The sequence below is a fragment of the Tasmannia lanceolata genome, unplaced genomic scaffold (assembly GCF_043159265.1).
Source record: "Tasmannia lanceolata isolate RefF3 unplaced genomic scaffold, GAP_Taslan_0.1 ptg000008l, whole genome shotgun sequence".
Lineage (NCBI taxonomy): Eukaryota > Viridiplantae > Streptophyta > Magnoliopsida > Canellales > Winteraceae > Tasmannia > Tasmannia lanceolata.
The window spans coordinates 5035181-5097051 of NW_027518685.1; the positions used below are offsets into that span (position 1 = coordinate 5035181).

Below are 61871 nucleotides of genomic sequence, written 5' to 3' on the forward strand. Positions count from 1 at the left end.
AGATGGGCATTAAAAAAATCATTAAAATGGAAGGTCTGTCCCAAGAGGACTCCTTTACCCTGTTCAAAACTATCGTAGGTGATGTGGCTACTTTGCCTTCTTTGAGAGATTACGCAGAGGAGATTGCAGGAAAATGTGGCGGAATGCCGTTGGCACTTGTTACGGTAGGTTCTTCATTGAAGGCAATGGAAGATGGATTTATGTGGCGAGATGCATTGAGAGTACTGAGAAGTTATGAGCCAATTGAACTAGAAAATGTTATACCAGAAGTGATTTCTTCTTTGAGATTTAGTTATGACCATCTCAACAGTGCAAAAATGAAGCTGTGCCTTTTGTTCTGTTGCTTGTTCCCTGAAGATCACAACATTGAATTATCTCATTTGAGAATGTATGGAGTAGGGGAAGGTTTTCTAAAGGTGGATGGGAATTTACAGGACTCTTCTGACAAATTGCTTTCCTATATTAAAAGACTAAAGGCTTCTTGCCTGTTGTTAGATGGTGACAGAGTAGGGTGCGTAAAAATGCACGATGTAGTTCGGGGCGTGGCCATGTGGATCTCTTCGAAGCCTGAGCATGGATTTATGGTAAAATCTGGCCTAGAATTTAGGGAGTGGCCAACAAAGGACAAGCTAGCTGAATACAAGAGGATTTCATGGATTAAACACATTGGAAATAATACACTGCCTGATCGACAAGAATGCCCACAACTCCTGAGTTTATTATTGCAGAACAATGAGCATTTGAGAAGCATCCCAAATAGTTTCTTTCAAGGAATGAAAATGCTTGCAGTCCTAGATCTAAGTAAAACCCAAATTTCATCTCTGCCACAGTCATTCCAATGCCTAACAAACCTCAGGACACTATCTCTAGAGGGATGTCATAATTTAACCAGCTTATCTCAACTTGGAGGATTGGAGAGACTTGAAACACTTAGCCTAAGATACACATGCATCCAAGAATTGCCAATGGAAATAGGGGGCTTAACCAGTCTAAAGCTCTTGGACTTGACCCGGACTGCTCTTAGATTGTTAGCACCAAATATCATATCAAGGCTGAGTAACTTGGAAGAACTGTATATGGGTCATAGCTTTAGTGAATGGGAGGTAACAGACAATGGTGGAGATGGAAGTAAAGCTAGCTTTCATGAGGTTGCATCATTGCCTCGGTTGACACTTCTATACATGCATGTAAAAGATGTCAGATGTCTGTCTCTTAATGTGCCTAGTCCTTGGGAGAAACTAAAATTTTTTTGCATCAAAGTGAGTGACAAGTCTTACGAGGATAGTAAGAGGCACGGGAGTATGCAGCTAAGCAATATTACTTTAGATCATGTTTCTTGTGTTTCGAATTGGGTGAAGTCATTGTTGGAAAAGAGTGAGGAGCTGGAGTTGGTGCATTGCATGGTGTTCAAAGCTTAAGCAGTCTGTTGTCACTTGAAGCTCGCAACCGCCTAAAGGCGTTCAGGGTGTGGAACTGTGAGAGTTCGAGATGTCTCTTCTCCTCTGTTGTTGCAGAGAGCCTTCAACAGTTAGAGGAACTTTGCATCCGTGACTGCGGGAATATGGAGAAAATAATCTCTGATGAGGTGATGGTGCAAGAAGAGCGGAGGAATTACTCCAACTTGTTGCAACCTTCTACAATCTTCCAAAACTTACGGCAACTAAGAATCGATCACTGTGACAGCTTAAAGAATCTCCTTTCATGGAACTTAGCACAAGGCCTCCAACACCTGGAAGAATTTAACGTACACCACTGTGAAGGAATAGAGGATATAATGAATGCAAATGTGGAGGAATTGAGGGTGGAAAATAACAAGTGGTTGTTCCCTCGACTAAGGAGAATATATCTCAGCAGCCTTCCAAAGCTTACAGGTTTCTTCTACCTCTATAGTAGAGGACGAAGACACTCTCATGTGCTGCTCAATTTCCCTTCCTTGTTATATTTTGATGTGAATGATTGCCCAAATCTCAAGATGCTTCCGCTATGGTCCCAAAGCGCACCTAAACTTGAAAGGATATGTGGAGAAACAGAATGGTTTCAAGAGTTGGAGTGGGAGGAAGAAAACATCATGCGACCACGCTTCCAGCCTCTTTTCATCCCTTACCGTAATTTTCAGTAACGAGGTCAAATTTCTTTCCTTTCTGTCCATTACTTCTGAAAATTTGAGTTACATTACTTTTGCGTTTCCTTTTCTTTTGATACATCATGAATGCTTTTTCCAATTTGCTACAACTAGGATTCACTATTCAGCAAACCCTTATATGCTGCTTGAAGCAATAACTGTTGAAGTATAAATGATTAAATAACACTAACTCTAACGGCTTACGCTTTTGGAGTAATTGGTTGTTTCAAATGGTATCCGAGTTGTTGTTGGGTTCAAAACCCAATAACTCCTTGATATTCAAAATCCATGTGTACGGCCAACCCCACAAAAAAAGAGGCCACACGTGAGGGGGAGTGTTGAAGTAATAAATAATTAAATAACACCAACTCCAACGGCTTAAGCTTTTGGAGTAATTGGTTGTTTCACAATATATAACTTCATAATTATATTTATGTTCTTTGTTCTTATTGTTTACTTTCTTAGTTTTTTATGTTTTAAGCAGTGTGTAGTGTGTTAACACTAGAAATAAAGGATTGCACAATAAATTGTGTGGAAATCAGTCATGGCAATCTCCCTCAGCAACCTGTGACCAGCCAGCATTGAAGGTGTTTTCAGAGCTCACTTGGAGATATCATTCTTGCTTACTCTGGGCTAGTTGGTGGAAAATAATCAAATATTCAAACGAGGCAGAAGGTAGAGCTCTTCTCATCAGCATAATAAGTAGTATTTGTGAGCTCGAAGGAAATCATCTGGTGGAGGGGAACTCAGTCTCATGTTATTTCCTAGGTGCAAAAGTTATCAACTGGGCCATGGAGACTGGCTGGAATCATAAATAAAATTTCTGATTTCTGCATTTCTAATTCTTTGATCCTTTTACCACCACCTCCATAGCGTGTATGAGTTTGCAGATTTATTATAATGGTAGTGTGAGTAGGAATTCCTTGTATGTGTGGAAAGCTCTGCCCCCATTGTAACATGTTCTTGTAGTTTCTGCTGTTTGAATAAAGATCTGTTTAATGGAATTCCAACGTCTGTTACCATGGCAACTTTCAAGTAACCCCTAAGAGATTTTGTGTTCCTATGACGTAAATAAAGCGGTTTTAAAGCAAAATCTTACGGGCATGCTTGGATGTGCAAGGAGTTTTTTCCTGGAAAGTATTCGTTTCTTGGAAAATTCTTTCATTGGTTTTTTTCTAGGAAAGCTTTTTAGTGTTTGGTTCACATCCTTCAATTTTTTGGAGTTTTAAATATTATATTGATGATGGTTAATATGGATATGAGAAATGTGCCCCTTTTCGTTACTTGGGACACCGAGCTGCAGTGTATCTATGACTGCAAAGGGGTGTACTTCACATGTGAAGGATTCAATGTATTTGATTGCCCAGTACACTGCTACTGGGTGTCCCATGTAATGAGAAGGGGAATATAGGGAAATGATAAATGCGCCCATTTTCATCACTTGGGACACCCGGCTGCATTGTATGTGGCAATCAGGTCACTTCATTCCTTCAAATGTGAAGTACAACAGCACATTTTCAAGGGCGCATTTATCATTTCCCTTAATATTTTCTATGGAAAATTATTTAGAGGGATGATAAAGTGAAGGGTGCCCTTACAAGAGAGCCCAACGGCAAGGTTGGTGATTTGAAAACACTTTGAAAACGGGATTCCGTGTGGAAAATAAAAATGGGAGTGATTTGACCTTTTCAAGGTGTATTTATTGGTTTTACGGGGATTTGAGCTCCATTATTTTGTCTTTTAGTGGACTTGGCTCCAATGAATGGTGCCGGTTTTTTTTTCCCACAAAATGGATTCCCAATTTCCCGTTTTCCCAGCAGTGTTCGTGAACAAAAGACCCTTGTCTCACAGGAAATTGTCAAAAGGATCAATTACCAACGGGGGACAAAGTTTAGGTGGAATTATCAACAGGATCCATGCTTTTCAGAAATTATCAACGAGGGACAAAAGAGGTCTTGTCATTAAAAGCTGGACGAAAATGCCCTTTTCTTAAGCAACACGTTTTGCTTTTCCACTTTTCCCTCTTCTCTCTTCTTTCCCTCTTTTTTTTTTGACTTTTTCTTTTCAACTTTGTTTTTTTTACCTTACCAGTCATCTTCTTCATCATTTAGCCACCATTGGAGGCGGAAAACTCAAAAATTTGAAACGTGAGTTCATTCCCATCTATCTCTCAATATCTAGGTTTTTTTTTTCATTTGTTTTAGCGTTTTGCATTTCTCCTTCTCCCTTTCAATGGAGGATGAGGAAGATGAATCGTATGGTAGAAAGAAAAAAACGTGAAAAAGAACGAGTGAAAAAAAATAGGAAGTAAAAACGTGTTCATAAGAGACTTGATAAGCTCATTTGGAATTTGGTAACCCCATTTTGATACTGGATAACCCCAACCCCAGAGACTTGAAAACCCCCTTCCAAAACTCTAGTACCCTTGGGCAAATTTAAGGGACTTGATATGCCCATTCGTAAATTGGTAACCCCATTTTGATACTAGATAACCCCAATCCCAAATACTTGAAAACCCCCTTCCAAAACTTTAGTACCCTCCGCCAATTTTCAGGGACTTGATAAGCCCATTCGAAAATTGGTAACCCCATTTTGATACTTGATAACCCCAATCCCAGAGACTTGAAAACCCCCTTCCAAAAGTCTAGTACCCTCGGCCAATTTTCAAGGACTTGATAAGCCCATTCAGAAATTGGTAACCTCATTTTTGATACTAGATAACCCCAATCTCAGAGATTTGAAAACTCCCTTCCAAAACTCTAATACCCTTGGCCAATTTTCAGGGACTTGATCACCCCATTTGGAAATTGGTAACACCATTTTTTATACTAGATAACCCCAATCCTAGAGACTTGAAAACCCCTTCCAAAACTCCAGTACCCTCGGCCAATTTTCAAGCACTTGATAAGCCCAGTCGAAAATTGGTAACCCTACTTGTGAGAGTTACTAACCCCCTTCCAGAGAGTTGATAAACCCCTTCTGCTACAAAATCCCCTGCCTATAGCAACTCTTCTAATGGCATTACAATTCTGCTCATGATAGAAATAACAAAAGAAATGGATGTTGTTTTCATTAAATGTGCTTCATGTATTACATCCCAATTTGTGTATTACAAATAAAATAAAATTAAGTAAATAAAAAAATGTGTAGCCATCCATTCATGTATTACATCAATTTCTTCTTATACAACTACTTATCTTCCAAAAAAGCGAGTGAAGCCATCCATGCATTATCTCTAGAACTCACCCTAAAACACAGATCGCTTAAACCCTAAACAAGATAAATCAGAAATAGAGGAATGAAAAATAGGGCAAAACCCTAAAAAAAAGGAAAAACAAAATCTAAATACAAATAGATAGATTGTAAGAACTCAACATTCAAGTTTTCAAGATTTGCCAACAACAATGGTGGCTGAACAAGGAGGAAGATGACTAGTGGGGTAAAAAATAAAAAAGGTGATAATGGAAAAGTAAAAGAAGAGGGAAGAAGGAAAAAACAAGGTCAAAACGTGTTGTAAATGCCAAAGAGCATTTTTGTCCAGCTTTTACTGACAAGACCTCTTTTGTCCCTCGTTGATAATTTTTGAAAAGCATGGGCCCTGTTGATAATTCTGCCTAATGTTTGTCCCCCATTGGTAATTGTTCCTTGTCAAAATACCCTTATCTCATGAAAATTACTAAAATATCCTTTTTCACAAAAAATGATCAAAGGTGATGATATTTTCACCCCCTTAGGATAATGCGCCCCCGGTTGATGTGATTTGACGTCAAAAATCGCTAAAAGTTTGCCCACAGTTCACGTTACAAGGGGGCGCACCATCCTTTTTTCGTGTGTGTTGCCGGGGTGGGGGTTGAAAAGTACACCCATTTCATAGAAAATGACCACAGTACCTAAGCAGGGGTTTGCGGACCCCATTTCATAGAAAATGACAAAGTATGATCAAAATATCCCTAATTGCTATGACGTGGTGGTAAATAAAAGCTGAAGGCATTTGGTCAATTCATACTAGACAGGGGTGTTCTTGTCATTTTCTGATAGTCGATTTACATAATGTTGAGGCATAAGAAATTCCTATGAAATTACTAACTTACAATTTTACTAGACGTATCTATTTGCTCGCTCATGATATTATTTACTTAAGTTAGCAGTAGAAATCACATATCCTTATTGTTCATGGACAAATTTATTTTTTCGAAGGTGGGTATTCATCAACCCGGACCTAAACATAAATTAGATTCGACTTCGGATGGGCTTCAATTGTTTATGTTTTTTCTTTTGAAACGGGCATTGGGCTGGAATTCTCTCAACCAATTAAACATATTTTTTCAAGAAGAACCTTTTGGGAACACTTGAAAGAGAATGTTGTTTTCTTGTTAAAAATGGCGTCAAAGAAGGGTTAAAGCAGACCTGATAATAGGGATCCAAATGGGTCGGGTCATTATGACTGGCACTGTTCGGGTTGGATTGGGCCTAGTTTTGAGGCAGGCTTGAAAGTAACTAGGTCCCGGTTTAGGCCTGACCTAGTAAGCAAATGGGCTTGAAAAATTAGACTCGGCCCGTTCCAGAAGGACTAAAGTCTGTCTAACCATGATTTGAACAGGTTGGGCCCATGTGGACTACCTCAAATGGCCGGCCCAGCCAACTTGCACCCGACCCGAGTAATGAGTTTTTCAAGCTGAAGAGTGGGGACTTTTTTTTTCTATAGCATACTTGTTTCAATTCTGTAATAAAATCTGCCTTTTTACCATTCCCTCGCGGCATTACTTCGCCATTGTCACTATAGAGTATTTAGATTTTGACAACCGACTGTGAGTTCAAAGCTGATTATTGGAGTCAAAATCATGTTTGATCTTGAGTACAATAATCGATTTTGGTGTAAAATGGTGGGCCCCTTCTTATGCATGGAGTTAATTGGTGGGCTCACTCGCGGCATTACTTCACTCATGGTGGGCCCCTTCATGTATGAAATAAATTTCAAGACACTGGATAGTCCAACAGTGAAGTTTATATTTAAATCTCCCAATGAAGAAGTAAATGAGTAGCAAAGTTCAAGTTGTAAAGCTTAGAATCGTAACAAAGGAGGGTGGGATGGGGAGAGAATATAGAGGGAACCAGTGAGGAGATGATGCCAAAACACTGAAAAATTAGGAAAGAAAAAACTATATTCAGAATACAGTTTTTTCTTTCCTGATATTTCAGCAACTTGGTGCCATTTCCTCACCCATTCCCACTCAACTCTATCCCTTTATCATTCTTCCTACTCCTCTATCACCACTTGGTAATCTATTATTCCAAGGAAAAAAATTCAAGATTGCCAAACATGGTTTTACTGAAAAAGGCACAAATACTCTTATTTTACCAGTTAATTTTTAAGACAGTTAAAAAGTAATCTCTAAGTGCAGTTGGGAAACACAGACATCTATTAGAGTCTTTCCGCCCAACTTATAGAATTCTATAGGAAAATTCGACCACAAAAGGAAAACTCCCCGTCGTGGCGTCGTGAGATTAGAACATTTGGTTTTTCATCTTCTTAGTGGTATTTTGTCACTTTCATGCAATAATTGTACATTTGTCATTTTTTGAGAGATATTTTCATCATTCCCAAGATTTAGGGTATATTTAGAGCTATTTTTTCATGAGATGGTGGGATTATTTTTTTCATTTCCAATTATATATTTGATAGAGATATTTTTGTCGTTTTCATCATTTCCTCGTGACAGTGTAGTTTTGTTTTCAAAATATTATTGGATCGGCACTACTGTATTTTGATGAGAGCACTCGTCACTTTATTAAAAGTACGGTATGGCCCGCACCATAGGATGATCCAAACCGTCCATTAGATGGGCCATAGCCTTAATAGGTTGTTCCCCAAAAATTATTTCCATAGGTTGATCCTAACCCTCCGATCTATAGAGGGTTAGGATCATTCCTCTAACATTCAGATCGAAGGGTTAGGATTAACCTATGGAAATGATTTTTGGAGAAAAAACTATTTAGGCTGTAGTCCATCTAATGGACGGTTTGAATCATCCTATGGTGCGGTCCATACCGTACTTTTAATAAAGTGAGAGTGCCCTCGTAAAAAAACAGTAGTGCGGATAACATTTCCCGTATTATATTTTATAAAAGAATGGTATATTGTTTTACTGCTTGAACTAGATTTTAAAAAAAATTGGTCAATCCAAATGGTATAAAAGTGAGGTACTTTCAAACCATTTTTCCTTAGATTAGGGCCTGTTCTTCAACAAGGGGGGCGAAACAGGCAGAACAGAATTGCTTGGTTAGATTCTGCTCGACTACGAGAATTTGCCTGTTTTAGCTATTGAGAATTATTGATTTAGAGAAATGGGCATAACGGGCCAGTTTGGCAATTGCTATTCTTCATTCCCTGCAATGAAAAGAAGTGCAGGAAACCTGCTGAGAAGGATTAAAGAACACAACCATAGTTTCTAGGTTGGAAGGAAGCCTCCAAATCTCAAAGAATCTACTTTCCCATCCGAATACCATAACTTTCTTTCATTTTCACGTGTGTACTTACTAAGGGTCCCCTACTACAAAAGATTATTAACTCTGCAACCATACATACGCTCAGATATTTTGGTTTTGAGAAAATGATCCCTTTGGTTGCTTATTCACCCAACATTTGGTGTATTTCTCTTCCACAATGGGCGGGCCAAACAATCTTCGTAGTGTAAATTCCATTTAGTAAGAGTTCAACTTGGGCCGGATTGGGTCGCGTGGGGTTGAGGCCAACCCTGTCCTCAACGTAAGGACGCAAGACTCCCTACCTGAGCCCCGGGTCAAGCAGGGTCAACCCTAACTCAACCCGCCTTTAAATCTCTCAATCCTAACCTAATCTAATCTAATGTTCTAAATTGGGTTGTGTTGGAATATATTGAGTTTGGATTGACACAGGGCAAACAAAAAATGTGCGGAAAAATCCAGTCGAATAATAAATCTGATAAAATAACACAATCAAAGGCAAACTAAAAACAACTACGATAATCATAAGAGAGCAACACACATATTTAAGTGGTTCGGCATAATGACCCACATCCATGAGTCGGATCAATTCTTTCACTATTATTAGAAAAAAGATAACAAAATTACAAAAAGTGAGATTAACACAATCCCTTGAACTCATAGACAACCTTATCAAAATACCCCTTTCTCAATACAAGAAAGGAAACCCCTTTCATCTTTACAAAAGGAAACCACAAGAGAGGAAAACAATCTCACATTCTTGTCTTCCTACGCCCAGGAACAACACTTGTGTTCTTCTCCACCATCTGTGGTCTAAGATATTAGCCTTCACTCAAATCCCTTACCTCTCTTATCTCAAGAGAAAAATCCGGAAAAATCAGGGTGCTTCTTCTTCTCCTTTTTTCCCAAGAGATTGGAAATATCTCTTAATCTCTTTTCATCTATCATGTACCTCAAGAGAAATTCCGGAAAAACCATGGGCACTCCACCAAGAGATAAACCTCTCTTCATTTTCTCATACATTAAGAAACCCTTTTGAAATTCAAAACAAAACTCCATGTCTCATTTCCACTCACAAAACAGTTTGGTAAACATGACATAACACAACATAGAAAAACTACAAATATATATATATATATATATATGAGGAAAGTGAAGCTACACCGCCGGTGTAGTTAACTTAGCTACACCGCCGGCTTAAAATACAATGGGCCCACATTGTTTTGGTGATCCAAACCATTCATTTGATTGGCCCTCTCATAGATAGGGTGTCCACCAAAAATCACCTCCATAGGATCATCCCAACCCTTCAAACTGTGGAGGCAAAAATGGACAAATTTTTGAAGGTTTTTACACGTTCATTTTTGCCTCCACAAATCGTAGGGTTGGAATGATCCTATGGAGCTGATTTTTGGTGGACACCCTATCTATACGAGGGCCAATCAAATGAATTCTTTGGATCACCAAAACAATGTGGGCCCATTATATTTTAAGCCGGCGGTGTAGCTAAGTTAGCTACACCGGCGGTGTAGCTTCACTTTCCTCTCTCTCTCTCTCTCTCTCTCTCTCTATATATATATATATATATATATATATATATATATATATATATATATATATATATATATATATATATATATATGTATAGAGAGAGAGAGAGAGAGAGAGAGAGTTAAGTGAAGCTACACATACGTGTAGCTAACTTAGCTACACCAACGGCTTAAAATACAGTGGGCCCACATTATTTGGGTGATCCAAACCATTCATTTGATAGGACCTTACATTGATAGGGTGTGCCCAAAAAATCAACTCCATTGGATGATCTCAACCCATCAAACTGTAGAGGCAAAAATGGACATATTTGTGAAGGTTTTTACACGTCCATTTTTGCCTCCACAAATCGTAGGGTTGGGATGATCCTATGGAGCTGATTTTTTAGGCACACCCTATCTATGTGAGGGCTCATCAAATGAATGGTTTGCATCACCCAAACAATGTGGGGCCCACTGTATTTTAAGCCGTCGGTGTAGCTAAATTTGCTACACGTATGTGTAGCTACACTTTTCTCATATGTATATATATATATGAGGAAAGTGAAGCTACACCGCCGGTGTAGCTAACTTAGCTACACCGCCGGCTTAAAATACAATAGGCCCACATTGTTTTGGTGATCCAAAGAATTCATTTGATTGGCTCTCACATAGATAGGGTGTCCACCAAAAATCAGCTCCATAGGATCATCCCAACCCTTCAAACTGTGGAGGCAAAAATGGACAAATTTGTGAAGGTTTTTACACGTTCATTTTTGCCTCCACAAATCGTAGGATTGGGATGATCCTATGGAGCTGATTTTTGGTGGACACCCTATCTATGTGAGGGCCAATCAAATGAATTTTTTGGATCACCAAAACAATGTGGGCCCATTGTATTTTAAGCCGGCGGTGTAGCTAAGTTAGCTACACCGGCGGTATAGCTTTACACACACACACACACACACACACACATATATATATATATATATATATATATATATATAGCATTCATTTGAAAGGACTTTACATAGATAGGATGTGTACCAAAAATCAGGTCCATAGGATCATCCCTATCCCTCCAAAAGTGGAGGGAGAAATGGACAAGCACTATTTGTTGACAAATCTGTGCATTTTTGCTCTCCGCTTTTGGATGATCCAATGGACTTGATGTTTGGTACACACCTATCTATGATGGGGCCTTGCAAATTAATGGTTTGGATCACCACAAAAAATGTGGGACCCATGTGTTTGGGCACTCAAGCTCATATAGGCTTATATGAGCTCAAGCTCACAAATAGTTTTGGGTCGGTTTGGGTTTCCCAAGGCCTCGGTTTGGGTTTCCCAAGGCCTCAGTCCTAACCAAACCCAATTCCAGCTGAAATGGGATTGAATCTGTTGAGCTCGGGCCAATTAAGTTGCACCCCTAACATTTAAAAATTGATGTATATACACCGAGTCTTGGGAATATAAATGCTAAGCACCGGATCTCGGCCAATTAAGTTGCACCCCTACCGTCAAACCCCTAAACTTGAAGGCATAGTCACTGGCTTGTGGTGGCACCATGCACCCTTGCCAATAGCCAAGTGAGCTAGGGAGATAGGCCAACGAACAAACAAGGTGAGAGAAAGACCATGGCATGAACAAACAAGGTGAGAGAAAGACCATGGCATGAGGCCATTGGCACAGTAAAGACTGGGTATGGATGTGACGGCGTAGGATTTGGCCAAGATGGCGCTGGGCATACTAGGTAGAGACACATAGGTATATGCACAGTTGTAGTGGCCGAATAGGCCTATTTGCAGGCAGGCACCCATGTACCCGTATGCTCCGTTCTCTCGTCGGGAAAGGAAAGGAAAGGGAACTGAAGGAAAGTAAACTGATGAGGCAGAAAGGAAAGTGAAGGAAAAGAAACCTGACAGAAACCTGTTAGATGAGCGTTTTGTTGCATAGAAACCTCACAGAAACTACAGAAATATGCGTTTCGTTGCAAGAAAACTCAATAGAAACCTGTTAAATAGAAACTGTGACAAATTGATATGCAGAATGATGTCAACATAGAATCTAGTCTAAAATAAGTGGGTCCAACCCTCTGAAGTCAATCAAAATAAGAAAATCATGACAAACAAAAGTTGAACAATAACGATGCCAATCAAATTATCACAAATATAGAGTTGCCAAGATATAAATCAGGCAACCAACATAGACTTGACATAAAATTGTCACAAATATAGAGTTGCCAAGATAGAGTTGAACAATAACAATGCCAATCAAATTGTCACAAATATAGAGTTGCTAAGATAGAATTGCCAAGATATAAATCAGGCAACCAACATAGACTTGACATAAAAACTATATATGTAACAAGCGGATAGTGCTCAACAACAAGAGGAAGAAGCCCCAAAAAAAATGACTAAGAAAGATGATAAGGCAACAATAGAATGACAAATCCAAGTAAACAAAATAGTGTAAACAAAAAGAGCAAAATAAGGTCGAGCTTCCCAATAGACATTCAAATCCCAAATATAACAAAGATATCAAAGACGGGCAAGTAAATCAAGCTACCGCAAGGGGTGAAAGAAATTTGTTCACTTTTGTTGCATGTGAAGAAATTTATTTTGAATAACTAGGGAAAAAACAGAATAAAATAACAGAGAAAAACAGAGGTTTCAATCACAAAAATCTATATAATACAAAAACACCACCAAAATAAAGGAATCAAACATACCCACCACCAAGATCCAAAAAAAAATCTCAGTACCTTTCGATTCGAAGAACCCTATTTCAAGGATATGAAATAGGGTTAAACTCACAAAGCTCAGTACAACAAAATCACAAAAATAAACACCAGCAAAATGCATTGTACAGAAACCCCCAAGCAAAGACATACCAACAAACCCCTTTTAGGCCTATTTTTAGCATAAAAGGTAAAAAAAAGCAACAAAAAAAAAATCCCTAAATCTAAAAAAAACCCAACAAACCTAGAGCTTGGGTTATTGGTTCTTAGACTCGGAAAAGAGGGAGAATGAAACTTTATTTCAATTTTATGAAACCCGAAATAGGGTTTCTGTAAATATTCTCAAATAGGGTTTCTCAAAAACATGAAATAGGATCTCTCAAATCAATTTTACATAGCTATTTATAGAAACCCTATTTCAGATTTACTAAATCAGGTTTATAGAAACCCTATTTCAGATTGGAGAAGATGAGCACAAGGGTTTCAAAAAAAAATAAAAATGAAAGAATGGGGAAGAGAGACAAGAAACAGAGAAGAGAGAGTGAGAGGATGTACCGTGAGCGAGGTCGGAGATGAGGCTTTTTCGCCATAGTGGGAGGTTGGAGACGACAAAGTTATTTGTCTCTTTTTTTTCTCCACACAGTTACGATCGGGGAAACTTGAGAGAAAGTACGGTTTTCCGATAGTTTGTAACGGAAATGGGATGGGAGAAAAGTCGCGGAAAAGTCTTTTCCATGTAATTTATTTCATTTTCCACGTTTGATAAAATAGTTTCCGAGGAAACTAAAAGAACACCACAAATATCAGTTTCCGTAGAAAAATACAGGAGTTTCCCTGGAAACCCAACGGGAAAGGAAACAAGAGAACACAGCATTAGGGAATGGAAAAAGGTGTGTTTGGGAGAGAGAGCTTCCATGTAAAGGGCTTAGGCCTAGAGTGGGATTCTATGAGAGTGAAAACAGTAGAGATTGCTCGTGGAAGTAGGCATTGTTTGGACCAAACCATGTAAAAAATTCTGTCTCTTATATGCTTTGTGCTTGTCCCTTTCTTGATGGAGCCTCGAGGGTTGGGTTGGCTGCCTAAGTTGGGAGGACTTAGGCCATGACTACTTTCCATGCAGAAGTCGATGTATATACACCGATTCTTAGTGTATCAACTCTAACCACGAGATCTCAATTTTCTTTCTTTTGTTGCATGTGTCCCAGTCAGTAACGCTTCATGAGTGCCACTTGTAGTAAGTTATTGATGACCACCATGCATTTCCCTCCTACCCACATGGCGATAGAAACTCCATTCTCGACCGTTCAAATCCTATCCTCGTTCCACGTGTCCCCCAGTCACATCCAGATTTTTTCCACTCTCTCATCCCCTCCCCTACATAAATGCATCTCCCCATCTCCTCCTCTAACCCCAAAAAATCTCCTCTTCAAACCCTAGAAAAAAAAAAGAAAATCACCAAATCACCATGGCTACCATGACAAGCACTCTCTCAGCAAAACCCAAAACCCAATTCCTAGACCAATCCTCCTTCCATGGCTTCCAAATCCCATCTCGCACCCAACAACCCATTCGTTCCTCCAATTTTTCCATCTCCATGTCAACAAACTCCCTAAAATATGACCTCCAATCTTTCAAATTCGCCCCCATCAAAGAATCAATAGTCGCCCGCGAGATGACCCGTCGGTACATGACCGACATGATCACCTACGCCGAGACCGACGTCGTTGTCGTTGGTGCCGGGTCTGCCGGACTCTCCTGCGCCTACGAGCTCAGCAAAAACCCCAACATCCGGATCGCGATCATCGAACAATCGGTCAGCCCGGGCGGTGGGGCCTGGCTCGGTGGCCAACTATTCTCAGCCATGGTGGTCCGAAAACCAGCCCACCTCTTCCTAGACGAGATTGGTGTAGACTATGATGAACAAGATGACTATGTAGTCATCAAACACGCGGCTCTTTTTACGTCTACCATCATGAGTAAGCTTCTTGCTAGGCCAAATGTGAAGCTTTTTAATGCTGTTGCAGCTGAGGATTTGATTGTGAAAGGAGGGAGGGTTTCTGGGGTTGTGACGAATTGGGCTTTGGTTTCGATGAACCATAATACACAGTCTTGTATGGATCCTAATGTGATGGAGGCTAAGGTTGTGGTGAGTTCTTGTGGGCATGATGGGCCTTTTGGGGCGACTGGGGTTAAGAGGTTGAAGAGTATTGGGATGATTGATAGTGTGCCTGGGATGAAGGCTCTTGATATGAATACGGCTGAGGATGCGATTGTAAGGCTTACTAGAGAGATTGTTCCTGGTATGATTGTTACTGGGATGGAAGTTGCAGAGATCGACGGAGCTCCGAGAATGGTAATTTTGGTCTTTTGTTTTTAGTCTATTGGGAAATGATATGTCCACCCCTTTTTATTCGTCTTCATCTGAACCCGGTTTTGTGTTCAATTAAAGACGAACAAAAAGGAACCACCTAGTGTGGTTTAAGGAAAGGACAAACAAAATGAGGTGGAAAATCATACCCCTAATATTTTAGGGAAATGTTTTATTGGCCCCCTTTATTTACTTGGGACAGCCCCTCTAGTGTAAGAGAGCCCTCATAAATACTCTAGAGGGGGCTGACCCAAGTAAATAGGGGAAGGGGGGATGTCACTTCTCTTATTTTGCTTAATCTGGTTGTTGGTAACAGAATGAAAACCGGCCGGTTCATCATAAACCGAACCGGCACTTGGCCAGAAAATTGATATTTACGATCATTAGCGTAAAAATTTGTTTTTTTTTTTTCCACTGGTGGCAGCGGGTTAAACCGGTTTAGTAATTTTAATTCATATTTTGTGTAATGAAATTTGTGGGTTTTATCATATGTTGATCAAACAGGGGCCTACTTTTGGTGCTATGATGATATCTGGGCAGAAAGCGGCTCATGTAGCGTTGAAGGTTTTAGGTTTGCCAAATGCTTTGGACGGAACTTACAGCCTTGGAAACATTCACCCGGAGCTTGTCCTTGCAGCTGCTGAGGGTGGTGAGATTGCTGAGGCTTAGAGAGATTTAGAAAAGTGGAGGAAGTACAAAAAAAAAAAAAAATGCTTCTTCAGTTCATGAATGTGTGATGGATCCATGCATGTAATTGGGCTGTTCTTAGCTGGTTTTCGTTTTATTGGGTCCTCTGTAGAGGAACAGTTGGTATCTTTTATTTGCTTCTCTTGCTTGCTTTGCCTATCCCTATCTTTCAGGACTTCACTATAAATATGTTTTCTTTTTTAAAATAAAAATGTAGTGAGGTTGCATTGAAAGGTACTTTTTTGGAAGATTCCTGAAGATTTTTTTTTTTGATTTTGGAAGCATTAAACGGTAATTGTTGTGGTATGCCATTGATTTGGTGGAAACCCTTGGAATATCATAAAGATATTTGAGGCTGAAATTGCCAATGGGACCCCAAAAAACGTTAGTAAAGAAGCTTGGTAAAAGAGATGCGTTGATTTGATATTGAAACCCCGGGGTTTGAATTTTGGCTAAAATTGTGTCCTCTGCAGTTAGTTCACCGCATGGGCTTTTTGTAACCCCCCTTACCTCGAGCGGCTTTCTCTCTCAAAAAGCTTGGCCAAATGCTGTCTAACTCTATGTTTGGCTGCAGGTATTTACCTCGTAGTGGTATAAGTAGTGAACATGGAGGAGACAAGTAGTGTGTGGTTACCTTCTTGACTAGTGGTAGGGAGTATCGTTTCTAATTTATAGAGGAGAAAGATAGAAAGAGAGAGAGAGAGAGAGTATAGTTCCCAAGAAATTCATGCCAACAAATACTTAATAGGCGATTTTAGGCTTGGATGTTACTGGGAGGTGACACTTTAGCTAGGCTATTTTAGGCTTGGATGTTACTTGGAGGTGACACATTAACTAGGCCATTTTAGGCTTGGATGTTACTTGGAGGTGACACATTAACTAGGCCATTTTAGGCTTGGATGTTACTGGGAGGTGACATGTTAGTGGGAGACACATCCCCGTAGTCTCTAGGGATTTTGCTATATTTTCGCTCTGATTATTGAATGAAATTTGCCTTTAGGCTTCTGGGTTCTTTTGAGAACTTTTTGTCGGATTAGCACCTGCAGGATTAGCACCTGCAGGAGTAAGCTCGACTTCGACAGGATCGAAGTAAATCACATTCCCTTCGACGGTGATCGATGGTGTCAAGGTGTTCAAAGGGCCCCTTTTTCATTTATTTTATCAATCTTGCATCTGTTGCTGCGCCACAAAGAGTGTCCAGATTTTTGGACTGCATCAGTTGGTATCAGAGCTGACTCCTTCCTTGGGTTGAAGAAAAAGTTTGGTAGCGAAGTTTGTGTGGATTCGTGATGGCTACGTATTATCTTCGATAACTCAAAGAAGAGTTGCTGAATGCCAAGATTGGGAGGTAATACTACAATTAAAATTGTTTTATTATTCCCTAGAGTAAGAAATCATAAAGTGGGACTCACCACCAATCTATGATGAATATTCTGAAGATGGGTATTTAATTTTTTCAAATAGTTTGGATGAATTGTTAATTCTTGATGGTGACAAAGTGATCAATGATTCACTTGAAAAGATAGTTGATGCGCCAAATGAAAACATGAATGTAGAAATTAAGGAAACTGGATATTACGGCTTGGAGATTGAAGTGATAGGTAAGTACAGAGTTAAAGCCTACAGTTGATATTAATGACTTCAAGCATGTTCAACTTCAAGACAAGTCACATTTTTGTCTTTTAGATTATACAGCAAGATTTGATCCTCGAGAGTTTCATATGATAGACATTATTCGACACTTCAAAACTCGAGGACGAGTTTTTTAAAACAATGGAAGAATAATGGAGGCGAAAAGCACCGAAAGCATGTCTTGTTTGAAAGATTCAAATCCGATGATGGATTTTCTCCAACCCGGGAAGACTGATGCAACCCAAATCCTACGAGCTGATTTGTTTCTATTTTCTTGCATATCATTTAGGCTAGATTTATTTCCATCTTCTTTCATGTCAATTAGGATAGATTTATTTCTATGTCCATGCATGACCACATAAGGAATTTGTCCATTCCATGCATAGCTAAATAAGGTCATTTAAGATTGAGTTTACTTTTTATATGTAAGTTGCCTTAATATGAAGGAGGCAATTTTAGATGTTTATTTTTGCTTGTATGAGATTCCATTTTTAGAATTCCTCCTAATCTATAGAAGGATATGGATGAGAGACATGTAATGGGATTTTGATTATTGAATGAAATTTGCCTTTAGGCTTTTGGGTTCTTTTGAGAACTTTTGGTTGCTTGGATTAGCATATGCAGGAGTATTTTCTAGTTTCACTTTGAAACTCGACTTCGACGGGGTCGAAGTAAATCACACCCCCTTCGACAGTGATCGAAGTAACATATTCCCTACGACCGTGTTCGAAGTAAACTCAATTTTGATTATTGAATGAAATTAGCCTTTGGCTTTTGAGTTCTTTTGAGAACTTTTGGTTGGTTGGATTAGCACCTGCAGGAGTATTTTCTAGTTTCGTTTTGAGAAATTCAACTTCGACGGGATCGGAGTAAATCACATCCCCTTCGACAGTGATCGAAGTTTTCTATTCCCTACACCCATTTTTCATTTATTTTATCAATCTTGCATCCGCTGCTGCGCCACGAAGAGCGTCCAGATTCTTGGACTGCATCAGCAGCCAAACAAGTAGTTTTCCTACCTTAAAAGAAAAAGATGAATAGGGGTATCAATGGACAGATGGTCTGATGAACTATCATCCATCCAAATTTGAACTTAAACGGACCGCTAGACACAGTAGAAGGATCAATGGGTAGATTTTTGATTCCTATCATAATTATTTCTAGGGCTGCAACTCGGGTCGGGCAGGTCAGGTTTTGGAGAACCCAACCCTACCCGAGAAATATCTCGGGTCGGGTCGGGTCGGGTTTTTTTTCGGAAAACCCACGATTCCCAAACCTGGCCCTGCCCATGATAAATCTCGGGTCGGGTCGGGTTTTTTCACGTTGACGCAATTTTTTAAGGAAAATTCTTGTTTGGCAAGGCAACTCAACTCATAGAAGTAGAAATTACACTCACATTACACTTGAATCAAACAATGATGTAATTACACTCACATTACACTTGAATCAAACAATGTTGTAATTACAATCAAACAATGCTGAATCAAACACTTGAATCAACTCAACTCATAGAAGCAGAAATTACACTCACATACAATAACAGTGGGTGCGTGGGTTTTCACTTTTAACTTTTAACTAACAATGGCAAAAAATGTACATACTATAACTTATGTAACTTGGGTCGGGTCGGGTCGGGCCCCTTCAAACCCGGCTCGACCCGAAACCCATGAAACCTGAACCCAACCCAGGCTATTTTCGGGTCGGGTCGATGCGGGTCGGGTAAAACCCGGCTCGAGTTGCAGCCCTAATTATTTCCAATCAGATCCAAAAATACTCTCCAATTTTGTATCACTAAACATTATTTCAGGGGTATTCTAGCAAAAATAAGCGAGGCCCGTTTTTTTGAACCATTCTTATTTTTAGTATTTTCTCATTTCTCTCTCAAGTCACCCTCTTCTACTTCTCTAACGGACCCCTAAGTTCTCTTCCTTCTTTATCTATTAAGCTCTAAGTCCATTACCTACTATTGTGCCATTGTTGCGGCGTGCCCTCACTTGAACATTTTAACTACACAGTGTAACTAGGACTTAATTACTAGGGCACTCTGATGGATGACCCTGTTAGAATATGTGATCTCACCATTGGATTGAGTTAAGATCTCACCGTTGGATCATCTTTGAAGTAGTTTTGGTTAGATGAGGAAACCTAGATAGATTAGGCAACTATTAAGGATTAAAATAGTCTCTTTACATAGTTATCCAGATTTGATTCTATAGTTATCACCTAAGTGCTCTATATAAGCACAGTTCGATTCTCTGTTCTCTATAAATAATCGGAGATTAATCAAATCTCCTTATTTTATCAAGATTGTATGTAAAATTAAAGTTTTGGAAGAATTTCATAAAAAAGATCTAGGCGATGGAGAGGATTGGATTAGATTGGGTTAAAAAATTCTAATTAGCTGATACTTCAGTAGTTTAAACTTTAAACGTGTTGTGTGGGTGAAAACAGATGAGTAAAGGAATCAATGTTGTGTTTGGAATATCATTACAATTATATTTGAATTTAGTAGATATTTGCAATAAATGTATTAACCAATCAAACTGATTCAAAGATAACACAGATACCTAAGCATGAATAAAATTAATTAAAAATAGTGTATAAAACCATTGTTAAAATAAAATAATATCTAAGTGATGATCTACATAAGATGGATCTAGTGAATATGGAGAATAATATACGATGCAAGAGAGTTTTACAGCATTTTTACCCTTATGGCTTGTTGCCTCAATCTTTGATGGTGAATCTATCGCAAAAGGATGTAGCAGTGTGGCAAGTGGGTTGCAGAGGGCCCTTGTCAAGTGTCGAGGAGTGGACAGAGGAGTGGACAGAGGAGTGAACATTGGAACAAATATATTTTTGGTGTATGTGTTTATAGAAGATTGAGGGGAAGCTCAAAAGCAAAATTCTTTGGGAAGCGAAGGAAAATTTTGAGGTAGACTTTAGGTTGGTTTTGTATTCTTTGATTTTTAGATTTATTACTACACGGAATTTGCTAGGGACTTCGCAGAAAGGCGTTCACGGCTGGCTGTTGCATGAGAGAGTAGCAATCTAAAAATCTGCTGAAAAGTGAGCTCATGTGGCTGCTCAAAATTTGCTGAAAAGTGAGCCTGTGTTGTGCCACTCTCTTGCAATAAGCAGACGTAAAAAAATAGGGCGGTCTAGTGCACAAGGCTCCAGCCATTGCGGGGTCCGGGGATGACTAGATGTAAAATCCCTTACTATAAGTACAATAATTAAATTTTGAGGCATAGCCCATCCACGATTGGGCATACAAAATAACTATAATGGATCACTAGACAATATGCTCTTTCTTAGCTTCAAATGAAATGTACACCAAATGTTATGTATCTTGCCTGATGAACTAAAGCAGCAAAATATTATTAATTCCCATTAACACGCATCCCCTGCCCTTTCTGATAATTATCATGCAGTCTTTCTAAACTCTGAAGTTTCATAAATTTATCTTGTAAATTAATTTTGTGAAACTCTGAGGATAAATTGACCTGGTTCACTATTGTTTGGTGGGGAAATCGACGACAGTTTAAAGGCCTGGGTCATGCCACTCGTAGTAGGGCTGCACATGGTTCGGTCCGGTTCGGTTTAAGGGTGTTTCTTGAACCGAACCGATCCCATCGGTTTGGTTTTTTCCCAAACCGTAACCGAACTGATAGGCAGTCTAACCGAACCGAACCGAACCGTTATTGACCGGTCCGGTTTGGTTCGGTTCATGGTTTATCCATATTTGAGCGGTGAAAAAATCACCAAGGGATACGGCAATTAAAATTCAATAGTCAGGTCCTCTCCTACTAATCTTCAAAACTAACATGAATATTGTGGGAATTAATTTGCAAATCATCTTATAAAATAGTAGGGCATAACTACATAACTAAAAGGTAAGCCAAAGGTTAAAACTTAAAATATGATTCTGAAAGGAGAAAAACTAAAAACCTGACATATTGACAACTGACGGGTAATAAGGAATATTAAACAACATAGATTTTTCTTTTGTTACATAAGGTTAGCAGTATTGAGATTGCTGCCATTGTGCCCAAAGAATTGAGCCTCAAGGGTCAGACAAGATTATATCAGAAAAGTTCTGTTCAAAAATTGAAGATTCAAGAAAACAAACAAAGGGAAAGCTTATCAAGGATGTTATATACAAAACCCCATAACCTATGCCAGATCTGCACTGTTACTAGGATTCTTAATCATAATAAACAATAACGGATGGTTATTATTTCAAGTTTTCAACATGCTAAAAGCCTAAAACCAAAGTGGTCCTCCTAAAAGCATGTGAAGCCATTTCTAAATGCAATCATTCACATACACCATATCAATGTGTTGAAAAGTATAATAAGTCAATCACTCAAAAGTTAGTTATGGGATTAAGTAGGGCATCAGCTGTAACCCTACTTCAAAAATGTAAAATATAAGATCATCATTCAGGCTTTCAGTTAGCACCTTGCAATGGTATCTACATATCTGGAAGTCTGGAAGTTCATGGAATAAGGTTTCCATAGCCATGACACACTGCATAATAATTCAAACTTATTGCTAACTAATATGGAAAGTATAGGGTCATATTTACTGTAACATAAATTTCTAAACAGTAATGAAATAAGTAATATTTAGTTTAGGGTTTGCCTTTGAGAACCTAGCAACATGACTTGGGACTTGGGAGTCCTACATCCTGCAAGAAGAAGGTAAAAATAGTTCAAGCCACAAAATTAGCAAAGAAGGTCTGTTCAGTGCAAAGTTGAAAGACCAAAGATGATTTAAAAGAATAGACAATTGGATATACTCAAAGGAGCCACAATCTCACACCTTCCTTCCATGTCTGCAAGCCTCATTACTGTTCACAAGTACCCTAGCAGCCCATCTATTACCAAGAAAGTAATTGTTCAATTTTCAGTAAAATAAATGAACATTTTGGAGTCTAAAAATTTAAAATGATCAAGAAAGAAAGACTTACGCGCATGAGGTTGGGGGTTCCACAGAATCCACACAATGCCTGCAATCACAACGAGCTGAGAGTAACACAAGTCGATATAAACATTTTGGAGTCAATTTCCAATCCAAACAAGTTACAAAAAATATTGAAACTGCAACATGAAGCAGCAAATTCAAATATTTGAAATAGATCGAAATTCCCAAACCTAGCTGGTGAGGTGAATGGGATCTTACATATTTCCATCCGACGATTTGTCCACACCGCAGCAGCAGCAGAATATGTCCGCTACAGTAATACAGTATGCATTCCAGAGAGTATCATCCTCTCGTCAAGAACCCCAACACCGATATTCACCCTGAAACAAACATAAATTTGGAATAATTATCCCAATAGACTTATTTGGAGCTCTAAATTTGTTCATTCCAGAGAGTATCATCCTCTCCTCAAGAACCCCAAAATGCAGCTTCTCCAGGCATAATCTGTTCTAAAGACATATACTCCCATAGAGCATATATGGCTAGATGCAATGTAGAGTGGTGCCAACTTTCTGCAAACCATCAATCAAGATTTCTCGTTAGATAAAAAGCAATTCAACAACAGATAGAATTAGACAATAAGAATATTTATTATCCACCACAACAGATAAAACCAAACTATTGATGATTTACTTGCGTAAGGCAGAAGCCAAGTGACTGTCTGACTGACAATAGATTCAGCTGAAAATCATGTTTTGAATGGGAAGATCACCTAGGCTCACAAGTCACAAGTCACAAGGATACATTATGGGTACATGCATAATCTGATATTAAAACTCTATGTAATTATAACATGGCAATAAGATAAAATCAGATAGTAAACCATAAAAACTAAAAAGATCTTAATGATGGAACAGTTACATCGAGTTCATGAGATGACAATTAAAACAGTTATAAATAACTAAATCCAAGACCATTGCCCAATCCATTTTAGAACATATCCATTATCCAAAATTCCAAATCAAGTCATCAACAGAAATAAAGTAACTCAATCCAGCCATCCAGCTATCAACTTGCATCCTTTCTCCTCAAATCCAATATCCATAGCCCATAGGTATTTTCTGAAAAATAAACATAAGAGATTAAGAGTAAGTAACTCAATTAATTATTTATCAGGAATCAAATCTTGCACCCCTTTTCCTCTAATCTTACAAGAACATAATTAGTTACCATGAATCAAGTAACTCAAGAGTTATGTTATTCATGAGTCAAGATCAAAAGCTTCAAAATCCTTAGCTATGCCTACAAAAAAGAAAAATAATTATATATGTATTAGAATCGACATCTACACAAATTGGAATTAATTAAAATTGCCAACAAGAAGTTAAAAAAGAAAACAAAGAAAAAAAATACCTGACTCAAAATCTTCTAAGTCATGTAAGTTCTCTTCAATATCTATAGGAATTGGTGAAGCTCGCAACCAATCCTGTGTACAAATCAAGCATTCTAGCTACAGTCAAACGAGAGATCAACTTGAACCTGGGTTGCAAAACACTACAAAAATACCTAAAACCTTCATGCTCTACAAATTTAAAGGGCAACTCATCTACTATTATCATCTTCGCAAGTGCATCCCTACATACATCTTGGTCAAATTTCCAAGAGACAAGACTATTATCTCCTTCTTTTTGTGTCACTGATTGCCAGGATAAAAGCTTTTGTCTCTTGTCATTATTGTAGGGATACTTCTCACATTTTTGTAAGTGTGTACGCATTGTACTAGTCCCATTAGCACTACTATGTACATATTCAACACGACAATAATTGCACTTTACCTTGTCCTTAGAAGACATGTGTCCTTCCACTTTTGCAATTTTAGTGTAATGATCCCACACATCAGATTTGTAAGGCTTTTTTTTCACCTTTGACTTTGATGCATAGGTTTCTTGTGGAGCATCGAGGCTCAGCTCGACAGTTGGATTAGAGCCAGAGGTATCTTCCATGCTTGACATCTAATAAGAAAATGAAGAATTCCCAAAGATGTTGTTAGGGAATGAGGTTTTGATGAAGGTGATGAGTAACAAATGAATTCAAGAAAATTGACTAGAAAAACATGGGCAATTAGGAATGTAACAACTAATCAGCCGTGAAATTGGCAAGCAAATCCCATTTATGCTATGATCACATCCAATTAAATCAGCTCAAGATAAAAACAAATTGAAAAGAAAAGAAGCAGTGAACCCTAGTTGAAAAAAAGAAAAGAAAAAGAGAGTTGAAGAATAAAGGTACCTGGTGGGATAAAAATATACAAAGTCTGTTTGGTCCAAAAGAAAACTGAGAAAGTAATCTAGAATTAAAACACAAGAGACAGTGAAATCACCCTTCGAATGGGAAAACCTTCTATTTTTTCTTTGAATGAAAAAACCCTAAAATGGAAAAACTCTGGCTTTTTTTAATGGAAAAATCCTAGCTTTTTTTTAATGGAAAAACCTAAGCTTTTTTTTTTTTAATGGAAAAACCCTAGCTTTTGTTTTGAATGGAAAAACCCTAGTCAATACAACTTATTGAATCAGAAAAAAAAATTATTTTCTTCTAGTCTGGAAAAGAAGAATCACTGGTTTTTTTAGGAGCTGAAAAAGAAGAGAATCATCGACTTTTCCACAGAAATTCTACAACACATTAAATGCTTTATTACCTCTTTCGCTATTTTCTCTGATACTTGGGAATCACCGGAGCCAAATGATCAACGTTGGGCGCTTTGAGATGCGAGTCAAGCCTCCATCTTCTTCGTTCAATTGGCTGAGGGGTTTATGGTTAAAAAAAAATGGTTTAGATCACTGGAAATGGGCGAAAATGGTGGATATGATGTTTGGTGAAGAACTAAAGAATCAAGGGCAGAAATGATGGTGGCTGATGGAGTGAATGAGTGATGGTGGTTGATTTGGGCAAAAAATAAAAATGGAAATGGAAACAAAGAGAGGCAGAGGGCTAGGGTGAAGGGTCAGCCCAAAGATGGAAATGGGGTGAGTCTTTACCTTTTTCAAAACCCACCTCAGTCTTTTCTCCTTTTCAAGATTGGGTTTTTTTTTAAGGAGACAAGAGAGAATGACGAGATCACTATTGTGCTAAGTGGTGAAGGACTGAAGGGTCGGCTGTCGGCGGAGACAAACAGAGAAGGGAGATTTGCATTGAAAAATAAAATTTGAAAGAGAGAGAGAGAGCTAGGGTTTCTTATCTTTTTCAAAACCCACCTCAGTCTTTTCTCCTTTTCAAGATTGTGTTTTTTTTAAGGAGACAAGAGAAGAGAGAATGACGAGATCACTATTGTGCTAAGTGGTAAGTGGTGAAGGACTGAAGGGTTGGCTATCGGCGGAGACAAACAGAGAAGGGATATTTGCATTGAAAAATAAAATTTGAAAGAGAGAGAGCTAGGGTTTCAACTTTCAACTTTACTTTTCTTATTTTTCTTTCCCCTTGGGCGCACTTTCATGGACCAATAAGGCAATAAGAAATAAAAAACGACCTCTCCACTTCTCCAGCATGGTTTTTTTGCCCACTGTTTTGTACTTCTGTTCACGTTATAAAGGATTAAAGTGGGCGGATGCGTACTTCATGGGGGGTGAAAATATCAACTCCCTTCTGTAATCTGTAATCTTTCATGGTTTTTTACTTTTTTACACGTTTCTAACAATTGCCGGTTCGGTTCGGATTTTTCGGATAAAATTTCTTTGAACCGTAAACCGAACCGATGGGATCGGTTTTCTGATTTTAGAAACTGTAACCGAACCGAGGGGCAAAAAAACCGAACCAAACCGAACCGAAAGGTCCGGTTCGGTTCGGTTTATCAGTTTGAACGGTTTTTTGTGCAGCCCTAACTCGTAGGGACGATCTAGAGATCAAGGGAAGTACTGGATATGTGGGCATGTAAACTGTAAACCGTAGCACCACATGCTGCACGAAACCATCATCCAAAGACAACTCGCACCAAGTTGAGTGAAAGACATTTGAAAGATGTTATGACTCTTTAGCAGACACTTATAAATACCAAAGCCTTAAATCGGTTTTGGGCCTTCGCCAAACACATTGTCTTTTCTTTTATCTTTATTATTTTACTTGTACCCCTCTGTATCCCTATGCTGTGTTTGGTTGCTTGTAGATGGGTGGGAGATTAGGAGAAAAACAAGTCAAAGAGAAAAAGACAAGCATGGAAGATTGGAGAAGATTAGAAGGGAGATTTGTGAGTGGTGTTTGGTTGCATGAGAAAAATAGTGGAAAATGTAAGGTGTCATTATCAAAATGTAGGGTGGAAGAGAGAGAAAGAGAGAATAAGAATAAGACAAGAGAGATTCTCCTAATTCCCCACACAAATTTCTCCATTTTGGTGAAAAAGGGGAGAAAATTATTGGGGGGGGGGCATCTCCGCCACGTAGGCGCCACCTAGGATAAAATGCAATAATGATGTCTATAAGTTGTCTAGTGGTCAAATATCTAATTGACAACGAAACATATTTTGGGGAGATCTTTGGAAGATCTCAAGCATTTGAAACTCCCACAATCCCCCTAAAATAAGCAACCAAATAGAGCACTAGGGATTTCATATGTAGCTGTAGTTGTACGTAGCCTTCACTTTTCACATCTGTTACTACATGACATTGGCGTCCAAGGTACAGAGTATCTTGTTCGCCACTTATCTTTTAATGCAATTCATTTTCATTGGATTCTCTCTTTTCCATTGTAATTTTCGTTCTGCCTAGCAGACTGGTTGGTATTCGGTGACCGACCAAACACACTCGCACTCGCCGCGCTCTGCCTATGCACTCCTCCTTTGTTAAAACGGTTCTCCCGTTGGCCGTACTCTAGAGGGGCCCATAGGAGGGAAAACCAGACCTCATCACCTGATTTGGACAAGTGACCAAACCAGCAGACTAACTTCGGCTTGGAGCGATCTCATGGTTAGTTTGGTGCTTCTTGTTGAAATTGGGCGAACTCGTTGAAACACATCTGGTCCCACACACATACATTGTTGACGCACATACAATGTAGTCCAAAGTGATTGTGAGACATTGCCCTGAGATTCTAATATCCAGCGTTTTGACAGCAACAATCCAATGCAGAACAACTTAACAACTCCTTTGTGATCAATTTCACCCTTCGATTTTAGGGCTTTCCCAAACCTCAAGGCCCACTTTGGCCAATCCTTCTTCAAGCTTTATCAAAGATTTTGTATAATCGAATGGCAAAATCAATGTACACAAAATTTTGGTGACACCAAATCAGCAAACCTGACTGTTGCCATCTGTTCATTGGCGATTCTCATTGACAAGAGCTGCCATCTGTATAATGGCACTACTTCTGATATTGGCACTACCATTTTTAAATGAGTGCACTAGTCCACCTTGTCTTTTAGTATTTAATCAGCTGTGAAAGGTTAATAGATTCCCAAAAAAAAACTCTCGGAAGCAATTTAAGATAGAAAAGACAAGGAGGATTTAGTGCAATTATCAAAGCATGGTGGTGCCACTATGAGTAGCCTTCTTCATTTTATACTCGTCAAATTAGCTCTTAATGCCGTTAAAATTCACAAAAACAATTAAGAACCCAATCAAAGCCCTGTCTAATAATGGAGGTGCGCTCAAAAAACGTGAAGGTAGAGGATCGGAACCCTCTATCTCGAATCGCTCAATGGTGCCCAGCCTTTCCCCTCAACCGACGAGCCTGTTGCAAAGACCAAGGCAAAGCATTAAAGTTTGATAATCTTATTGGGAAAAGGAAATTTACAGCCCCTTTTTCTGTATTTTCAGTTTTTCAGTACCTTTTGTTTGTCTCTTCCACTTTATTTTCTTTTCAGGAAAAGACAGATCAAAGATGTTGTCACTTGTTCAAGAAGACAATCAAAAGGGGTGCAAAAGATGAAAAGGGGGTGGAAATGTTATCTGTATATTTTATTAGGCCACTTGATATTGACACTACCATGGTAATTACACAAACTCAGCTTTGTCATTTATTATATACACCTCTCTCAAAGGTTATTACATTTCCCAAAAGGGAAGGGATATATCCGCCCCTTTTGATCACCGGGGAACAACCCCTGTCAGTGCATCATGGGCTAAAGAGGGGCGGATATATCATTTCCTTCCCAAAACCTCTCTCATCTTGTGCAAGTATTCCATGATCCAACCATTCATTTGTTGGCCCCGGCTTAGCCTCAAAAATCATTTTATTAGGATGATCCTAAGTCCTAACCCTCTTCATGTGTAGAGACTAGGGTTCTATATTGTGTAGTCCCTGTACAGTTGGAGGGATTGGACAATCCTATGGAGATGATTTGTAAGGAACGGCCTATTTAAGTAGGGTCCCACAAAATGAATCCTTAGGATCATTGGATAATTTGGGCCCACTGTTATTATTATTTTTGCTTATAGTTCAATCTTGTCGATGAGATCTCTGTTCGAGATGGGACCCACAACCGATGCTTTACCTGATTTAACTCATTTTATCAAAAGTCGTATGGCTAATCTTCTTATTTGTTTTTGTGTGATCATTTTTAGGGAGATGACACGCTCCTCTTATAACTGATTTGACGTCAAAAAGCGTTAAAGTTGCCCACTTTTCACGTCAAATGGCTAATCTTCTTATTTGTTTTTGTGTGATAATTTTTAGGGAGATGACACGCTCCCCTTATAACTGATTTGACGTCAAAAAGCGTTAAAGTTGCCCACTTTTCACGTCAAATCAAGCTATCAGGGAGCAAGCGGGTAATAAAGGGGGGGTGAAAATATCATCGCCCATGTTTTATTATTTCATTCACCATAACGTTCTAGAAAGTTGACGGCCACAGATCAGAACTTTGGATTCGCCTGTGTGTCGTTTTTGTAGAGAAGAAAGCAGAAGCTTATCTTCTCTCCTCGGGACTCCAAACGCGAGTAACCGCTCCTAACGTCACCATACTAAAATACAAAATTAAAAATGTAACAAGAATCCAAAAAAATAAAAAAATAAAAAAAAGAAAAAAAAGAAAGGGGAAAATCACATTTACATCCCCTTTAGTTTGACACATTCACTATACTTTAAAACGTGACAACTACACACTTTCAATTTGTATAAGGTAGGCCTCCTCAGGGTTCGTCCACAGATTGAAGGGTTAGGATGATCCGCTGGAGCTGAGTTTTTAGGCGCACCCTATCTATGTCAGGGCCCATCAAATAAACGCTTTGGATCATCCAAACAATGTGGGCCAATTGTGTTTTTCATAGTGTTTGGATTCAGGTATGGACCCACATTGTTTGGATGATCCAAAGCGTTCATTTGATGGGCCCTGACATAGATAGGGTGTGCCCAAAAAATCAGCCCCATCGGATCATCCTAACCCTTCAATATGTGGACAAACCGTCAACTGAGGAGGCCTACCTTATACAAATTGAAACTAAGGGGGTGTAGTTGTCACGTTTTAAAATATAGGGGTAGAAGTGGATGTGTCAGAAACCAAAGGGGGGTGTAAATGTGATTTTCCAAAAAAATAAAAATAAAATGTATTTGTATTAATTTAAGAACTTGAACTCTGATACATTTTTATCCAAACGCCTTAACTTCGTCACAACGTGTCCGTTTTAATGAAATATGAACGTCAGACGAGACGCATTGTAGTTCGTCCATTCGTATAGTGCAATTTGATCCCTGCCGTTCATCTCATCTCATTGGTCGCACCATGGAGATGCTATAGCCCAATCGTCAGATCGACCACTTAGTGGGTTTTGTATGGCTAGGATTAGCCCTTGGATTTTATTTTTAGGCAATGGTTCTTGATAGTGGATCAGAACTGGTGAATGGTACAGATTGTGCTTGTATTGGTATATAAATCATCCAATTGGGTAGCTAAGATAGCCAAAGAATGGCCCCACCGGATCCCATTTCTATTTCATCTGTTATCTCAACTTCTCTAAAAATTTTCATTGGGAAACAAAACGAAAGAGATTTCGATCAGATAGTTAATTTTTAACCATCGATTTGCAGTAAGTTCTCCCACTGAATTGTTAAGGTCTACAGACGAGTGGTCACCTATCATCTCATCTTGTCCAAATATTTGCGTTGGGAAACAGAAAGAAAGATAATTTAGTCAGATAGTTAATTTGTAACCATCCATTTGCAGTAAGCCATCCAATCGGATGGTCAAGATTAGCAGATGAATGGCCTCACACCATACCATTTCCCTATCACCTTTCATCTCTTTTTCTGTAAAAAATTTTCATTGGGAAACAAAAAGAAACAGGATAAACCTTGTAAAGTCCATAAATGCAACCAACATCAAAGTGCTTACTTTCATGAATCCTCCTAAATATAGCCAATTTCAAAGGTGCCAACTGGTGCAGTTTCCAACCGACTAAACCTACAAAAAACCTAAAAATAGAAATAAATGGCGTCATAAAATGGAAGAGAACAAACCTTGGTGATAATCCCATCAAGAAGCTTGATACTTGGAGAAGCACCATCTGCAACGTGCCTGCAGCAGCAGATTAAAAGGGACCCATTTTCATTATCGTTGAGAAAAAGTGAAAAAAGAAAAGAAAAGAAGAAAAATCTCTTTATTTTGGTTTTTTTCTGACAAGACTAACTTACTTCATCCAAATCCTAAAGATTTGTGTTCTCCTTCGGTTATAAATAGTAGAAAATTTGGAGCAATCCATCCATGAACTTGTTTTAGTTTTCAGCAAGTTTTTTTTTTCTCAAGGTTTTTCCATGGCTTCATTGTTCTCAGTCCCTTCAATGGTTAGTAAGAGTTGCATTTACATATAGTAATTTCGTTTTTGGTTCTATCAACTTGTTTTGTTTCATGTTCTGTCGTAGATTCAATGTTGTTCAAGAAATAAAGTTTTTGCTACTTGATATGTTTCATGAAACGGATTTCTTTCTCTTGTATTTGGTTTTTGGTTTATTATTCAGGAACCAAGGATTTGAATAATTCTGTTGTGTTGTATGAAATGGGTTTGGTTCTTCTGTTCTTGAGTACGTAAAATTAATTGGAAAATCATGGACTACATATCATTTGCCATATGTTCTATGTTAAATGTTATTTGTAATCTGTAATAGTTTTTGCATGAAGAAATTCTGATGAACTAGACTGGATTTTATGATAATTTTCCGGTGTGGAATTTGCATGGAGTCCTACCTGTTCATCAATGAGATCAAAGATATACAACTTTGCATATTGGTACTTAATAGGTGTATGATTATGTCTTCGTCTATTAAGGACTAATCTATTATTGTTTCCTTCTTTTAATCTTCTATAGAATTTGATTTTATCTTCAAATTGCTTTTACAGACTTCTCTAGTAGCTTTTTTTTATGGGATTTCTTCCATAGGTTTCAAAACCAAAAGATCAGGAACACTGGGGCTTTCTGGAGGGATTGCTTACAGGCTTATTTATTTAAGGAAATGCTAGCTTCCATGGCAGAAGGCATTTCGCGGACCGTCTGTTGCATGAGAGAGCAGCCACATAGGCTCAGATTTTGTCATTTTGTCTTATTCATTCAATTCATCTGAGGTGGCTATTCTCTCATTTAACAGATGCTCACGAAATGCCTTCTGCGATGGACGCTAGCAAATCCCTTTATTTATTTATTTTTGTTACTGGCACGATCTAAGAACAGGGATTCAGCTAGTAGGAAAAATATTCAAATCATTTTAAATATATTCTAGTTTAAACCATACAAATACCTTGGTTTCAGCTAGTTTGGCGGGTTTTTAATTAGATCTTCTTCTCTTGATATTAAAATCATAAAAAATTGGCTTTAATACATCTCTTAGCACTTGTTTTCAAGGAAAAAAGAAGAAGAATGTATCCTACGCTGTAATATCCCTAACTTTCTCTGTTTTACTAGCAAATAACCGAGGATAAGTTAGGGAAGACTGGAAGAGGGCTTAAAAGCCTTGTTCCACAGGCTCTTTCCACCTAAGTTATGTGGAAGTTGTCCTATCCATTGACCAACGACAACTAAGCCCATTACCGTTGACCCAACTTTGATCAGTTGATTGTAGAGCCTTGATCTATCAAGCATTATTTAGGGTTTTGGCAAGAAAATCTAGACCGTTGATTTTCATAGTCCTTTATCTTGGGATTTCTGTTCAGCACAGAGGAAAATGGCCTTCACTGTCACATAAATGGCCTACAAGATCAATGGCCTCGATTACACATACACATCTTTGTACAGAAACACATCTTAGAGAAAGGCTTGGTGGGTCCTTTCAAAAAGTGCAAACCCATCTTAGGGTGAATATAAAAGCTGAGATTTTAAATGGTGTGTGGCTGTATAGTCCGGTTTCTTTTCCTTAAAAAAAAAGTAGTGTGGGTTCCACTTCATAGGATGATCCAAACCGTTCATTTGTTGTGCCACAACTAATAGGTTTTGTCCCCAAAATCATTTCAATAGGATGATCCTAACCCTCTGATCTACTGATCTATAAAGGGGCTGCACATTATGAAACCACTATAAATCGGATCTTGGACACTCCAAATTCTGTAGCTGTACTTGGGTAAAGATGGGCAAGATGCCAAGATGCCCCAGCTGTCGGGATTTGGGGTTAATAGCCATCCAAATGGTACTTCATCCTATCAACAATCTGATTCACATGAAATGTCGTGTGCCACGTTTAGGGTAATGAGGACTATTGATCTGGTGGGCTACCATGTGGATAGCATAGCTATCAGACCATTTTGGTCATTAAAACTATTTGGATTGCAAGAAAAATATTTCTAATCTATGGGCAAGATTCTCGAACTTTTTTTTTTTTTTTTTTTTATCATAAATACTAACAAGGATTTAAATTTCGATTTTAGTACCGGTTTCGGACCCCTTGAAACCCCTTGAAAAATGAGATTTCGATATCAATTTCGGCCGAAATCCTGTGAAACAAGAAAAAGAATATTTTATTCAATATAAAATTTCGGTCGAAATTTCTATAAAATATTAAAATAAAATAAAAAAACACGTTTTTTGGTGAAATTTAGGGGAAAAATGAAATTTCGACCAAAATTCCAAAATTTCGGCCGAAATAAAATACCATTTCGGGTAATAGGGATTTCGGTGTTGGTCTCCACGTTCGGTCGAAATTTAAAACCATGCATACTAAGTAAAATTTGAATAGGGCTCGTTCAGGATCTCTTTTTCGTGTATAAAAACAGTAGGAAAATTTGGAAATATTTTTCCATCCCCAACTTTTTCAAAAAATTGTTAGGACCATGGTAGAAGTGCCCAAGTCCTTATAAGTCCACCATGACTTTTGAGCTACGACTTGTCCATGCTGTTCCCCAACAAATCAATGGTATTGATCATCATATCATATCATGTGCCATAGAGATGTTGGGTCATGGCTTGTATTTAGGTCATATATCATGCATGACAGAAACAATGTTTATATACAGTGAAAATAACATGAATCGGTTTTCTTTTTGACAATAGACCCATTCTTCAATTAAAGTGCATCTTATGAGATTAGCTATTCTAGATTTTAATTAACACTGATAAATTTCATCAGCCATGTTGCTACCAAATTTATGTGGAAGAACAAAATATATTCTAGTGAATTTTTAACATGGATGTTTGGCTAGCTTTCTCTGGTTGGGATTTAGACTGAAATTTCAGGACCAAAGAAACTAAACGTTATTCTAATGAGTTGTAGAATATGTCTTTGCAGATAATGGAGGAAGAAGGGAGGTTTGAATCAGAAGTGGCAGAGGTGCAAGCATGGTGGAATTCAGAGAGGTTCAAGCTAACTCATCGTCCATACACAGCGCGAGATGTGGTTTCTCTCAGAGGAAGCCTGAGACAGACCTATGGCTCCAATGAACTTGCTAAAAAGCTATGGAGGACTTTGAAAACCCACCAAGCAAACGGGACGGCCTCGCGAACATTCGGCGCTCTTGACCCCGTTCAAGTCACCATGATGGCTAAGTACTTGGACACAATCTATGTCTCTGGTTGGCAATGCTCTTCTACTCACACCTCAACCAATGAACCAGGTCCTGATCTTGCTGATTATCCTTACGACACTGTCCCAAACAAAGTCGAACATCTCTTCTTTGCTCAACAGTACCATGACAGGAAACAAAGAGAGGCTAGAATGAGCATGAGCAGAGAAGAGAGAGCAAGAACACATTATGTGGACTACCTAAAACCGATAATTGCAGACGGGGATACTGGTTTTGGTGGTGCAACTGCCACTGTTAAGCTCTGCAAGCTTTTCGTAGAGCGGGGTGCGGCCGGAGTTCACATTGAAGATCAATCATCGGTGACAAAGAAATGTGGACATATGGCAGGGAAGGTTTTGGTTTCAGTGAGTGAGCACATCAATAGGCTTGTGGCTGCAAGATTACAGTTTGATATCATGGGTGTAGAGACTGTTTTGGTGGCTCGAACTGATGCGGTTGCGGCAAATCTAATTCAATCGAATGTGGACGTTCGAGACCATCAATTTATATTGGGGGCAACGAACCCGAATCTTAAAGGGAAGAGCTTGGCTACCATTTTAGCAGAAGCAATGGCTGCTGGAAAATCAGGAGCAGAGCTTCAAGCAATTGAGGATAATTGGTTAGCCATGGCCCAGTTAAAATCTTTCTCTGATTGTGTTAAGGATGCGATTAAAAGTATGAATATTGGGGAGGACGACAAAAGGAGGAGATTGAATGAATGGGGTGAACTCTCTGGCTATGACAAATGTCTTTCTTGCGAGCAGGGAAGAGAAATAGCAGATAGATTGGGGCTTAAGAACCTGTTTTGGGACTGGGATTTGCCACGGACTAGAGAAGGTTTTTACAGGTTTCAAGGTTCTGTTATGGCAGCGATTGTGAGAGGTTGGGCTTTCGCTTCGCACGCTGATGTTATATGGATGGAAACTGCAAGCCCCGACTTAGTAGAGTGCACTACATTCTCAGAAGGGGTGAAGTCGATGAGGCCTGAGATTATGTTGGCTTACAATCTTTCACCTTCTTTCAATTGGGATGCATCGGGGATGACCGATGAACAGATGAGGGATTTCATACCTCGGATCGCAAGATTGGGATATGTTTGGCAGTTCATAACACTGGCCGGATTCCACGCCGATGCACTGGTGGTTGACACTTTTTCTAAGGATTTCGCTCGGCGTGGAATGCTGGCTTATGTGGAGAGGATTCAGAGGGAGGAGAGAAGCAATGGAGTTGATACTTTAGCTCACCAGAAATGGTCTGGGGCAAATTACTATGACAGGGTGCTCAAGACTGTTCAGGGGGGTATGTCCTCAACTGCTGCCATGGGTAAAGGTAATATTCAATCCCTTCTTGTTTCATTTTTTCATACAAAGAAATTCTCAAGCTTATATAATACATACATTTATCTCTTCTATAATTTCTTTTGTCTTCAATAATTTTTACTTCTACTGGAACTTCAGCTTTACATACATACATGTATAGTTTCTATATATGTATATAATTGCATAAAGATGTATGCTTGCACAGTACACCTTCAGGTATGCATGATCTACTTGTAAGGAGAAGTTATTTCATGCATATATGTATAGATACTCTACCTTTTCTATTTTCTCTTTATTTTTAGCAAGCCTCCCTGAAATTTGATTAATTTGCCTACACTTCAATGCTTCTTTCTTTTATTTGAAGTTCAAAGATTAATATTGTACTGTTTGCAGGAGTGACTGAAGAGCAGTTCAAGGAAACATGGAGTGCAGCTGGTACCAGGGGAATGAATGAAGGTACCACTGTGATTGCCAAAGCAAGAATGTAGTAGTGCCCAGCTAGAGTAGTTTGGAACCTTGGTTTCAAGAGTTCTCTTGGGTTCTATTAGTTTTTATCAGTGCACCTCAGCAGAATAATGGTGTAATAATTTCATGGGGATTGGGCTTATCATTTTTGGAATTAAGCCTCATATTGTTGGTTAGGACCTATTTCAGCTCTCAAAAGCTTTGTTAGAAGTACATTGAAGAGCTGTGCTTATGTTTTTCTTTTCTTTAAGAAACTGTCTTGGTATAACCTGCCAAAAAGGAAAAAAAATGTCTTAGTATATGTAAAACCAAAAGCTATATCAGGTATTTGTGTGGTTAGACAATGGAGCATCTCTCTCTCTCTCTATCTCTCTCTCTCTCTCTCTCTCTCTCTCTCTCTCTCTCTCTCTCTCTCTCTCTCTCTCTCTCTCGGTAATGACACCTCCTACAACTACTAATCTGGAATTAGTGCAGGGATAATGTCATCCAAGCAACTTTAGCTTGTGCACTAACATAAGGAAATGGTATATGAACCTGTTTGTTTTAGTAATGGCACCCCTCTCTTAATTTACAGTCTTCTAACTAATTAAGCTGTTAAGAGTTGTTATGCACCCAACCAGCTATCAAACAACCAACCAGCAAAGGCCTGTCTGGTTTGGTTTTTGTGAATCGATTTTGAGTCCAAAACTGATTACTGGACTCAAAATTGTGTTGAATCATCCTCACACCAGCCTATTTACAAGGTATGAAAAAAATATGGAGGTAAAAAATGTGGGAAAATGTTATTTTCCAAAGAGGTTTTGAATGCTCTGGCAACAAACATGCCTTTAAGAATTAATTTTTTTTTTTTTTTTGAATAGTCATTTTCTGTTTTGTTGGCGAATGAGGCATCCCAACTATTCAATAGAATGACGCAACGGACCTTTGTTTCTTGGGATGCATTGATCTCTGGTTTAATGAGGTGGATGGGAAATGTCTATCAATTATGTGATAGAATGATATAGAACGAACTTTAATTTCATAGGATGATTTGATCACTGGTTTAATGAGGTATGGTGATTTCAGTCGGCTCCGCCATTGTTTGATTTCATTTTTCTTTGACCAAATTTTTGGTATGTGACTAGAGTCTAAATGTTTATTTTTGGCTTTTGATAGATGTCATTGGGGTTTAGTTTATATTTCCATGTACACTATCACAGTTATAGAACCATTATTTTCCATGGGTTGGACTTTGCATCATAAGTTCTGCCCAGTAGCATCAAGGTCCAAGCCAGTATTTCTTCCCTTCATGGAAATACTATGCATGCATGTTAAGTTTGCACAAAACTGTAGAATTTAAAATTCCTAAAAATTGATAGATGTGAACCAAACAGTAGAAAAAGAAAATCAAGGAAAAAAAAACCCATAAAAAGTTTCCAATAAAATATTATGTTCCACAATTTTCTTTTCCCTAGATCCAAACAACCCCTAAAAGAACACATTAGTATATATTATGGATAGATATATAGATAGATGAGATGGTGGGAAAGTGAAAACAGATAAAGGGATACAAATGAAACTAATCAGACTCCAAATAAAAAAGAACAAATAAAACTTACCTCACTTGAGCTCTCTTCAATTCAGATTAGCATTTGATCCAAAGAGAGGAGAGAATAGTCTAACTATCCTCAAGATTTTCTCAGTTAAGATAGAAAGCTAAAAGAATATCGATTTTAAGGTGAAAGACAAGAGCCTAAGACACCTTCGATCACATTCCTTCTATAGTTTGTATAAATCAAACTATCAAACAAACCAAGGAAAAATAAAACTTCCACATTTCTCTTTTGCTACTTCTTCCATGGTTTCAGAATTGAGAGAATGATAATGATCGCAATTATCAGAAGGATTGAAATGGCAATCAGCATACATTTTCTCGATTTCTTCTGCAAGCTTTTTGCCGTTCGAAGGGCATCGGTTCCTGACTGCATGTGGTCCATTGTATTCATTACCTGTAAACACCATGAAAATAGAGTTTGGAATGGCAAAAGATCTCCAATATTTTAAAAGCACTAGCAGGAAAGAATAAAATAAAAATATTAATAAATTAAGACTGCATTTGTTGATTGTGAACAGCACCGGCATAGTTTTAAATCGGTCGTCAAATAGTTACAGGAAGTAGTTTTTTGAATGCCAATACTAAATTAAGCTATTGGATTAGATATAAATTTTGTGAAGGATCCTTCTTTATAGAGTGACTAATAGCATTCCTATTCGTATGGGCACACAAAGAGCTATGAATAAATTTATGCGTGCAAAACTTAAGATCTAGCTTAGAAGAAATTTTCTGCCATTAAGGCCCTGTTTGTTTTGGATTTGGAGAACCGATTGTGAGTCCAAAACTGATTACTGGACTCAAAATTAACGTAAAATTGAGTCCAATAATCAGTTTTGGACTCACAATCGGTTCTCAAAATCCAAAACAAACAGGGCCTACAAGGATATATGTAATCACTGTATATACTGTGTTTCAGACTTTCAATATCTCTACCAACATAGTTCCAATAATCTACCAAAAGACTGGAGTAGAATGATCTGTCCAGAAACAGCTTCTCTTGGATTAATATATGGATGTGAATCAAAACTATATCTAGTGCCGTGAATCTTCCATGGTTTCCTATAATGACTACTACTACCGAGGATGGCTATACACCTCCATTTTCGAATGTTTCGCTGCAATTTCTTTGCGTTCTAAAGTGTTGAATTTCCAGACTGAGCGTGGTTGATTGCATTTGAGACATGAGGGAAGAGGAGATTAACAGGCAATAAAGAGAATGCTCTCATATGTAGCATACATGCGTCAACTAGAATTAAGCATGCACACACAGATAATTTCTTAGTCGCACAAAAATTAACCATGACAAATGGATAAAGCACAAAACCAAACCTGGGTTTCAATATTATCTAACATTTCTCCCTGGGCCTCCACTAGAACTGCCATATCAAGGAAAACCTGGAAAACACATATGGTAAATAATATTAGAAAGCTTCCTCTGGTTATTTTAAGCTTAATTTCATGCACTCCTGAGAATGATTTTCACACTCTAAATGGCCCAGGATGATATGTATACTGTCTAAATATGACAGATCTAAAGCAATTTGCAATTAGCGTTTTCTACAGCATGAAAAAAAAATCTCGGAGCAGAAAATGACAAAGATCTAAGATAGATTAAAGAGATTTATGCTATAACAATCCAAGAAAGAGAAGTTAAACACCAAATAATAGAGAGAAGCATCAAGAACGGTGGACCATGGTCCCATGCATGCAACAATTAGCAGGAATTACCTGATGCAAGTCAAGAAGCTTCTTCTCAATTTCCTTTACAGCATCATGTCTCTCCTGAATTTCTTCCAGGGCGTCCAACACCTGCAACCATGGGTTCAAATTAACAGAATAATCAGCATTTCTGCATGCAAAGGCTACCAACATAACCAACAAACAGAACGCAGGAGAATAAGGTAATGTGTTTGTTCATTGAGTCTGGAAGTTGTGTGTAGGTGTGGGTGTGTGCAGAATTTGGGAAATATAACTTTTAGTCAAAGAAAGCAGAATAGTTTGTCTAGATTCTTTTCATGCATTCACTGTTGGCATAGCCAAAATTAAAAACTTTCAAATACTTGAAAGGGAAAAGGGTTCTTTTGTTATTAAATAGAAGGGGAAAGATCAGTTACTGTAACACATACTGGTATAATATGCTACTAATGTACTTACTATTTTGGTTTCTGTGTGCATTTCGATTTCAGTATAGTTTTGGTGGGGATGAAAACGGAAATATTTCTGTCGTTTCGTATCAGTTTTGGTGGGAATTTAAAACCATTATCATAAGTACTGAATAGTAGCAGACACACACCTGGCCTCGCCCCATTTCCTGAATCGCCTTGTGGAAGATTTTCTCATCATTTCCAGTCTCTATCAGGCGCTCAATCATCTGTATAGAATCAAATGGTCATTAGATAAGTTGGTGCAAAAAGTAACAAAGTAAGTACAGCTAAAGGATTCTTCCACCTAACAGTAAAACTCACCTCATCATCAGGTCTAGTTCCCGTGACTGTCCAAGCAGAATATTAATACCAGGAAGTGGAAGAGAATGAAAAGAATCACAGCACAAAAAGGAAAATAAAATAAATTAAGGAACAAAACATCTAATCTTCTCTGTAACACTGGAATAACCTGTATGGACCCTTCTCCCGACAACCTCGCGATATTCATTTTGGATGGTTTGCCTCAGAGTCTGAAAAATAGTTCCATGAATAAGAAGTAAAAATATGGATAATAAAGGCTATAAATATCATCAATACCTGAAAATCAGTCATCTTGTTCTTCATCTTTTTTTTCAAGGCACTGCAATCATGTAAAGAATCAAAACACCAACTTGTTAAGTTCAGATGTCCCTGCAAGATATTTAGAAAGGAACAAATACAAAAATGGAATAAAGGACTCACTTGGTAAGATTAATTCTTGATCGATCCACAGCCGTTCCCTTTCCACAACCAGGCTTCTGTCGGTTGGTTAAATTCTTTATAGGGGGAAAGTGAGTCAGCACTAAAAACAGGCATTCTCATGAAAACTAGGCTAAGAACTTGGAAACTAAGAAAGAAGAGTACATCTCTGTCAATTTCTTCTAGTCTTGCTTTTATGTTATGTGCAATTTTCCCCACTTCATCCATATCTTTCTCCATTCGCTGCTTGATTGCTGAAGGAATTCTAATGTTATTTTCAGGTGCCTATTCTTCCAGATGGGTAACAATGGTAGCCATCATGAAAAAAATGCAACAGTTTTATTATACCTTTCATAGAAGAGGCTTTTGTAACAGTTTTAGACTCCTCATTGGCATCCTGTGAATGATTTAAAAGCGAGCAATTCACAGGTTAGTATTCAACTACACTAAACAACCTTAGCATGACACTGTGCAATCGCAACAGTTCTTTTGTTGCACATAACCAAGTGGCAGAGAGTTAATTTGTACAATCAGCTAGGTAAAAATATTCAATCGAATTTGTAATATTAATTTTTGCTCACAACATATATTACTTTGAGCTCATTTATTTCAAAGAACTAGCTATGATTCTGAACTATGAACTCTATATATAAGTTAGTTGATTTGAACATCGAACCATAGTTTCAAGATCACTCATGTTTTCTTAAATGAAAAGAATCTAATAAGAAAGAAACTATTGTACTACTATTAAAATGCAACATTTTCAATGGAAGAGAAAGGAATGAAAAAAGAAGATGTAAGGACCATTATGAGATAAAAACTAAATACACTAAGGCCCTTTTCGTTTGAGATTATGACAACCGATGGTGAGTCCCCAAACCGATTATTGGACTCAAATTATGTTTGGGGGCTCACCATCGGTTATCATACTTTCAAATGAACAGGATATGGAAATCAATTTTAACCACACCAAGGTACTCAAGCCTGATTGAAATTTAAATCAGGCCTGCTGTTGTCCAAATTACAAATAGAAAGGATTCTTTCTTCATTATGTTGGGATGACACTATTAGGATATGGGGAAGTCTTACACTCTCCAATTATTAACTGGCTCAATGAAAATTCAGACAATAAAAATAAGCTCCTTCCATAGATATTATAGTGAACAAGAGAGTTGTTCAAATTTCAGAGGACAAGAAATGACCAAAGAAAAACATCGTGGACTCGCAATACACACCTGAAGTTTCTGCAGCTGGTTAGAGAGCTTATCCAGCTGTTTCTCAACCTCGAGCACCTAAAATAGAATTTCAGATGAAAATATTAATAATCAAATTGCAAAGTTATGAATTTCAGATTATATCACCAAATGTATTAGATTCTATATATTGAATATACATGTACTGAAAATCCTTACGCCCAAAAAAAAAAAAAAACAGTTAAAGATTGCTGACAAGCAAGTATATATACACAAATGAGTACACATGAATACGCATGTCCAGATGCAAAGATATTTCTGACTTTAAGAACATCCAAAGCATAAACTGTAGCAAAGGAGCTTATTGTAATACCTGCTTTTTGAAAGCTCTCATCTCTAAATCTGAGTCATTTCTCACAACCCGAGTACCTAATTCAATATCTTGTCCTCTGGTGTGCTGATCTCTCCCGTTCACAAATGAATCCTGTAACAGACCACAATTATGTGAAACAAGATTATCTTACAGACTGGCATTTGGAAATGTAAAACTGCACTAGCATTACAGTTCCAGTTTGCACATTAGTTTGTGTTGTTTCTTTGGTTGTACTTTACTTCAAGAATGCAGTTTTTTCTTTTCATAGTTTAGTTATAGAAGTATGATGAAGAATAAGAGAAAATTGAATAGTAAGATCTTTCTTCACAAGTTTTTAAGTGAAAATGCAATGGGGAGGTTAGAAAGTTATACACCAAGCTATATCAGTTTCAAGCTGAGATCTGGGTATATTTGCGTTCATATGGGGTCATTTCTAAGGTTCATGATCAGTAAAACAAGAAAGGTGGGTATATTTGCTTTCATGTTTATGTTCCTTCCCCAGCTTGGGTGAAAACATATTCAAGCTCTTGAATGATAGAAATTGTACAACAAGCAATTGTCTATGGAATTCATGCTGCATTGTTCATGGTATTGTAATGGAAGAGTTGATAAATAATTGTTTAACAACTACGAGTTTTGTAAGTTTGGGACTGACTAGAAAAGGATCTATATAGTAACAGAGCTCTAGGAGGTAAAATGAGATCCTCAAATCAATAGGTGATACGTGAAAAAGAATTACAGATCAGTCAGCCTTGCAATAGGAACATCTGAATGCAATCCAAACTGTAAAAACATGTAGAGCATCGTGGGGCGCCCCAAACGGTCTCATGCCACTAGTTAAAGAACAACGAAAATCAACGGTTGTTGCTTCTCTTATTCTCATTCAAAATATCATTTTCCACTCGATTTAGTCGGAAAATCTGAAATCAACTCAACTCAACTAAACCTTTGTCCCAAACTAGTTGGGGTCGGCTAATGAATCCTTTAGAAAATTTTCCGACTACTCAATTTAATCGGAAAATAGGAGCTGAAATTTAAAGTGCCACATCAGCTGACATGGAGCCTACCTCAGCCAATAAGAAGAATGAGGTGGAACATAAAATCAATAAATGCCAGCCAAACAACCCCGGGAAATGATATGATTACAACCAAAAAATTAATAGATGCCAACTCAACTCAACTAGCCAACAGTTTGAAAAGTTACATTTGTTCGGATAGTTAGGATCGCCACATTACAAAACTTCTAATTTAAAATTAGAGACTTTTCACATTAATAAACTTTTATCCTACTGCATAGAAGGGCGCGTCAAGAATTTAGAAATGATGGTGCCCACCTGTACTTGTAGGTCCCCCAACTACTTCCATGGTGGGGCCTCAAAGAATGAAAATCAATCACAGTGAGAAATTAGAATTCATTTAGGCCCTGTTTGGATTGCAAGAATTTTCGGGAAAAGTTTGGAAAGGAAAAAAATTCATTTCTAGAATGTCCTATTTTTTTTAGGGACTTGCTAGCGTCCATCGCAAAAGGCATTTCACAGATGGTCTGTTGCATCTGAAAGCAGCCACCTTGTCAATGAAGATAAAATCTGCTGAAAAGTGAGCTTCTGTGGCTGCTGTCAGATTCAACAGACCATCCGCGAAATATCTTTTGCGATGGAAGCTAGCAAATCCCTCTTTTTTATGCATGAAATAAGATAACTTGAAGTCTTGAACCGACAATATTCAATTTTCACTTAGAGGGACCTTTAATTTATGATTGAGGACTGATAGATGCAAGGGTACCCTTGCAACTATCATTCCTCTTTATGATAATATCCCTCTAAATTAACTGTAATCATATATCATTTCCCTTTCTAAATCTTGAAAGGAAAAAGAAAAAGAAAAAAAGAGAGCCTTAGAGTAGCTTTTGGATCACCTACAAGCCTTAACATTGGACCCTCTCAATTGGTGTGGTGCACCAGTCATGGTAAAGTTGGAGGTAGGAACGAAATCAGATGGAGAAAGTCCTATTTTCCTTCATTCTGGTAGATATACAACAATTTTTTTTCATCCTAGGAGTGCTTAATTAAAACATAAAAAGGAACAAAGATTCTGAAAGCACAATAGCAGATTTCCATACTTTCCTATGCATAGAAGATTCACATATACAACACTCAAATCACAAAAACCAATTTAAATCAGCCACGTGCTAAGAAGATGAACAACTAAAATAGAAATAAATTACTAATAAAAACCACTAGAGTGCTTGAATGAATTCTGAGTTAAAACACTGATCCTGGTGCAAAGAAAACAATTCAAAATATAAAAAAGGGGAATGATATATTCGCACCCCCTATAGAATAATTCACTCTTCTTTAACACGAACTGATGTCAAAAAGTGTTAAAGTCTGCCACATGCCCTCCTTTTTTGACGTTTTTCGACGTCAATTCATGGTAAAGGGGTGCGAATTCTCCTACAGGGGGTGCGAATTTATCATCTCCCAAAAACAATCAAACTTCAGAAACATAACAGAGCAGTTATAATGGATTTTCTGTTTCTGGGTTTTCTGTGAGGAGGGCGGTACTTACAGTTAGAAGGTCGTTCATCTCGTTCGTTTCAGATGAATTTTAGAGAGAGAGAGAGAGAGAGAGAGAGAGAGAGAGAGAGAGAGAGAGTTTAAAGCATAGAGAGATTGGATTTAGGTGGAATAATCCGTCTTGATTGAGGAAAATGAAGAGGAAATTTGCTGGAACAGAAAATAGAATCTCGTTTTTTAATGTAAGCCGGCGATTGATAACGAGATGGAGACAAAACAAAGGAAATCCAACTCCTAAAGAAGAGAAGAATACGATGGAAAACGCCAACAGCGTTATAAACTACGAACAATTTTTTAGGAAGGTTATAAACTACGAACTTCATTGGAACGTTGGGTTTGAATGGCTTTAAAATTGGAAGAAATTATAGTAGTCTTCGGACTACCAAAGTTAGTAGCTCACCTTTGTAAGTTTTAGAATTAATTGGCTAATAGCATATGAAAACCCTGGTGTTTGTGTTTTTGGCCTACTTTTTTGAAAGATCCAAACCATTCACTTGCTGGGACTTAACATAAATAGGTTGTGTCTCTAATATTATCTCCATCGGATGATCCTGACCCTCTGATCTGTAGAGGGAAAGTGCATTTTATTTTACATTAGGGCCCAAAAAAATGAATGGTTTGGATCTTCGGACAAGGTGGAACATAGGGGTGTCTATGATCCACTTCGGATTGGATCCACTTGTGTCTTAGTCATGATCCATTCAAATCCCTTAAAGGGGGATTTGGATTGTTCTTCGGATCCTACTTCCCTTGTCTCTATCATGATTTATTTCAAATCAGACCGTCCATCTGAGTGTCCTAGTAAGACCTACTTACATTGTACAGAAAAATTGAAATGGGAAGTGATATATTCGCCCCTTTCTCTTCCAGGGCTACCTAGCTTTAGTGTATTTATGACTGCTCCTTTTACACTCCAAATTTAGTTATTTATGACTACCCAACTTACCTCCATGCTCACATTTCAATAGCTTTAGTGTCGGGTTGTCAGCAGATCCGGTTCGTATATGTCTCAATCACGATCCATTCAAATCCCTTATTGGTTGGATCGGATTTGGAGAGTTCTTCTGATCCAACTTCCCATGTCACGGTCACGGTCCATTTCAAATTGGATATTTCAAATTGGACCGTTCATCTGAGTGTCCTGGTAGGTCTATACTTACGTTGTACACAGTTAAAAGTATCAAAAGAGAGGCAAGGGTGCTTTGCAGCGGCAACGACGCAATGGATTAGGGAGTTAAAGTAAACGGTTACAGAGGAAAAGAAGTGGGCAATTCAAGATTCGAGATAGATGTATGACAAAATACTGGAAATAGAAATCGCTCGAAAAATTGGTATGGCTTATTTTCACTTAATTACCCTTGCAATAATACTTAATGTTATAAAAATTAGAGGGTATTTTTATAAAACAATATAACAATATCGGATTTAGTATTTTTATTAGTTGTCTGGATCCGATCGGTAATATTTTTGAATCCTATGATCAGGATCCCAAATATGTCAATGGATCCTAGTAGTGTGTCTAGGTCTTGTCCAGAACTTCTAATTCGAGTAGTCCATGGTCCATTGGCACCCTACTTTAATGTATTTATAACTACCTCCATGCTTAGGATCTTATTCATTTGAAGGTAAAATGGGAGTACTACAAATCTTAAGCTCATTTTTCAACTTAAAAATAGTGTAAATTTTGTATTTATGCCCATTTTACAATTCAGCCTCACATAAAAATGCTAAGAAGAAAATGATTCTTAGGCTATTTATTAACATTCATATTTTGGGCTCATGTGAGCCATGTGGATATGATCAGATTTGTTGATCCAACCACTGGCCAAAAGTCAGGCGAACTTTTGTTGAGAACACCGTGATCGAACAATCCTATGCTCTTGATCCATCCGGCAGTGTTTAAAGTCCTCTGAAGAAAAGCCAAACCATTGATTTTTATACACGTTTATGGGATATCCATCAAGGGGGGGAAAATATCACTACCCTTTAAAAAGGGAAGTGATATTTACGCCCCTTTTGATCAGGGACACCTAGCGCCAATGTACGTGGCAATCAAACCCACTGGAATCTTCTGACGTCAACTACGTTAGCCCCCCTTTAGCCATTGATACACTCGCATTGGGTGTCCCTAGTGATCAAAAGGGGCGTAAATATCACTTCCCTTTAAAAATTGGGGTGGCATTGTAATTCTGAGATACGTGAAAAAAAAAAATTTAAGAGATCTCTCTCATCAACAACAAAGTGAATCACTATCATTTTATTTCTGCGAATTATTTTATTTTTTTATTTTATTTTTTTTTTTTTTTTTGAAATGGCAGAAATATATTATGAAAGGGAAGAGGACCGAGATGGACCGCACCCAAAATTACACGGAAAAAAAAAAAACAACAAAGAAACAAAAAAACATAAAAAAAAAGCGAAAACAACATAATCTACTACGGAGGGGGAAAATCGAACCACTCCAACTCCAAACAATCATTTTATTTTAGCGAGTTAAATACAGAAAAAAGTTAAGTAGGTTACATCCGTCCATGTCTACCCTTGGAAGGGGTTGTAGACGTAAGATCAACCATAGTTGAGGCGAAATATGTCATTTTGGACAAAAAAGCTGCCTTGCAACGTAGGAATCAGCTGGAACATCTGCACCAAGAAAAAGTCACGAATCAGAAACTTTCTTTTGTATTTAATTGAGGGGTAGAGTCACGCGAAAGTGACATTCTTGTAGCATAACCTCAGTGATGCTTAGTGTATCCACCAAATAATTGATCTATATCTTACCAAAACGGAGATTTGGTATATATCATTCTCATCATTATCTAATGGCGTAGATTGATCGAGGCCGTACAATGGACACCTGTAATACAAACGTTAATGGACAAGATTTGCGTGCCGAGGGGGTTGTGCCTCTAGGACAATTAGTTATGGCTCTGCTTTCAACCTTGAGGTCAGAGGTTCAATCCCAGCTTACCCACCAAAAATAAAACATTTGGGCACCCGTTGGATTTGAACCCTGTCAATTAGATCCATATCCTAAGGTCCAAAATTAAATCAAACTAGAGGGCTATGAAATCCAACAGAGCGTCCTGTATCCGAATAGAGGTCTTCAATGTATAAAATTGTGCTTCCTATTATCATTCATTTATATCTATTCATGAATGGTATTTTCGTAACATTAAAAAACCCTAGTCCAAATGACAAATAACACTTCATTTTTCCATTTCTAGTTTTATTGACAACTCTGTCTTCCCTGAGCAACTGTCCTGTACAACATAAGTAGGACCTAGGTCAGGAGATCAGGAGATCAGCCAATGCGGAAGCAGACACCCTTCCCAAGAAAAGAGTCTTTCGGGCCGCGTTTGAGTGCTTTGACTATCTACCTCCTTGAATTATTGTACTGCTATCTTTGTATTATCTTTGTTCCTTCAGGACCACCTCGGTTCTGTTTTTACATATAAATATATATATATTCTGTTGCCCTTTTCAAAAAAAAAAAGTAGGACCTAGGTCGCTTTGATTTCAAAATGGATCGTGACCCAAACTCAATGGACCGTGACCGAGGCATACGTGGTTCCCATCTGAAATGGATCCGTTGACACCCCTATCATTTACCTGCCCTTTTATTAGACAAAGGTTGTGATAACCATCCGAACCCACGATGTAGAGATCCCACACACCAAAATGGGTAACATAAATTGTGGACCTCGACACCGCAACCATTGTCCGATTGTGATTAAATGGTGATTAATAGCATATACACTATGTTCTCCGTGTATAAGCAATTAGAAATTGAATCCTTCATTTTCCATAATGCGAACAAAATCATATAAATATTTGTTGATTAGTGGTAAAAATCTAATTAGCTAAGGCTAATCAAAAGATCAAGAGTGAGAGAGGAGATCACCTGGCTGAACCTTAGCGAGTGCTCTTCACCAGACAGTTGAAGGTTGCCACTAACAAAGACAAGGATTCCACCAGCAAAGGGAGAAGGTTGACAATCGACGGTGGAGATTACATGCTTGCATTGATCGAATGGCAACTGATTGAGCTTACGAGCAATTTCATCCACACCTTGGATGTGCTGGCCTTCAAATGTGAGCATGGAGGTATGGTTGTAAAGAGATGAGAGAGAAGGGCGATTGTTATCAAAGAGATAGTAGTAATGATCTACAAATGCCTTAGCCACCAATTCCAACTGCTCTTCTATGCTTCTCTTTTCCTCCTCCATTCTTCTTCTCCAAATCTCTCCTACTTTTTATAAATGTGATCCATTTTCAGTACTTCAAGGCCTGTATTATAGAGATGTTTTGGAGTGTCTACGCAACAAAAGAAGGAAAAACTTATTGATGTAATTCTGGTGTTATGCTGCGATTCTACGCAAAGAATCTAAAGAGAGAAAGTAAAAGCTTGGGACCACTGTAGCAATTCATTGTCTCCTACTTTTCTAATTAAGTTTTAAAAAAGACATTTTGCAATGGGAGAATGTTACATTGCTGAAGAAGATTAGAGGAGGAAAGTGGGCCTCCTAATAAAAGTCAATGTGGCCCACCACCCATCAATTTCAACTAAGAATGTGTGCAAAGAACATTGCCATGAGTGTAATCAGGACCATTGATCCTGTAGATCATCATTAGGCTACCCCTGTGGACCTAGTTCCATGTCAGCAAACCAACCCCTGGCATCCATTTCTTAAATCTCCCAAAAAAGAAGGGTGATGATATTTAATTTCACCCCCCCTGCGTACTTGCACACCCTCTAATAACGTGATTTAACATAAAGTTGCCCACTTTTCACGTCAAATCAGGTTATGAGGGAGGTGTGCACGTAATGTGTGTGTGTGTAAAAGCTCACCGATCTCTGAAAAATCAACCCGAGTTGCACCCTAAGGCCCTGCTCGTCTCAGATTGTGACAACCAATTGTGGACCCAAACCAATTACTGGAGTCCAAATTACATTTAATTTGGAGTCCGACAATTGGTTCGAGGCCAACAATCTAAAATGAACAGGGCCTAAGAGTCGCTTCGGGCGATTCGCATTGTCCTGTTTCCTCCACTCAAAAAGAGGGAGGATAAGAAATGTAACTGAACGAGCCCTCAAATAATGAGATTATGAGAAGCCTGATTCGGGATAACTCACTTAGACACTAATGTTAAAGTGACATTATCGAAAAATTACAATTACCGAATTACGTTAATTATTCAAGAGATATGTTTGGATGGAGTGGGTAAAAATGTTTGGATGGAGTACTTTTCACATTACAACATCCCATGGATGAAAGATTGATGTGTGACATGATGGGGATAGCCGGATAGTAGGGCTGCAACTCGGGTCGCGCGGGTCGGGTTTTGGAGAACCCAACCCTACCAGAGAAATATCTTGGGTCGGGTCGGGTCGGGTTTTTTTTCGGAAAACCCACGATTCCCAAACCCAGCCCTACCCATGATAAATCTTGGGTCGGGTCGGGATTTTTCACGATGGCGCAATTTTTTAAGGAAAATTCTTGTTTGGCAAGACAACTCAACTCATAGAAGCAGAAATTACACTCACATTACACTTGAATCAAACAATGATGTAATTACACTCACATTACACTTGAATCAAACAATGTTGTAATCAAACAATGTTGTAATTACAAGCAAACAATGCTGAATCAAACACTTGAATCAACTCAACTCATAGAAGCAGAAATTACACTCACATACAATAATAGTGGGTGCATAGGTTTTCACTTTTAACTTTAACTAACAATAGAAAAAAATGTACATACTATAACTTATGTAACTCGGGTCGAGTTGGGTCGGGCCCCTTCAAACCCGGCTCGACCCGAGATTCATGCGGGCTTTTGAATGCTCAACCCGGCTCGACCCGAAACCCATGAAACCTGAACCCAACCCAAGCTATTTTCGGGTAGGGTCGATGCGGGTCGGGTAAAACCCGGCTCGAGTTGCAGCCCTACCGGATAGGGCCAAAGTGAGAAGCATCTCATGTGCTTCTCATGTTAAAATTTAATTCCGAAATAGTATTTATCTTCACCACCCACCATCAAAATGGGGTTAATAGAAGTTGAAATTAAAGAGAGTGGAGGGATAAAAAAAAGTGGCGTTATGGAAACGCTGAGGGGGGATCTTGTAATGTTGCGTCTCTCACCTGCTCCCTGCCGAAAGTAATGGAATATTTAATCTTTTCAGCTTTATTTTGATAATTTCCTTAGATAACGTTTGCTATCATGAAGAGCATGTGTTCTTGACCTGCTGATGAGGTTAAAAAGTATTTTTCATAATGAGGACGACATGAGAGGGCAAAAATACTCCCACTTGACATTGAAAATGAAGTAATTTCGGCGCATTTGTACAAGGACAGACAAAAGTGAGAGAAATGCTAGAAGAGGTGGTGTAGATATCATTTATCCAATAAAAAAATGATAGGGAAAGGGAATACGGTTTCTTTTCTTTTTATGAGATTTTATCCTGTGTGTGAGCATGAAAGTCGAGCATTTTTCAAAAAATGTACAGTTGGCCCACTTCATGGCCAACTTCATAGGATGATCCAATCCATTCATTTGTTGGGCCACAATGTACATAAGTTGTACCCCCAAAATCATTTCCATAGGATGATACTAACCCACCAATATATGGAGGGACTGCACATTGTAGAAACAGCTATAGATAGGGGGTTGGATCATTCTAAGGTGATATTTTTGGGGTACAACATGTTCTTGCCTGACAAATGAACGGTTAGGATCATCCTATGAAGTGGCTCCACAGTACTTTTTGAAAAATAATGACTACACACAGGCCATATAAAATCTCATAATTTATATTGGGAAATGATATCAGCACAACCACCTTTTGTTATCTGTGTCTTTTCCTTTTTAAGTGGCTTGAGAGATTCTCTCTGGGAACTGTAATAACCTTTTGACAGGTGTTTAAATACTGAAAGACAAGGTAAGTTAGCACAAATATCAAAACACGGTTGTTCCGGTAACATTTTCCTTAGGGTTAGCAAAACCCTTATATATCATCCAAGGTTTTAAATTTCGGTTTCAGAGTCAATTTCGGTCCTCGCCGAAACCGAAATTTCAGCCGAAATGCCGAAATTTTGGCCGAAATTTTGTATTGGGCACTCGAAATGTCGTTTTTTGGGTTTTGGTATTTTCGGCTGAAATTTGGTAAAGGATTAAAAAATTAATATTTTTTCCAAAATTTCAGCGAAATTACAGAAATTTCCCAAATTTTGGCCAAAATTTTGTACATTTCAATGATTTCGGGTCTCGGTCGTTTCGGTTTCGGTGTTGACTGAAATCCGTTGAAATTTTAAACCTTGATATCATCACATGTATGTAAGTACATGACCACTTGTATATCTTGGTGGGAGTGATCATCTCCTTGTTTCACGAGAGTGGTTGAATATCTAAGTAAGTAGCCATGTAAATTAAAGGACTTGGGAGCAGTGTCGATTAGAATGAGTTTTTATGTGCACGCATGTGCAGCGCTCAACTCATGCAGCACAAAAAAGGAGGCAAGAACCACATTAATGGAAGATCTAAACCATTCATCTTTTAGATGATCTAAACCATTCATTTTTTTGCCTCCCTCCTACATTGGTTGTACCCTAAATTGGGACTCATAGGTTGATCCAAACCCTTCGATTTGTGTCCCACATTTTAGACAATACGGCAATGACTACTTCTCCACTCAAAGTATTTAGTTCATCCAACAGCCCTCATTTTTTGGGCATGGGCAGTCTATAGGAGGGCCCAAACTTAAAAGGTTTAAATCTAGGATCAAGACATCTGGATTGGATTCTAATATTTAATCTAGATTACCATGACTGGAACAGATTCAATCAAAACTGTTTTGCTGGATCTATTGAGAATTACACTAATCTAACAGTGCAGATCAACTAGAATATAAATTTGGAATAAGAACTTACCTTGATTAGCCATGTTTGATGATCGATCTGGGAATGTATTTGGCGGGGCATCAACTCCTGATGATTAGCTAAATGGCAGCATAGACCAATCCCTCTTATTTATATAAAAAAACTGTTAGTGTTCTACCCATAACAAAACTTTATACAATTGATGGATCTGATTTAATAAGATTATAAATCACTTTAATTAAAAACTAATCCTTACGCAGTTAATTTTGGCTACACTAAGGCCCTGTGTTTTGGATAAAGAGAACCCAAACTGATTATTGGACTAAAAAATAAGTTTAATTTAGAGTGTAATAATCGGTTTGGGACTCACAATCAGTTATCATAATCCAAAACAACCAGGGCCTAGCTCCATGTTACACTAGAACACTAAAGATGCACTAATTATCCATTTGCCCTATAACAATCACACAATCAAAGATCAATGATTGCCACCTACTGTCTTACAAATGGTACCAAAGAACATATATCTTCCAGTACCTTTTACTTTTGCTAGGTATACCAAAGTAGGAGAATTAGCCATTTTATCAAATGGATAAGGGGTGGTACGATGGAAGTGCCACCCTTGATATTTGATCCAACAACATCTTCTGAAAAAGTGAGCTATTGTTGGATCAAATATCAAGGGTGGGATGATGAGTACGTGTTTGTACACCCTTTCATCGATCATATAATTTCTCAGGAAATTACATAATGATGGAAGTACCACCCTTGATAATTGATCCAACAGCAGCTTCTAACAGTGAGCTGCTGTTGGATCATATATCAAGGATGGGATGATAAGTACTTTTTTGTAAGCCGTCTCATCATATAATTTCTCTAGATAAGAGTATTTCCATTATGAGTGCTCTTTGATTCCTTTTTACTTGTATACTATTTTGCATTAATATTACAAACAAAAACTCTTCAATTTTGGAAATGAAAAAGCCCTTGACAGTTTAATTTGTTTGATACATATATGGTAAGATAAAATTGTCTTGGATAAGATCCGTCCTAGGTATTTTCTATCTTAAAACAATTGTTAATCGTCTAATTAATCTGAATTGCAGTGATCCTCATTGTTGAGGAGGAGGTATATTTCTGAAATATAACTTATCTTGGATTGTTGTGTATAACTTGTATCCTGGAATAGATCTTATCTATGACAACCTTACCTGCAACCAAGCTGCCCCTGTAAGGACTAAGAACTGTTTCTCAGAAATACTCATGGGGGAAGCTATGCTCTCGCGGCCTTCTACATAAAGAAAATCAAATCAGTGGAGTTTAAAAACATGTTTAGGCTTATTAGTGTGAAAAAATACAGACTCATTTTACTTTAAAAAAAAGGAATTTCAGACTTTCTCTACGTGGAGAATAGTATCAATCTCATTGTGAAACAACCAGTTACTCCAAAAGCTTAAGCTGTTGGAGACAGCGTTATTTAATCTTTTATACTTCAACACTCCCTCTCATGTGTGGCTCCTCTTTCTAGGGTTGGCCTACACGTGGCACATTGGCCCCACTTTTGGGAGACAGCATTATTTAATCTTTTATACTTTAACACTCCCCCTCATGTGTGGCCCCCATTTTTAGGGTTGGCCTACACGTGGCACATTGGCCCCACTTTTGGGAGACAGCATTATTTAATCTTTTATACTTTAACACTCCCCCTCATGTGTGGCCCCCATTTCTAGGGTTGGCCTACACGTGGCACATTGGCCCCTCTTTTGGGTTTGGCCATTGCATGTGGATTTTTTGCTATCAAGGAGGTTTGAACCCAGGAACTTGCTCTGATATCATGTGAAACAACCAGTTACTCCAAAAGCTTATGCTGTTGGAGACGGTGTTATTTAATCTTTTATACTTTAACACCCATCAACGCATACAGTAATGTAGCAAATTAAGGATTAAATAACAAGACATTGTACCAAAACCATCCTAACCATTATTTGTGTAGATATAATAAGCATGACGTCCTTGAAGGGTTTTTTTTTTATTTTATTTGGCTCCATCTACATTAATATATATGCGGCTTATCGAAGAAAGGGCAAAGATATTTACAGGCCCTTGTTTTGATAATGTCACTCCTCCCTTATTAAACACATTTCAAAATGGCTGTTGATGGGATATTTCCAGCCTCATTCTCAACACCTACACCCCTTTTAGTTTGTCTTTTCAACAAAAACGATTATATTTTTAGGAAAATACAGACAGAAGATAGTGAAAATACAGTCACTCTTTTAAGAAAAGACAAACAAAAGGGGTGGAAATATCATTTCCCATTTGGGAAGGCTAACTGATATTCCCTCTAACATCTTTTGATAATGAGGCAAACTTGCGTTGTCTTTTATCATTTAATCAGCTGTCAAAGTTATTAAAATTCCCAAAAAGATGGGGTTGTGCCTGTAGCTCAACGGTTGAGGATTTGTTCCTAAACTCTGAGGTCTCAATTTCGATCCCAGCTTACCTATCCAAAAAAGGCAAAGACAACGTGGATTTGTCTCATTATGAAAACATGGTAGTGCAAATATCAATAGCACCTATGGAAATTTTAAAAACCTTGTACAGCCAATTGGATACCTATGACTGTTATTACATGGCTTTAGATTCCTTCCTCTCTTTAAGTTTAGGGGACAACGCGACAGCATCTTCATATCCTTTCCCTTAATTTTATACCACTTGGAGATTTTTAACGTTTAAAACCAGACATCACATTCTTCTCCTTTTACTTGGAGACTAAATTTTTCTGTAAAAAACAAAAAAGATAATGCATAGGAGGATAGAGTCAAGCCTCCAGATTAGAAAAAATGAACCCATAAACGATTCCATTATAGCGGACAAAATCATAGAGATCACATGTTCCTTCAGACTATTAAAATGAAACTGGTCCTATTTTATTTCAGTCTCATACTAAATGCTGAAGCTAATCCATGGAACCTAACAACATTTCTATCTATCTATCTATATGATTTTCTAGGCAATTTGACTTTAGGGCTCACGCTTTCAGGGGAGAACAGCCACCTCGTAGCTGTGGTTGCTCTCTCCACCTTTCCCCGAAATTGCCTAGCAAAAAACATGTATATAAAAGTGACCTTCTCAAAGTGACTGACATGCCTTGGTAATAAGAATGAGGTCGTATATAATTAATTAGCTAAAGACAAAAGTCTTATCTCTAATACAATATTAAAAAAACCCTTTCAAAAATTCGCTCTGTTCTAGAAATAAAAAATGATAGTAAAATTCCTCAAATAACCTTATTTAAAGGTTAAAATTGTCAATCCTTAGTGAAGTGCATGAACCTCAGCTTCTATAATCTCTAGTACCGATAGGGCCTGGTAAGTTTGATGATGTTTCTAAGAGGAGATTTCCATTTCACCCACACTTTTCATGCTCCCCCACTTCTGGGTCCAACTTGGGTTGGGTTCAACCCGATTTTCAATCGGGTTGGGTTGGTATTTTCTTAGGTTGGGTTGGGTTAGGGCTAAGGCCTTGGCAACCCGGCCCGACCCTAACCCAACCTCGATCCGTACTCTAATTTTATCATAATTTTCTTAGGATTATGTATTTCTTGTTTTGTTTGGTCCTATATGAACCCGAATCCAACCTGACTCAACCCGAACCCAACCGGGCCTGAATTGGAGGCGGGTTGGGTTAGGGTTGACCATCCTCAACCCGACGCTTGGGTTGAGGCGGGTTAGGGTTGAGGGAATGCTATCTCGGATTGGGTTAGGGTTGGCCTCAACCCGACCCGACCTGACCCGAGTTGCACCCCTACTTAAGACTCTACCTCTCACAGCTCACCTCATCTCTCACAACCGGCTCCACCAATATTCAACTATTTGGAATATTTTTTTCATTCTTTCCGAGAATGCACTAATTTTTACTTGAAATGTTGCACCTGAAATAGGGGTATTTGGTCACTTTAGTGGAACCAAGATTTTGCCACCAGAATCTGTTTTTTGAGCTAAACAAGTTGGCTAAAGTTTTTCCTAGCAACTTTAAACAACTCTCTCTCTCTCTCTCTCTCTCTCTCTCTCTCTCTCTCTCTCTCTCTCTCACACACACACACACACACACACACCCACACCCACACACACACACACACCCACCCACCCACACCCACAGTCCTTTCTCTATAAAAGGCCAGTAAGGAGGTGTGTGAAGACAGCATCCACTTGCATCATGGCAACGATAGACCACCCCCTTCTTGGCTCTCCCAAGAGCAAGACACCTTCCTGCAAAACCCTCTTTGTAACACTTTCCACAGCCACAGTCTTATGCCTAACTGTTCTTGTAGCCATCCATGTTACCTCCAATAACCACTTGCATGTATGCACCCACGCTCTTAATCCTTTTTCCTGCCTCACCATCATCTCCAAAGAGGTCAAATTTGGAATCTTCCCAATTAGTGAAGTTAAACTCCTCCAAAACTTACTAAAAAAGTCTTTAACCAACATTAAAACTGTCACCCACCTCGTCGCCGGAATCCGACACCGGATTAACTATTTGAAACCAGTCGCAGGCTTAGCCGATTGCCTAGAGCTAATGGATCTATCTCGAGAGAGATTAGAAATCTCAATGTCGACTCTAGAGCGGTCTCTAACTGCTCAATCACAGGCTGATGTACATACATGGCTTAGTGCAGTGGTAACAAATCATGTCACTTGCTTGGATGGGCTTCAAGGTGCACCCAAATTAGTGATGAAAACTGAGATTGAATACTTGATGGAATTGGCAAGCACTTCCCTTGCTCTAATAAATCAAATCTCACCGTCGGAGTCAGAAGAAGAAGTATTCCGGCCGCTGAACGGGGAATTCCCAACGTGGGTAACGGCCAAGGACCGGAAACTTCTTCAATCTTCGGGGAACGGAAGCAATGCTAATGTTGTAGTGGCACAAGATGGGAGTGGAAATTACAAGTCTGTGCAAGCTGCTGTTACGGCCGCGCCGAATAACAGTAAGTCCCGGTACGTGATCTACATTAAGAAGGGGACTTATAAGGAGAATGTTCAGGTGGGGTCGACTAAGAAGAATCTGATGCTAACTGGTGACGGCATGGGTTTAACCATCATAACAGGCAGCCTCAATGTGGTGGATGGATCCACAACCTTCAACTCTTCAACAGTCGGTAAGGATTATAAAATTTATTATTTAAGTTTTGGATGAAGCCATTGGCCTCTCTCAAAAATCCGAAAGACTAGACATGAAAGTTGGTTGAGCTGAGTCAACTCAATCGGCTCAGTGGTAACTCAATAAACACAGAGTATACTTTACTAATTAATATGAATTTAATTGGTATAAATATTCTTTTAATAGCACATTCATGCTGTCCTTTGTCAAAAATTTAAAAAAAAACTGACTCGACAGACAAGTTGATTGAGCTGAGTCTACTCAATCTGGCCAGTGGTGAGTGACTCAATAAAGCTTGATTTAGCACATTCATGATATCCTTTCTCAAAAGATCCGAAAACCCCTACGCGACAGAAAAATTGATTGAGCTAAGTCAACTCGATTTGGTCAGTAGGGACTCGATAGTTTTCCTGGAAACACAAGGAAGATTTTCAATTTTGGGAAAACATCAAGCAAAATGAGTTTGTCAAACATTGGACAAGTCATTTTCCGTGAAAAAAAGTTACAAGATAATTTTTCCCTGCACCCATTGAGCCTAGTGCTCAAAGGGTTTTTTTTTTCCACTTTTTTTTTTATACCTGTCGTGCTATCTACGAGTTGACTCGTTTTCTTAGCGAGCCAACTCAACTCAGATTAGTTTGGACTTGACTATGACATTGCTCTAGAATAATTGGTCTTTCTTCTTTTGTTTGTGACCCAGCTGCTGTGGGAGATGGATTCATTGCACAAGATATCTGGTTTCAGAATACGGCCGGGGCGGTGAAGCACCAAGCGGTGGCCCTCCGAGTCGGAGCCGACATGTCGGTCATAAACCGATGCAAAATCGACGCCTACCAAGACACTCTCTACGCCCACTCCTTACGCCAATTCTATAGAGATAGCACCATCACTGGCACTGTCGATTTCACCTTCGGTAACGCAGCTGTAGTGTTCCAAAACTGCAATCTCGTTGCTCGATTACCCATGAGCAACCAACAAAACATTGTGACCGCTCAAGGCCGAACCGATCCCAACCAAAACACAGGGACTTCAATTCAGAACTGCCAAATAATTCCGAGTTCGGATTTGGCACCTGTGAAGAGTAACATCCCAACGTATCTCGGCCGTCCATGGGTGCAGTACTCGCGAACGGTTGTGATGCAATCTTACATTAGTGATCATATTAATTCTGCGGGTTGGATGCCATGTAGTGGGGACTTCGCATTGAGTACTTTGTATTATGGGGAGTATTCGAACCGTGGGCCCGGTGCGGGGACGAGTGGGCGAGTTAAGTGGCCGGGTTATCATGTGATTACTGATCCAAATGTAGCTCAGAAATTCACTGTTGCGGCTCTGATTCAAGGTGGGTCGTGGTTGAGTGGCACTGGAGTGACTTTTACCGAAGGGCTCTGAAATCTCAAAGTAGAGTTTAGATTTCAACTTATGTTTCCATGGGACTAGCCACATGATCGTCTCTAATGCATTAATAAATACTAGGTTTTGTATTATGCTGTAGATTGGCATGATGAGTTTAGCCTTTTTGCTCTGTATTTGTTTGTGCTTTTCGGGCTCTCAAGTGATCTAATTTGGATCGGATCAGCCTATGTCTGGGTCCGGATCAGTTAGCATTGTGGTTGGAAAATTCCTCGGAATTTACTTTTGGTGTCGGGGCATAATCCATTTATGCCCCGGAATTAAGCTTGAGATTTTACCATAAAATCGTGTCGGGTTCGGGTTGAATTCCAATTAGTTTTTTTTGTAGCAAAAGCTTAACCTGGGCCGACCCGACCAAAGTTCCACTCCTATCCAATTGGGGTGTCATAGGTCTTATAATGCCCCCTCATTTTAGAACTTGGAGACCAAATTTTTTTGTTAAAAAGTAAGATAGAGTCAAGCCTCCATATTAGAAAAATGAACCCATAAACGATTCCATTATAGTGGATAATATCATAGAGATTATATGTTCCCTCAGACTATTAAATGGAAGTGGTCCTATTTCATTTCAGGCTCATACTAAATGCGGAATCTAATCCGAGGAACCTTACAAAATATACACACTAGCATTCTTGGCCCACGCTATGCACGACTGTAAAATAATGGCCCTACGCCATCAAAACATGAGATGCAATTAGTGGGCCCACCCTATGCATGGCATTGGGAGGAGATGAGGTAAAATGGTGGGTCCCACATCGTGTATGAGTTTGAGTGGACTTGGTGGGACTCCCCAAATCCAAACATGGTGTACAATGATGGGTCTCACCCTATGCATGGATTTGGGTAGAGATGGTCGGCCCACTCATGGTAGTAAAATGATGGGGCCCACCTAGACCTGGCAAACGGGTGGGTCGGGTCGGTCGGGTTACCCGTGGGTCACACAGGTGCGGGTCAAAATGACCAGCATTCCTACGGGTCAGCAACCAAGTGACCCATACCCAGTGCGAGTGGATCGGGTGGACCCGCGAGTTAACCGCATTTTTTGCCAAACAGTGTTTTTTGGGCTGTGATAAATTCACCCCCTGCTATGTATAAATTCACCCCCTGCTATGTATTAAAAGGGGTTTGTACAAATGGGGATAGAGATCAGAAGATGGTGGTCGGATTCCGGCAAGATTGCTGGAACCAATGGAGGCTTGGGTTGGATTTGATGGAGAAATTAAAAGATCTGGTAGTGGAGGTGGTTGATTTGGTTTTTTTCTAGAGAAAAATGAGTTTCGAAGGTGAGATCTAGAGATTAGAAGAAAAAGAAGATGAAGAAAATGAGGCCATGGAACCTGAGAGTAGATAACAGCTCCGGGAATCTCGCCGGAGAAGAAGATCAATCCCCTCTCTCTCTCTCTCTCTCTCTCTCTCTCTCTCTCTCTCTCTCTCTCTCACTTCTCTTCTTCTCTCGATCTCTACTCTCTTCTCACTCTCTCTCTCTCTGTATTTCTCAAACGACGATGAAGGGGAAGTTGGCAATGGCCGGATTCCGGCCGGCGGCTCGGATGGTGGCCGGATCGTGGCGAATCTGGCGACAAAGGCGGCGGCCTCCTCCCCTTTTGTTTTGGCTTCTTCAGTTCTTCACTTCTTCTCAAACAGAATAGAACAGTCAGACCCTAAGTCCCTAGCTAAAACTAAAAGTATAAAGTATAAAAGTTGTTTTGGCTTTTGATCATATGATCTTAACCTTTGGTTGTTTTCTCTTTTTAAATAAAAATAAAAATATTAAAAAAAATCCACAAAACCCGCGGGTTAACCCGACCCGACCCATGTTTTGGTGGGTTGGGTGACCCGCGGGTCGATTTTCACGGGTCACTAAAACTCCAACCCGAACCCGCAAATTTGCTGGTGGGTCGGGTCAACCCGCGGCCAATGGTCGGTTTTGCCAGGTCTAAGCCCACCATATGCCTAGGTTTTGGTAAGGATGGTGGGCCCACTCATGGTAGCATAATGGTGGGGCCCACCAGATGCATGGGTTTGCATGAAGATGGTGGGACCTACCATATCAAAACATGAGATGTAAAATGGTGCGCGCCATCCATGCTATGCATGTAAAGCGATAGACCTCACCTTATCAAAACATGTGTTGTAAAATGAAGGGTCCTATCCACGCTATGCATGATCTGTAAAAAAACTACATAAATAATCTTAGGAAAAACTACTAAAAACCCCCTAGATAAAAACGTATCTACCATAATCCCCTCAAAGTTTTCTTAATTACCAATAGCACCTCGATGCCTTTTAAATTTTTTCCTTTTATCCATTTTACGTAACCCCTAGTCCTAGATACTTAGAAATCCCTAAAATCTCTCATTTCACTCCCTAAAAATCTCTCTTACGAAGGCAATATCTCTTGCAAGATTTTATATGGTGTAAGCCCGTATAGTCCATTATTTTTCAAAAAGTATTGTACGTGTCACACTGTGGGATGATGTGAACCGTCCATTTGATGGGCCCACCGTAGTATGATCCAACCATTCATTTGATGGGCACACCGTTCTATGATCCAACCATCCAT

General features: G+C 38.7%; 6 protein-coding genes across 6 annotated transcripts in view; 4 read left to right on the forward strand and 2 right to left on the reverse strand.

Annotated features, from left to right (window-relative positions):
• LOC143882477 (disease resistance protein At4g27190-like) overlaps nt 1–2004 on the forward strand; it is a 2905-nt gene extending 901 nt beyond the window's left edge. The window contains exons 1-3 of the mRNA XM_077385955.1: nt 1–1374; nt 1515–1871; nt 1973–2004. The exon at nt 1–1374 is cut by the window's left edge and continues 901 nt beyond it. Coding sequence (XP_077242070.1) covers nt 1–1374; nt 1515–1871; nt 1973–2004 — 1763 coding nt within the window. The remainder of the gene's footprint in view (nt 1375–1514; nt 1872–1972) is intronic.
• A 12258-nt stretch (nt 2005–14262) lies between these two features.
• Nucleotides 14263–16176, forward strand: LOC143884048 (thiamine thiazole synthase 1, chloroplastic-like). The gene is made up of 2 exons (XM_077387412.1): nt 14263–15224; nt 15744–16176. The coding sequence occupies exons 1-2, from the start codon at nt 14337–14339 to the stop codon at nt 15906–15908; spliced, it is 1053 nt and encodes a 350-aa protein (XP_077243527.1). The 5' UTR covers nt 14263–14336; the 3' UTR covers nt 15909–16176.
• A 14888-nt stretch (nt 16177–31064) lies between these two features.
• On the forward strand, nt 31065–36577 carry LOC143884049 (isocitrate lyase). Its single transcript, XM_077387413.1, has 3 exons — nt 31065–31250; nt 34176–35778; nt 36162–36577. Exons 1-3 carry the CDS (start codon nt 31221–31223, stop codon nt 36254–36256), a joined length of 1728 nt encoding a protein of 575 aa, XP_077243528.1. The 5' UTR covers nt 31065–31220; the 3' UTR covers nt 36257–36577.
• Nucleotides 36578–37625: 1048 nt separating this feature from the next.
• LOC143882598 (syntaxin-132-like) lies at nt 37626–45115 on the reverse strand. Its single transcript, XM_077386066.1, has 13 exons — nt 44844–45115; nt 42276–42386; nt 41945–42001; nt 41058–41106; nt 40875–40963; nt 40713–40786; nt 40569–40611; nt 40441–40501; nt 40293–40318; nt 40121–40198; nt 39556–39636; nt 39157–39222; nt 37626–38221 (listed from the first exon to the last, which is right to left on the reverse strand). The coding sequence occupies exons 1-13, from the start codon at nt 44859–44861 to the stop codon at nt 38060–38062; spliced, it is 915 nt and encodes a 304-aa protein (XP_077242181.1). The 5' UTR covers nt 44862–45115; the 3' UTR covers nt 37626–38059.
• Nucleotides 45116–47284: 2169 nt separating this feature from the next.
• NTL (NTF2-like protein) lies at nt 47285–49184 on the reverse strand. The gene is made up of 2 exons (XM_077386067.1): nt 48753–49184; nt 47285–47491 (listed from the first exon to the last, which is right to left on the reverse strand). Exons 1-2 carry the CDS (start codon nt 49074–49076, stop codon nt 47417–47419), a joined length of 399 nt encoding a protein of 132 aa, XP_077242182.1. The 5' UTR covers nt 49077–49184; the 3' UTR covers nt 47285–47416.
• A 7658-nt stretch (nt 49185–56842) lies between these two features.
• Nucleotides 56843–59389, forward strand: LOC143884050 (pectinesterase-like). The gene is made up of 2 exons (XM_077387414.1): nt 56843–57893; nt 58596–59389. Exons 1-2 carry the CDS (start codon nt 56948–56950, stop codon nt 59285–59287), a joined length of 1638 nt encoding a protein of 545 aa, XP_077243529.1. The 5' UTR covers nt 56843–56947; the 3' UTR covers nt 59288–59389.
• Nucleotides 59390–61871: the final 2482 nt, after the last annotated feature.

What these genes read in the sequence shown, in the direction of transcription:
- LOC143884048 (XM_077387412.1), top strand. Translation starts at nt 14,337, where the DNA reads ATGGCTACCATGACAAGCACTCTCTCAGCAAAACCCAAAACCCAATTC. An exon ending in TCGACGGAGCTCCGAGAATG is followed by an intron (nt 15,225 to 15,743) that starts GTAATTTTGGTC and finishes TTGATCAAACAG; the next exon opens with GGGCCTACTTTTGGTGCTAT.
- LOC143884049 (XM_077387413.1), top strand. Translation starts at nt 31,221, where the DNA reads ATGGCTTCATTGTTCTCAGTCCCTTCAATG. An exon ending in TGTTCTCAGTCCCTTCAATG is followed by an intron (nt 31,251 to 34,175) that starts GTTAGTAAGAGT and finishes ATGTCTTTGCAG; the next exon opens with ATAATGGAGGAAGAAGGGAG. An exon ending in AACTGCTGCCATGGGTAAAG is followed by an intron (nt 35,779 to 36,161) that starts GTAATATTCAAT and finishes TACTGTTTGCAG; the next exon opens with GAGTGACTGAAGAGCAGTTC.
- LOC143882598 (XM_077386066.1), bottom strand. An exon ending in CGGGAGAAGGGTCCATACAG is followed by an intron (nt 40,319 to 40,440) that starts GTTATTCCAGTG and finishes CTGCTTGGACAG; the next exon opens with TCACGGGAACTAGACCTGAT. An exon ending in GAACTAGACCTGATGATGAG is followed by an intron (nt 40,199 to 40,292) that starts GTGAGTTTTACT and finishes GATTCTATACAG; the next exon opens with ATGATTGAGCGCCTGATAGA.
- NTL (XM_077386067.1), bottom strand. Translation starts at nt 49,076, where the DNA reads ATGGAGGAGGAAAAGAGAAGCATAGAAGAGCAGTTGGAATTGGTGGCT. An exon ending in ACTCGCTAAGGTTCAGCCAG is followed by an intron (nt 47,492 to 48,752) that starts GTGATCTCCTCT and finishes TTCTTGGTGCAG; the next exon opens with ATGTTCCAGCTGATTCCTAC.
- LOC143884050 (XM_077387414.1), top strand. Translation starts at nt 56,948, where the DNA reads ATGGCAACGATAGACCACCCCCTTCTTGGCTCTCCCAAGAGCAAGACA. An exon ending in CTTCAACTCTTCAACAGTCG is followed by an intron (nt 57,894 to 58,595) that starts GTAAGGATTATA and finishes TTTGTGACCCAG; the next exon opens with CTGCTGTGGGAGATGGATTC.